Below are 72,089 nucleotides of genomic sequence, written 5' to 3'. Positions count from 1 at the left end.
AACCTCAGTTCCTAAAGCGAGCATTTTGTCGAAAAAATCTATCAATATTTGAGACATGTCATTGAAATTCGGAGCAAATCCTTTCCTGATGACAGTATGCCTATATGTCAGAAATGGGTTGAATCGGTTGAAGACTTCTCTTTGACGCCATATACCTAATACAAAGATTTTTAAACTTCCGGTTTACTTTATACCATAGCGGCCAATATGAGAGTTATTTTAGTGAAAACGATGCCATGCTTAAAATGGATAAAATCTGGTGAAAACTTGCCCTGACCCCAAATACAACTAATATCATGATTTTCGAACATCCGGCTGACTTTACTCCATATATGTTATATTATATATATTGGTGATGGTAAGTGAGGTACCTTAATGAAACTCAACATACTATTGTATTAGTATACGGCATGTGGTATTGCCAAAAATATTTAAAATCTTTTCCTGGTAATAGTATGTCTTGGTCCAAAATTGGATCAAATCGGGTCAGTAGTATTCCTAGCCCCCTTATATCTATTATATTTATATTATGTAATGCAATTGAATACTGAAAATGTGAAAAATCATTCCACGAATTATCCCAGAATATAAGTTAATAAGATAACAAAACACTGTCATTTCTTCGAATAATGAATACTGTTTACAATAAAATAAACTATTGCTGGAATTTTAAATTAGGTTGACAATAGGTTAAAGATATATTTTTAAATATAATCCGATATCCTTATTTTGATTGTCATTGCTAACGTAATGTCTAAGTCTGATACTGAAGAGTTTTACGACCAAATCAAAGCACTTAAATCTTTGATTAAGCAAGGCAGAGGTGGTATTAAAAGATAAAAGGTACAACGATATTTTTGAGCACTTTGAAAGTAATTGCCAATGGTATCGGCCAATCTCTTGACTTCAATCTACAAAATAAAAATAAATAACCCAAATACTGACTTATTTGAATTTTTCACATAACGCTAACAGATAAGATTCCTACGTTTTCGTTAGTCGTATTACCCTCATGCGTGGGTAATAAGAGTTATAAAACCTCAATATTCCCTAAATTCCTCCTGAGGAGGATTCTGCTGGAACTCAAACGCACACCGTAGAGCGTAGCGCATGGTCCGTCTTGTACACCGCCTCCAATTTGACTGCTTTCCCACTTCTCACCCGTTCTGCCCTCTTATAGAGATCTTCTGATCATTCATCGAAGTACCTAATAAAGTTGTAAGACCCGTAGAGCTATCCGGCAGACATCTTGGAAGTGGCACAGGGTTTCTTTTGAGAACCTTCAAGAAGACTGCACAAATAGCAGTCGCTACTCGGTTCCACTCTTCTCGGAAGATGGCACCATCCGCCTTGCTGCGGTTTAACGCGTCGAATACCTGTTCAGTATGTATAACATCGAAATAATCCAGGATTTTACTACATCATACTTAGGGGGCGGAAGTCCAGAATTTGAAGACCGTAGGTCATTTAGCGTTTCCCAGAGTGTAGCAACTCGGAGACAACCTGCACTAAAAATTGTCATAGTGGTATAAATATGAAAATATTTTCTCAACAATTTCAAGCGTATAGAAAATTGATAATTGCGCACTTTACTTTGCAACATTTTCAAATTTTGCATTTTGAAGAGGTATAAGTATTATATTATTGAATAATAAGAGATATTATTATTAATTTATAATATAATATTATTATGTATTTATTTGAACCTTTCAGAAATCATAGCAAAAGTGGACACAAAACAATAAGCCAAAACAAACTAGCGGCTGCAAATTCTGTTAGAAGCAGATTAGAAAACAGAAGCAGCAAAAATAGCAACACCGGTAATAGCAGCAACGCTGCTACACGGATTATGGGCTGTGGACAAAGCAAAATCCATTTATATCCAAGAAAATCAAAGAGCAAAGCCAATGGAAAGAAAGGAGGTCACGGTAAGTGTCAGAGATACATACCACATTAGATATAGCACATGAGCACGCATATACATAAATTAATGTAATGAATACATCAATATTTGACGGGTTATGTCCTTTGAAATCCGAGAGATTTTTCTACAGATGCTGTTCAGGTTCCTTCCCACAAATTTCAACTGCTAAGACAAGACCGACATTTCAAATGGGTTCATTAAATCAATCAATTGTTCGTTTTTATATTCAGTATGGATTATAATGTTCTTAAATATTATATTGTACATTACAACATTTATTTGCATTTTTCAATTGTACCCAGAGGTACTTGAAAAAGAAACTACCATATATAGTGGTCTGCAAAACTGTTCCCCCATAACCCGTTGTGGAATATATTACACCGGTCTACAGCACATTTGCGCACGCATACCATATTTTTGTTGCTTTTTTACCTCAAAGTAAGAATAAGAATAAAAAATTAGCTTTTTTTGATTTTATGTATAGAAAATGGAAAAACTTAACTCAATAAAAATACACAAATATTTTACATTTATATACATACATCATGCTTTCAATATACCAGCATTGGTAACGTCTCTCAAATTCCATTATATCTTCATCGAAGCGTTCTTCTTGACCTTCCGAATAAACTCTCATATTATCTTTGAATTTATCTAAGTGATAATGTAACATGTGCACTTTAGATATATTCATAGTGATAAGGAAATTCGTAATCATGTCAGTGACCAGCCCTAAGATTTCCAAGGAAGCCATGCACTACTGCCCTAAAACTGCTCCAAACTTTTTTCTCCACATTTTTAAGTAACTTCGGGAAAGTATTATAATCTATAATTATTATTTTTTTTTTTGATACATTCCTACAAAAATCCAAGCTTTTTTCGCCTCTGAAAGCTTTGGAAAAAAGTTCTTCAAATATTTGAAAGTTTCAGATTCATTCTTAATCAGCCTTTACAAATTGTTTAATAAGACTTAATATGACCCAATTTATAATGCAATGACGGCATTAATATAATCTTTGGATCGACAATTGCTTCCCATTTAATATTACATTTTCCCACTTCATAATCGGAACGTACTAACCAATGTTTTGGCATCATTCCTCCCCATTCCACCCCACAGGCAAAGACAAGGGGAGTATTTAGTATACCCCCCTTGCATTCCAGTCAAAAAATAACACTATTTTGATGCCTGCAATTACTTCCCATTTGTATTCCATATGTTTAATAGCATTATAATAATGTCGTAATTTTCTTTAAGATATACGGAATGTACCAATGGAATAGATGAACATTTGTTCCCATTGTATAGTAAAACAGCTTTTAGAGTTTTTGTTGAGCTATCGATAAAAGGAACCATTCAGTTGTATGACAAGGAATACCAATTTCTTTAAATAAACCTTACGCGTCGTGACAAAAACAGAGTACATCTTCCTTACTGAAGAAAAACGAAAATTTATCATGTCGTTTTCTTTGTCTTGCAACATGTTGATATAGAGTATATTAGTTTTGTTCATCTAAGGGTTGTTTGTATCACCTAAAAATAATCGAGTTTGATATAGGGTTATATATGTATATATATATTATCAGGATGACGAGACGAGTTGAATTCCGGTTGAATGTCTGTCGGTAAGTCCGTCTGCCGTGCAGCCTGTAACTTGAGTAAACATTGAGATATCTTGATGAAACTTGGTACACGTGTTCCTTGGCAAAAAGGGAATGAAAAGTTCGTAGATAAGCGTAATCGGACCACTGTAATTTGGGACAACGAATCGCAATGACAATTAATCGGTTTAATGTATATATGTATATTCCGAATCATTCAAGCCATATCATCCAAATTTGCATGAAACTAGGTGAAATCGGATGATGCCCACTCACAACTACTAAAAGTGCGATAATTCAATAATTAAATGCGTCAGAGACATACTTGTAGAATTTTTCACCTACGATGGCTTTTTAAGTGCGGGTGTCAAAATTTGACCATGGACCGACCATATTTAGGTGAAATCACATATTTCCGGACATTCCGGATATTTATTTAATCCCGAATATATAAGTAAACCAAAAGAAAGAAAATCATTGAATAGAGAATGTGGATATATACATACATATTAAACCAAAGGGTCAGAAATTAATACATGCGGTATATTTGGTTAAGAGACATTGTGAACCGATATTAGATGGACTTTTGGTGTAAAGGCAACCGAAGCGATGCAAATCAATACATTCGGTATGTGAGACATATGTACATATGTTCATCGTGGTATGAAATAATAAAAAGCAGATTTCTCTCCAACATTCGTAATCAATTACGTATGCATACATTAATAGTTATGGCTGAAACAACTCATATCACTATGTACATATATACCATATACTTAGTAAATTACATTATGTTATGTTCTTCAAACATAATTAAATTCTAAAGCTGTATTGCGATTGGCTGTCAAAGAATTACTGATACACCTAGTAAACGGTATTACTCAAAATTATATAAAGTACTATAAGTATATATGTATATATATCTCACAAACCTACCTATTGATCTGCATCAATAAAAAGTGACAACGATCTTCCAAAAATGTCCGAAATAAATTAAATATCACTGCTAAACTCCATCAAACAAATATACGGGATATTAAATTACAATTGACCTCTAAATCTTCTCTGTAAAGTTCGAAGGAACTTTGAAAATTCATCACCTGTTTTCCACTAGTTTTTAAAACTTAAAGTACTTTCTATTTGCAATAATTCAGAGAGGACCATATAATTACTTATATACAGTAGTATGTGCAGTGCAATGTCAATCAGCATAATTACCGACCATCGCTAAGAGCATTTTTAAACAAGTTGCTTGTGTTCTTTCAGTCGTTATAAAACAGTAAACTTTCTTCAATAGCTTAAGGTCAGACATGTACATAAGCATAAATATGTAGACATACACAATGCATATGTATAACTTCTGAACTAACTATTCTAAATCAAATTATTTAATTTGTCTACACATCTCTGCGATCTGTCTACAAATACACATCAATATGCCAGTGCAATTTGTCATAACATAAAAAATTAATAAAATTATGTAAGTAAATATTTGCTTTAAGTGGGGTAGGCAAGGTTTTAAAATTTCTTTGTGTTGTATTTTTATTTTTTATTTTTTATTGAATGCATAATATTTAAAGAATATTGTGTCAAAATCAAATCCAATGGAACATAATGGACGAAGTTATAAGTATTTTTATACCTGTCCAACGAACGTTTCAGATCAAATTTTATAGTATTCAAAACCTTTTTAAGTTTTCCCCACAACTCACGTTTTCAAAGTCGGTGCCCTTCATAAACTATTACACCGATCCTTTTGAAATTTTGAACACTATTTCTGTACATAACTAACGAAGTAACGACGGATATTCTATTTTTATATTTGTTAATAAATTTTATTTTACAATAACAAATTACCCAATTTAAACATTTGAATTTCGAAAAACCCTCTCGGCGTAACCTAACGAATGAATCTTGATTTTTTGAATGAGCAGCCAGTCCCAAGTTAGGAAAGGCACCGCAATCTTACAATTTGATTTTATATTCCTAAACCCTCATTTGAGTTAATTAAATAAATCTTAATATAAACATCCCGAACACGAAGCAAAATATATAGGCTGTTTTTTTAGACATGAGATTATCAAGAAGAAATAAAACGCATATAATTAATACAATAAAGTTTGCCATTACGTTTTGAAAGCAAAAAACACGTTAACTTCGGTTGCACCGAAGCTATAATACCCTTCACAGATATAAAGGTTTCTTACAATAACTTGATTCCGATCTAATTTTGTGAAGATACCTCGTCAAATGAAAGAGTTTCCATACAAGCACTTGATTCCGATCGTTCAGTTTGTATGACAGCTATATGCTATAGTGGTCCGATATCGGCATTTCCGACAAATGAGGAGCTTCTTAGTGAGGAAAAGACAGGTGGAAAATTTCGGATCGATAGCATAAAAACTAAGGGACTAGTTCGTATATACAGACGGACGGACAGACAGACGGACATGGCCAAATCAACTCAGGTCATCATGCTGATCATTTATGTGTAGATTTTATAGGGTCTCCGACGTTTCCTTCTGGGTGTAACAAACTTCGTGGCAAACTTAATATACCCTGTTCAGGGTTTAATTATTACTTATTACCAATTTTTGATCACCTTTTGCAGCAAATGGGGCCGTATGTCAGCAATAACGCGCCGAGTATTCTCTTCCAAAGCGTCAATCGTCTCGGGCTTATCTTAGACAAGCGACTTCACATAATTCCACAAAAAATAGTCCAGCGGTGTTAAATCGCACGACCTCAGAGGCCACGCCACAGAGCCACGACGCGAGATAATGCACTCACCAAAAGTTTCCTTCCTAAATTGATTGATTCGTTGGCTGTAGGTAATGTAGCGCCGACCTATTGTAACCAAAGGTCCACGTCAACATCCTCCAATTCAAGCACAAAAAAGATTGATTAACGTACGCATTCAACCCAAAAGTAAGGGGATCGGTGGCCACTTCGTTTTGAGCCCATTCACTGAACGTGCGACACTTTTAAGGGTCGTTCGGTTTTAATTATTGCACGAGTTGAATTTTTCAAGGCCGCAAACCAAGATCTCTGCTCCACCGCAGCAATAGCGTATTCGCACTTCACGACGACACTACTAGAGTAAACTCATTGTCTCACTGAAAACCACACGTCTAAAAAAAAAGACCCGTTAGTAATGAAACTAAATTTGTCTATGACCTGTACTATAAATTAATAAGATACAAAATTTAATTGTAATCCATCGATGATTCATTGTATTTTGGCCCAACATAAAGTTTTGCAACACTTAAAAGTGTTTTCTCGCCTTTGATCCTTGCGAATTGAGAGAGTATGAAATGCTCGGTTACTTAGCCATCCTTACTTGTTCTATTCTAAAGATGTATTAGAAACCAATTTAATGAAATCTTTAATGAACCCGATTTTGTAAAAGAGAGTTAAGATAACGATGCACATATTTTATTTTAGACATGGATATATTATATTATTATACAAGTATTTATTCTTTATAATGGTTTAAATCATTTTTATTATTATGCTAATTAGTAAATTATTTTAATTGTCTTCAACTATTAATTCTGTACTTTCTGCTAATGGAAACCTCCAATAGAAAAACTATTTGTAGAGAAGTTTTGTGTTCCACAGGTTTTACTGTATTCGTGCCATTTCTACTTGAAAAAGAAGTTTCATCTATTGAAGTACATAAGATATCAAGTACTCTTACATAATGTCCCTAAACTTACTTTTGTGTGGAATTACATATCGTCACCTAAAATGCAAAATAACGTAACATCACTTTTTAGAAGTTTAAAGGAGAAGGAAAAACGAACTAGCGAAACGCATACAATTCAAGATACGTTCTTTTTAATTTTGGTTATACTTTGGCTATATCTGATAGCATGAACTTAAAACTTTGTATATGCATATGTATATGTAATATTAAATGATGTGGGGAATCGTAATCACTCAAACTCAATTTCTAATATTTTGATGATACGTTATTTTCCATTTTAGGTGACGATATATTATATATGTATCTCACAAACCATATATTCATTAAAAAGAAAAATGGTAATAATTTACAAAAATGGGTACATTGCTTAGCTTTTTATAACTTTATCTTTTTTAGATAATCGTGGGACAAAAATAAATTGAATTGACTATACATATTTCTTGACGATAACTGAAATATGTTAAGCCCTTTCATTAAATTATTCATAGTTTTGTTTGAAAAGTAATGTAGAGATTATAGATATAACTTTCAAACTATAATTTTATAATTTTTAAAAATTAACAAATCTTGACATACTTTTTCTCTCAGCGGACTCAGATGCGGAAACAGACGAGGATGAAGGTCATATTGAAGATACTGAGAAGTGTCAAAATCGAGAACGTGAAAAGAATGATGAAAACGACGAGCAAAGCAATAAAGATGCACAAGATAGTGATGAGGATGTATCAGTGTCACTACTACGAGCCAAAAATCTGTCTTTACTTCAAAGCCAGTAAGATTTTAAAACAACGCACCTTTTTTATGCAGATGCTTTAATATTAATTCTCACTCTTACTTTCAACAGGGAAATTTCCTCGAGCCAACAAAACTTCTTTAGAATGCTCGATAAAAAAATTGAAGAGGTAAGCAAATATTTTCTAGTTTCTATTGCTAGTAAAATTCTAATCAATTTAATATACTTTATTGCTAGGGACCCGACTACGATTCGTCCAGCGAGACAGAAATCGCACTCGAGGAGGCACGATTGAACGCTTTGGTGCAACATTGGGAATCAGCCAGTTTGACTGCCTCCATTTGCTCCTCCGCTAGCCGCTCGCTGCAAACGACGCCAATTCGCCAAGCACCCATTAAACAGCTGACAATGCCCAGAGCCATTCTCCAGCCTACAGTCGCTGTACCGGTACCAATATCAATGCCCATTCAGCAACCAGTCCTGGCAACTGACTTCCTTGCGCATGGGGCATCAGCGGCGGCGACTCAGTTGTCGACGGCAGCGGTGGCGGCTGGCGGTGCGGGTAAACATGCCCAAGGATCACAACAGCTAGTTATTTCGAACATGAACACCAAGATGTTGCAGCAAATGACCGTATTGCCACAAATGCCCCTAAATATGATGCCTGAAACTTCCGCATCTTCCGCTAATACGTCCAACGCTCTTACACTATTGCAGGCACCTAACCCAACACAGCAGGCGCAGTTCACTCAACATTTACTTGCAACTGGTTCTCCGCAACTAATGAGTGGCATCAAGACGAATGTTAGCCCCAAACGCCTAATGGATGGGCGATTGCTTATGAATTCCAGTCCGCTTGCACAACAAATGCACACTGTATCAAATACGCTATCCAACGCATACATAATTGGTTCAGCACAATCAACGGCAGTTGCAGCGGTGTCAGCGGCCAACACTTATGCAAACGGTGGCACCAGTAATAGTTGCACGCCACAACCTACAATGCCCATACAATTGGCATATTTTGGCCAACAAACGGGGCAGCAGCAATATCAACAACAGCACCAGGCAACTACTGCGGCGATGGCGATGGCCACAATGACAATGACGGCAACGCAAAACGACCAACAGACTCTACAAGGCCAAAGTCAGCCGTATTACGGTGACCAAATGCAAATGCACACGATGCAGGTAATTAACATAAATTTAACGTTATTATTAAAAAAATCATTTCCTATAGTTGTTGTCCCTAATGTTCTTTGTCGATTTGTGAGGATCTTATGATTAATTGTATAGGAGTTTTCGGTACCACAACAGTCCAAGAGAGATCCCTGTTAGGATCGACCTCCTAACCTAACTTAACCTGTCTCTATTATTAAAAGCATAAGAGCTGTTGTTAGCTATAAAAGAGTTCTATTTCCTCTATGATGGCCCCAGCATATAAATTTGTCAAGTTGTAAACTAGAACCCCCCAATAAAGTGATGTGGAGTCATGCTCTCATATATGTACATATTTAAGTTTGGAATTTTTTACTTTCATGTCTAAAGTAGTAGGCGAATTATGCTCAGTATACCAGATATATAATATATAAACAGAAATTTTCAAATAATTGTCCGATATAGCTTTAGTCTCACCCTATCGAGGATATAATAAAAAAACATGTTAAACTTGTGCTCTAAGGTTAATACGTTGAAAACATATGTTGTGTTAAACTTTCCCATAAAAAATATAACAAGGCAGTTTTCCAATGACAGAATCGATAACTACAAATGATAGAAATCATGGAGGAAACCAACCAGTGGTTGTAATTTGTTTTTATTGTTACTCCCTCAGGTGCGATAAATAGGTATATACTATTTTCAGAATTCCAAAGCATAGCTTCAATGCATATCATTACTTGCATCAAACAAAGCACTAGAAATAGGATCGTAAAATAGTCGTGTTATTAAAAACATACGTTGATACTGAAGAATATGCACAATACGACTCACTTTCGTCACTTAAAATTCACCTTCTTTTGATTCAGTGTAGAAATTGCTACGTTTTACAACTAAAGTCTTTCCATTAGAGAGTAAATCCTCAAGGTACCAGCATTTAAAACAGATCAGTAATTGTACCTTTTGAAAATTTACGACCGCTTTCTTTTTTATTTACCCTCGTAAGCGATGAAGACATCAATGTACTCGTACAGACCGGTCGTTTGTAGTTGGAGGCATGCTTTTGAGATACGACTGTAACACGAATTTTCTTGTTATTTAGCATAAGCCACTTTTTACCTAGGTCCAGTTTGAAAACTTGCGCAGCTGCTTCTTAACAATGCACATAGAACTCATGTTCCCTATCAGAGTCAATAGCTTTGATGAAAGCCGTTTATTGAGAACCAATAAGGAAGAAACCCAGTTCAAAGGTCCTACTATATATATTCCCCCTCATTTAGCAGTTGTTTTGAGTTTCTACCAAAATTTTGCATTTGCCCCTAGCTCTAACTTTGGTGTTGCAAATTCTAAGGGCTGCCAGTTGACGACCGACGACCTGAAGTAGTCAATAATTTAAAGTCTGAAATCTAGTGACAAAGTCTATCGAATAAGACCAAAAATCATAATTTGTGGAAGGAATACACTCTGCTGCTATAAGGGCATTATTTAAGTGAAAACCTTCAAGTAACTTCCGTTGCTCAAATTTTAAACTTCCATGAACATAATTAGCATTTTTTGAGTTAATGCAATGAAAATAAAGTTTGAATTTTTCATTTTGACATAATGGCTTTTAATTAAGGCGAGTCCATAAAAAAGGCAGCAGACCGACTGATTTCATTTTTTTTTTGCGGTTTAAATGGCAAACAATGTGTTTGTTGTGCGATACCATCTTGCAAATAAATTTTTTTTCTGTCGCTACCACCTTGGCCTAAATCGGTTTGGTTCTGAATTAGATAAAAGTTATTTATTTTTTTCTGAAATATTTGTATACTGCACACGCCTTAACTTAAATTTATTTTTGTAGAAATCCAAACTTATATTAATATGATATAATATTGAACAGCTGTACTAATGTGCATACATAGAACAAATTAAAATATAATATACGTAAATATATTTTTAGCCGCCGACGGAATACAAGTTCCCACCGGCTATCAGCGTTCAACGCCTAGCTCCACAAGTTCAGCGACAACTACGCGAAACACAAGAACTGATAAAAGACTCATGCCCACAATTGTTTGCAGCGGGTTATGGCGGCAGTCCCGGACCACCGATACGAAACCAAGCCAAAAATCCAAACCGAAGACCCACCCTGGAGACCCAATTCTCACAGGAAAGCTCGTGATATCTATCTAATTAAAAGAAACTCAGCGCCAAAATTAATGTAGACGTTCGCAGCAGCAGTTAAGCCCAGCATTCAGTGCCCCGAAACTACGCCACTTGGAAATCGTCCAAGCTGTCCAATGAACTAAGATATATAATACATACTATATCAATAAGAATGATTAAGAAACAAACATAGTTATAATGGGCGGACTGCGGCGCCAACACAAAATGACTCTCACATTCTCATTTCGACGTTATTAATCCTATTCATAACTAAAACAATACATACATTCATATAAAAATAATTATATAATGAAAAATATATAGAGTAGACATACATACATATATACAAATGTATAAAAAACAGCTGAAAATAAATCTGAGAAAAATTTATTTGAGAGCAGAGAACTACATGTATGCAAATCGAGTCAAATTCGAACAAATTAATAAAATATGAATAAAATAATAACAAATGTATGCTGGGATGCAAAATAAGTAAAGTAATTTTTAAAAATATTTATTTTATGTATTGTACTTAGCATTATTTCAGTATATCATAATTTGGTGTATAATAGTTTTTCTTATAATAAAACTGATTACGTTTAGAGCAAAACAAACAACATACAAACAACACACAAAATAAATGCAATAGGTTTTCTTTTACTTAACGGGAAGCGGATATTTGTGTAAGGAAATTCCACACGGTCGGATAGCTGTGTTGAAAAATCGAAATATGCGGTATGTAGTGGTAAAACAAGAAAAAAAACGGTGCAACCGAAGTTATAATATCCTTCACAAATGAAAGAGTTTCCACACAAAAATTTAATTTGGATCGGTAAGTTGGTATGACAGCTATATTCTATAGTAATCCGATCTGAACAATTTGTTAAATAAAATAGTTTTCCATACAAGGGCTTAATTTCGACCGTTCAGGTTGCATGCAAGCTATAGCTATAGTATAGAAAAAAAGACGTGTGTAAAATTTCAGATCGTTATCTCCAAAACTATGGGCTTAGTTCGCGTATATACAGGCAGACAGATGGTCATGGCTAAATCGACTCAATTTGTCATACTGATTATTTATAAAGTCCCAATTTAATGGGATAATAAGTATATTATCTTTATTTGTAATCCAAACAACTTATCGCATTACTACGCATTATCCGAATTTACAACTTGGTCTTTTCTTTACACGGCAGCATTCTAACTGGAATTGTGTCTGCTGCATTTTTTTTTTTTTTAAGAGTATGTGGGAAAAAAATCTTCAAGAAGACATCCTGACGGGTAGTGTCGGGTTCGTACGATGCGTCTACCGACAAAACCTTCCACGACCGGTTACCAACCAATTGGTTTACAACCTATTTCTATGGAGAGATTCGGTTGGAGGGAAAATTGCTCCCCAAGAGAATCTGACGCTGAAAAGCGAAACGCAGATTTTCATTCAAATGGAGTGAAGGGGATGGTCAGAATGCATGGCCTTCTGAAACGGTCAGTTTTCTTGATCCTAACAGTTGCAAGACAGTTGATGCTGGGGTTTGTTTGGGATGCTACTAACGCGTAGATATTAGCAGCGAAGGTAATAGCTGCCGAATGGATGGAGAGAAGATTTGTTTCCGTTAGAATCTGTGAGTTTCGAACAAACCAGACGCAGACGCATGTATGTGCCTTGACTAATTGTTTGTTGTCGAGACGAGGCGGAACCCCAAAGGTGGACGACGTAAGAGCAGATGCTTCTGAATATAGCAATCGTTGCACTTTTTTGATGCTTAGAGTTGATGGAACAGGGTTTCAGTGATCTGAAGGGGCCGTTGGCATTGTTTCGAGCTGCGGAGATTTATTTTGTCCAGGTCAGCCGCTACCTATTTACAAAGATTTTTGACGGTTTTTGCGCGCGCCGGAAGAAGAAAATTGCCTCTGACTTGGTTGTGTTCATCTCCACGACCAGTACCAGTCGAGGACAGTAGGGATGAATTTTTTAAGGCCATATGTGCTGTGGATAATAGTAAGGGAGGCGTACAGAAAAGCGACATTGGGTTGTGAAGTTTTTCCATCGGTTAGGATGTCGTAACAATAAATGTTGAATAGTACTGGGAAGATTTTGGAACCCTGTTTAACTTCCGCCGTGATCGGGTGAACTACTCACTCAAGCAGTGATTTTCCGGTGGGATAGAAAGGATTGTACTAGGCCGATGATATATTGCTTACCTTGATTGGTTTATAAATAAGCCCGTCATGCCAGACATGATCGAATGCTTGCTTGCAGTCCAGCAGGAGCATACGGGTGTGTCGACCTTTGTTGAGGTTACCAGCTACGAATTCGGCGGCCCGCAATAATTGGTGCGCGGAACAGTCTTTCTTTCTGAAACCGTGTTGGAAATCGGTGAGAACATTCTCTCTTGGGTCGATTTTCTCTAATCGGGAAAGAATTAGGCTTCAGCTACTTTGCTGAGGGTGCAAAGCAGGCTGATAGGGAGATGATTCGCCGGGTTGTTTAGAGCTTTATTCAGTTTGGGAAGGAATATGAAGATGGCGGAACGCATCATGGTCGATTTCGGTGTTAAAACGAGGCGAAAGTAGGAGGCGGTTTTAAGCTCCAAGGTACTTGCTTTGGGATAGGAGAGATGGTAAGTCTGTTTGGAGGGCGCTTCGATGTTGAAGTTAGGTTGGAAATACATTTTCCAGAAGATTAGCCCGTTCGCGTTGTTCGCAGAGCGATTCCAGGTCTTGTACCTAGAGTTGAAATCATTGGTGTGTGTCTGCTACACAATCCGGCAGTATAGTAGATCGCTAACAAAACTTCGCCGCTCGAACATTCTGACAACTACGATTTCGCTGTCTGGTTAATTCAGGTAATTTATCGTCGATTCGATTTTGTTCTGGCTTCCATGTTCGTCACATAGAAGGTCCGAAATAAGAAGGAACTATGGGAAAACGTCAAAGAGGTGTTGTATTCAATACCGAATTCATTCTGTAAAGCTCTAGTGAAAACTATGGCGAAAAGGTGCGATAAAATATCAATTGATTGATCCAAGGATACGCTTGGGATCTTATCTCGTATACACCCCCACGATTAGAGACTTAACGGAGAAGTTTTGTTCTAACAGTCATTAGAAAATAAATGTACATTTAGAGTTCTTTTCGTTGCTGTAATGCATTTATAGAAAGGCATGTGTATGTAGATACAAAAATCAAAGCGCATCAAACTCGTTAAGAACATCTTATTTTTCGGATATCGGGCAAGAGGATTCCTTTTACTTTATCCAATATACGAGTATATCAGTTAATATAACGTTAATGTTTTTCAAGTCGAAGATAGAAGAATAAATATTGACTGAAGGAACCAAACGTCGAGAAAGCTTTCCTAACGCGAAAATCTGAAAGACTTTGATGAGTGCGGAAATTTGATGCAGATGACGGGATAGATGAAGATCATTCAAAAAACATCTCTTGAGGTAGTAGGCAGGATGCAGTTGAAGAAACAAAAAACATGTTTCGATGACAAGTGGCAGGTTTGGAAAAGAATGGTGCATGCTATGCTATGCTAAATCGGTAAACAAGATCATCTACCGAATTCTAGAGAGAACTAAGAAGGCTAGAAAAACACATTCATAGAGATAAAAAGAGAGAAACTAGTTGTTATGAGCGATGGACTTTCATCCCAAAACGATATACTGTATGGGCACACAGGGTGACCTGCCATCCGGAACACAGGAATCCTGGACAGATGTGTAGAATATTTCGACAAACGGAAGCAGTTCAAATGAAAACCAGCAAACAGAGATGCCACAGCCTTTTAATGAGCCGCCATTAGGAATGTAGTCAAAACATATTTTCAATTTTTCTGGAAGGACGATTACGTCTACACGTGAACCAAATTGAAGGTGACTACCAAGGAGGATTCATACAGGAAGATGTACCACCGATAAGATATTTATTTGTCTTGCAAAACCTCAGGAAAATAATATCACAACATTTCACTTATTTATAGATTTCAATGCGACTTACGATAGTATAAACAAATCGCTTCTATATGAGGCCTTATATGAGTTTGGTATATCCAATAAATTAGTACATCTCAATAAACCCACAACGGCGAATGTAAAAAATATGGTACGAATTGGAAACTCTATATCGAGTGAATTTATTCCAAAAAACGGCTTACGACAAGCAGATTTTATGCCTACTAATAAATCTTACGCTTGAAAAGTGTAAAGGGGATTAAACACCAAATGAACAATATTTTACAAATTCACTCAAATTTTGTTTTACGCTGACGACATACTTGAAGATATCGTTGCGACATCTATAGACGATTTAAAAATTGCTAAAAGATTATGAGTCTTACAATAAATGAAGAAAAAACTAAAGTAATAATATCCTCAACGGCGAAAACCGTTATCGAGCATAACTTTGAGGTATTGTAGTTTACAAGCTAAAGTACTTAGGAGTAAATATATAACCACGAGCTGCAGACTTTGTAAAAGTATCTCGATATTGTTTCAACAATTAAACTAAATAATATTCGCGCCGACGAAAACTGTCCTAAGCAAAATCAGCTGACCAGATGCAGATATAACAGAAGCAAAGGCAGACCAAAACTTACTTGGATTAATGGTGTGGACCACGACGCTGAAGCGTTGGAACTACAAGCTGGAAAACTCTAACAAAGGACAATATTCATTGGAGAATTAAATTGCAGCAAGCGAAGACCCGCACCAGGATGTGGAGCTGATAATGATGATGGTTTTCATGTGTGAAGAGAAAATATAAATTCTTAACTTGAAGTTTCATAACAAAAAAGTGTTAAAGTAAATGTTACTTGGAAGTGTTTAAAGAAGAAAGATTTTTTTAAGATCAATTTTCGTAAATTATACAATAAGAAACTTTCGCAAGTACAATAAATAAAAAATAAAGTACACATATATTTTCTTAAGATAAAAATAATATAATATAGACAACTGCTTTTGAGCAGATTCCTGATTTCGACATTTCTATCTACTATATTAAGGGTTGATAGTACTCGCTAATATACACAATTATCTGTGGTAGATAGAGGATATTATTTCGTAAAGTTCATTTTGGTATTCCGTGGTCGAATGGCAATTGTACTTGCGCAATTATAGATGCGTAATAGTGGCTAAGGTTGCTGGGTATTTTCAGTCTCCTTATGTAAGAGTATTTCCAGTCAATGAACAAAATCAAGCCAACAACATATGTCTCCCGCACAATAGAATAGTCTAAGAGAAAAAAGAGAAAAATAACAAACGTGATTCCCAACCGCTCATCATCTCCTCCTGACCAATCCCCACAGACATTCTATTAAAATCTCCAACAACCAATCTCCTGCCACAACAAAAGAAAACTTCAAAAGAGAGCAATAACAGCTATGTAATTAATACCCACCTAAATTCATCAATTAAAACTACAAAAAACACTCCTAACTTAACGTTTCCCCAAACAAACAAAAAACTCAACCAAAGTAAGCATACCATTCATTCCAAAAAAATCCATAACTGATTCTTTTAGCAATCAAACTCACTCTACCTCTCTCTTCAGACTCGATCTCTCTCCACCTACTTCCTCGGGCAATATCTCTCCTCACGTAATACTTACATCTGACGACGAAGATCAATAATTCTCATAATTCCTTCTCACTTTTTTCTCTTTTCTCATATTGCTAAGAATTGTTCAAATTTTTAGAATATTAAAGGTTTCTACAACAATTACAATGACCTTGAATTACTCATAAAAGAACAATCACCCAGTGTAATATCATTGCAAGAGACACACTTTTCATTTAACACCACAGCTGCAGTACCTAAACAATACGCTGCCTATTCTCCAACTTAACACAAAATCTTACTAGCAAGCAGGGAGTTGCTACTTTAATAAAAAAAAAACATTTGGAAATTTTTATTGGATTTAAATTAACCCACCACATCAAAACTATAATATCAAATAACTTCGCGATATAATCGGACCTATTCAAACACCCGTAATTATACTTGACGATTTTAATGCCTGGAGTCCTCTTTGGTGCTCCGAATGTACTAACCAAAGAGGTATAATCCTAAAAGACCTTGCATTAGCGGAAAACTTAACCATTTTAAACTTTGGCTGTAAAAAACAACTCAGCTTAAACCAAGTGGCATTCAAGGAAGGGCAAGGCACTATAGATGCTTTACTATATTTCGAAGACTTCGCCAAAACTGCCTTGTCGAAATGAAATCACGTATCTACTCTTAGTTTGGATTTCGAAAAAGCTTTTGACAGAGTCGGTTCCCACGTTATCTTACAACAGCTTGAGAACTGGCGAATTGGTGAAAAAATATTTCATTTTGTTAAATCTTTCCTAACAATATGTACAACGAAATCCCGCAAGGATCACCATTATCCGTTATACTAATTGTAATCGCATTTAACGAAATCAGTGTGATCATTTTATCTATGCGGATGATGTGCTGCTTTTCTCCAAACAAAACATTCTAAATAATGTTAAGCATACTAACTGAATTTTTAAATTGGGCCCATTGTTCAGGTGCGAATATCTCTATAAACAAATGTAAATTATTCCATATTTGCCGAAAATACAAATGTAATAACTTCAATATACTGTATAATAATATAAATATTGTAAATACTACTACTTAATTTCTTGGTTTAATATTCGATAAAAGACTTACTTTTAAGGAGCATTGTACATATCTTCGTGAGCCACTAGCTGCTAGGCTTAATATAATTAATTATTTATCATCAAAATATTGTTTAATGCATATCACATCTTTTATCAATATCACAAAAGCTTTAATTTTATCTAAGATAGATTATGGTCTTCCTATCTACGGCAATTGTGCAAAAATCAATAAAAAAGCAAATCTTAGCACCATATTATGCAGCTGCTAGAAGAAGTATTCGAGCATTTACAACATCACCAATAAAGTTTATCTTAACGGAAACTGGAGAATAATGCATGCAATATTTCTTCCACTATTTCTAGATGCATCAAACTTGCTAAAGATCTATGCATTGCATCTGTACCCATAAAAATATCTATTTCATTTGTCCCTTCATGGTTACTTAAAAAAACTTCGTTCGAGCTACAACTTCTAAAATATCAATAAAAGAACACTAACTCTAGAGAATATCAAAGTACAACACTATGCAGATTGGAAACTTATTTTTATAGGCGCTTTCAAGGCGACTCCTACACGTTATTGGCTATTGTTGATAACTTTGGAAATACAATGAAAGCTGAACTACTGCCCAGTACTCCGCAGAGGCAGCAGCCATATACAATATAATGCATTACCTCTAGCACGAGACTATAATATAAAAACGTTAATATGCACAGATAGCAGGTCAACAATCTCAGCTCTTATAAATGCATCCAACAAGTCCTACCTCATTTCGCAAATTAGAAACATACTAATTAATAACATTAACATAAAAACTATGTGGATCCTTGGACACGCTGGCATTATCAAAAATGAATGAGCCGATCAGAACGCCAAACTGGGTGCAAAACAGCCATTGATTGTTTTCTACTACATCGAAAAAAGGATATATTCCGTTTAATCGCTTCACAGCAAAAAGCCATAAAAGTTAGTGCTTAGAACAATGTGCTACGCCATTATTGCAATCTGGACGGGAATAGAGCTGTTTACTCACCTTGAAGCCGCTGCCATGATATCAAGGCCTTTGTTCGCCTTTGTCTTGGTCATGCATCATTAACGCACTCTCATCTTATAAATGAAAACAGAATTCCACCCTGCAAATATTGCATTACGTCGACCTTATCCATAATCCATCTGCTAGACGAATGTCTCTACTTCAACTTTGCAAGAACCAGTATCTTTCAGAACAATAAAACTCTTGATTTATTAAAAATAACATATATTGTAAATATTACTAAGATTTCTGAATTCCTATCTCATACAAAGTTAAAAAAATATTTTTAAGTTAATCCTTCCTTTTCTAAATTTATTTATAACATATAATTTTTATTGCACAAAATCATATTGTCTGCAAATAATTTAACACGGAAGATAAATTTTTATTATTTAAGACCTTTTTAATTAAAGCTGCGAACTGAAAGCCTCTGAAGCTAGTGCTCCTTTTACTTTGTATAATAATAATGATATTATTGTTTTACATATAATATAATAAATAAAACAACAAAAGCACCCATAAAGTTACAAGAATAAAACCCTGAGCAAATAGTGTTTCTCAGGTATGTCGTCTCACGTCCAAAGGTAGTCTTAGGTTTCTTTATCTTTTCCTAATGAGCTATTTTGTTATGGCTCTGTACTTTGGCAGTTATCGCGGAGTGAAGGAGCACAGGTTGTCAAATGTTACACCTAAAATCTTAGGATTATTGACAGTCGCAATTTTAATGCCATCGACTATAATGTTAAGATCCAGTCTGTACACCTTAGTCCAGTTCGTCAATATGGTCGCTATAGACTTAGTGGGAAAAAGCGAGAAACGTCGGAGAGACATCAGTATCATGCAATCATCCGCGTATGAGGTGATAGAAATTCCCTCTGGTGGTTGAGGGAATTTCGAAATGCATTTCTACTCTGTTTAATTAATCTTAGTTTGGTGTTTTGACCTCTATACAGTACGGATGATTGTCGGCCGCTCAAGTATTTCATAGTCCACCTCTAAAAGACTGGAGGGAGCGTGGATTGTTCTATATTCTCAAGTAGCGTTTTGTGATTGAGTGTGTCAAAAGTTTTTGTCAAGTCCAACGCTACTAGTCCTCTCACAGGGTGGCTTTCGATTTAGGCCATGAACTATCTGGGCTTTTATGACGTGCTAAGTGTCGTGGTGGTGAGTGAACGGCAGGAGTAGCAAGGCCTCAAGTGTCTTCACTACTGTGGAAAGGAGAGTTATCAGACGATAAGCCTCCCCTTTGTTGGCGGGTTTCCCAGGTTTTAGTAGTGGACCACTCTTCCGACTTTCCACACATCGGGTAATTGAAGAATGGTCAGCGACGGATTGAGAGACTTAGTTAGAAAGTTTATACCAGTCGAGCTCAGGTATTTTAGCATCAGCATGTTTATTCCATCTGGACCAATGGACTTTGAGGATTTTGCCTTGTTGACGACACTCGGAACCTCCTTATAGGTTTAAGTGGCGCGCAGTCTTTTGGCATTTTGCGCAGCCGTCGGGTAACACATATTTGGCCTTGTCCACCGAAGGGCGTAGTGTGAACTGCCGGCTAAAATAGCTCGCGCACTTTTTCGGTTCGAAGAAGGCATGGCCATCGAATTGTATTTCAACCCCACCGTTATGTCTTTCGGATTTGACATGGCCTTGACAGTAGTCCAAATCTTACTAACACCGGCGGAGAGGTTACAAGACTTCAGGTGTTCGTTTGCCGAATGAATCATCTGAGGGGCTGATTAACTTGGTTTCGTGGACCCTAGCTATCGATACGCGTTCCCGGCTCATAAATGCAACTATATCCTCAATCTTACTCTGGAGTCCGTTGCAGTTAAATTGTAATAGTCGAATTAGTCGCGGGTGTCTAGAGTAAATGAGTGGGTTGGCAGCATGGAGCCACTTGTGGTCCACTTCCTATGTGCCTTAAGGCCTGAACAGGTCTTAAGATGGCTCCATCTATTGCACATGTTAAAGCTAAACGAGGCGGAGTTTGGATAGAGCCTTTTGGAGCAAACGCAGCAGAAAAATTCCTTCGGGCCCGGGGTGGACTCAATGCCAACACGGTTCAGGAAGATGCGGAGCAGCCCTGCTGCTAGGAGCTGCTCCAGCGAAGACAATCTTAACCTAAAACTCACCGATCCAAAATTGGGTTAGATCGCTGAAATAATAATCCTGTAACGTAGAACCGGCTGTATTGTGAATTGTTGAACAGCTGTCGCGTATAGTTTAATGACGAATCTACGAATTACCCCGACTCCCATATATTACATAACATGATCTAATTAGACTTTATTCTAGCAGAATTAATGCCGACATGTCAATTAGATGTCAGTTATATATTTATAAAATTGTTCTTGAGTGTATGTGAGCAATGTCAAAAGTTAGTGCAATCAGCCCAGAGTTTTCTGACCCCAATATACCCTATATAGTGATTTCAGACTTTCCACCTCCCTTTAAACCGTTTAGGTTGGTCAAAATGCGTGATATTTTAATGATGGCTAAATCAGTCTGAGTCCCCGCTCACCAAAAGACACTGCCACACCACATTCACCACACCTACTTATATTCCACATCACTAAATCATGCACCAACACGCACACAAATACAACATCACGATCAAATCACCCATGAAGACATCATACTGTACATCACACCAATGGATTAAAAGGGACTAACGAAGGATCCCGTTCTATTTTTTTTCGATTCGTTAACGTATACAAACAGATCGCTTTCGCTCTAGTATACGCCTTTCAACATATTTTAATTAAAAAGCATATGTGCGGCAATTATCTGGTTGACGATTTCACATTAATTTGATGTTAAATTTAGCCTCTAGTTTATATCATATACATATATATCATTTGATAATGATTTTAATATTGTTTTCGCTGGCAGAAAATAAAATCTAGTAATAATAATAGGTGAGCATATGACTTATAATTTAAGTTAATTAGATACCAAATTCATTCGGTTTGTTTGAATAATGAATATTAAGTTCTTTCGCAACATTTTTTAAAATAACGCTTTGCCAACACCTTAAAGTATTTCCCCGGCTTTGATCCTTGTAAATTACGAGTATAAAATGTCCTGTTACATCCGAAAATAGACCGTCCTACTTGTTCTTCTTTGTTTTCCATTCAATTCTGACGGAATAAAACGGCATTTATTTTAGGGCATGAATGCATTTGCCTTTATTTCACTTTTATATTTTGTAAGTATGTATAAGTCCATTTAAAATCCAAGAAATACAATTCACTTCAGTTATGTTATATTATTGTAATTGCTAATATTTATTTCCAAGTAGTGATGAATGTAAGAACTAATGATGGAATTTAGTGAATATATAGAAATAGCGAGTGAACAAATTACTTATTTTAATTTGTATAATTTTCACAGGAACGCAAATTAGATAAAATTATATCCGAATATTTTCTTAGGGAAACACAAGAAACAAAATTAAATTATTGTATGCAAGGAAGGATATTTTTTGTAACTATGACTAATGCCACCAGCGATAGCCGCAATCTTGTATATCCTGCATTAGCAATACAATTAAATAGAAAGAAATAAGAGAATTCCATACTTAAAAGTACATGGTGGGTTAATGAAGCAACAAAAATATTAACCAACGGGAACAGTATCCTGTTCGGTGCGGTTAAAATGAAAAAATGAACCGTAGTGTAGCCTTGGCCTTCACTTCTAAGTTTTAACCAGGCTACAGAGGACTCGTAGTATACGACACCACGTATTACTACACTACACTCTCATGAACAGAAATTAAATCTATCAAATGCCAAATGCAAAAGTTATTTCAATATGTTTTAAACTACTTATGATATTAATGTTCTCTTAATTCTGCACGGGCAATGGGGGTGGAGGATAGGCAAACATGTTGCCCGATGCGGCACCAAATCCTGAGGGAACGGCATAATGTGCGCCTGCGGTCGAATGATGATGCGAAGGAGGTGCATGAGTATACATAGCTGAAGTGGCAGCTACAGCTCCACTTACTTGTGGTGGACCCCGATGGTTTGGTGGTGGTTGATGGTGTGCATTATGACTCGGGTGACTGTTTGTATTGGCCCCATAAGGTATGCGGGGTTGTTGTTGATAGGCCGAAGCTTGCTGTGGCGGTTGTTGCTGTGGGTTGAAACGTGGACGTTTGTCAACGCCATCAGCTCCGACATTAGTATAGGGTTTATGTCCACCGGCTTGCTGATTACGATCATATGCTCCCTGAGGTGGGGCAGCTGAGAAACGAGAGGGAGGTCCGTTCGGACGTTGATACATTTGACTGCCATTATTTGGCGATTGTTGTGGGCGCTGTTGATACGACTGGGCGCCGCCAATTCCACCAATATTATTGTTACCATAACCACGATTGCCGCGATTTCCATAACCGGTGCCACCAGCCATATGATTTCCACCGCGATTTTGATAACCACCACGGGAGTTACGTTTATGATTGTAGCCAGACGACGAAGCCATTTCTACTAGTCGCGGATTGATGACCTGTGGATGTTTACAATTAAAACAAAATCACATTTTTAGTAAAATAAAGTATTTAAAACAAAAACAAATCCAATAAGTTTGATTAAATACATAGCTAATAATTTTACTATATGCAAATATTTGCATGCTTACCTGATTTGCTTCGCGTAGCACTTGTATCAAGTCATTAGCTTTGTTGGCATTTGAAGTGGTGAATAAGGTGTATGCCGTTCCCGTATTGTTCGAGCGTCCTGTACGCCCAATACGATGAACATAATCCTCCGAATTCGAAGGATAATCGTAATTAATTACGAATTTCACATCATCAACATCTGTTTGGGTTTTGTGTTCAAAATCATTGAACGATGGGCGTTGTAATTTCACGTTCGTTCGATGCAAACGTCGAAAATTAAAGATATTTAATTTAGAGATTGCACATTGGTACAATATAAATATAAGTACATTTTATCATACAAATTGAACAAAAATCTCTTCAACATTGCAAGTCAAGTTAGTTAATATATTTTAAAATTTTATAATTTAAGTAAATAATTTACTATTGGAATTTTGCATTACGTTTAAGTGGACCTCGACCTTTAGCGATTTTTTCATTATCTGTGTTCTTTTGTATTTTATTTATTCTAAATATTTAGAAATGAAAATTTGATAAAATGCGTAGGCAGTAAGTCATACACGATGTTGGAAGCTTAATTCATATAGTATACTTAAAAGACTAACAAAAACTAAAAAAAAATTATATATTTCCGAATGATTTTAATGAGAAGATAAAAGCAATGTACTTACCACAATCCGGTACAGACCTAAACTGACAACTAATGGAAGTGGGGTCAACGCAAATTTTAGAGAAAAGAAATACGGAATAGATGAACAAGCAGACAAGCGAGCACAGAACGTAAGTACAATGTATATGCCCTTACAGTTGTCTACATATACATACGTTATTTTCTATTTGATTTTGAAGTGCAATTCAAGAAAAGCTCCACCAACAAATTTACAGCACGCGCATCGGTAGAAGCTAAACTTTAAAGCACAGCATTTGATCGTATGTTTATGTATATTTGTTGTCACGATCTCACTGCCATTTTAGCTGTTTGATTAATTCTTTATAACTTAAACATACTTATTACTAATAAATACTAAATTTGAATTCAGCTTTTTTATCACGTATGATTAGTAATTCTTCCATCAAAAACAATCCGTAGAAACAGATTAAAGTTTTTGTCTTATACTCCATATTTTCGCATTTAACAAATATAAGAAAAAATCGAAGTCCATTTGAAAAAACGGTTGATATTTTTGTTCACACATAAATTGTAATAAAAGCTAAAAAAAATCAACTGCCAGTCAAAAATTATTTGGCGCAAATTCTGAACAATTCGCGGTACTTTTAACCTAACAAAATGTAATTTTTCTAGTTCCTTCTACTTAAAAATACAAATGTTATGTTTAGAAAACTTTAACCTTACATCGCTGTCAAGTTTAGTAGCATATATAAATATATAAAGGTCCGTATTAAACACCGTTAGCATCTTCTTCGGATCTGCTAATAGTCCGCAGAAAAGAAACTTCGTAAAAATCTAGAGCACATTAATTTTTCGTTTTGATTTAAAATCAAATACATTTTAAAAACTGTCTTAATGCTACAAAATATCAAGTGTGTATTACAACTTTTCTTGCTCGGCTATTTTACACTTATATTTTGATTAAGTTGAAACAAAAAGTCGATATGGAAATCTCCCCACCTTCCTTTTAAGGAATTGTTTATACGTGTGCTGTTCTATTCAGATTTTGCGGCCACAGTTTCCTTGACTGACACTAGTCTTTTTTGCATACATATATATTATACATAGTTTCAATCCTAAGTTAATTAATGTGAAACGTAACCTCTTAGTAATGTATGGAAATACAAATTCCTCATTATTTACCCACACCTTTTTCAGCGAATCGTCCGCAAAATTGTTGCATAGTGTTTTCGAAATCTCATCTTAAATTTTAACTCAGAACTTCACCTGTTTTTTAGTGAACTTATAATTACACCCCATGTTATCTTTAATTGGACGCATTCGAAACAAATTAATTAATAAGGCGTTGGGTTTCGCTGATTCGCATTATGACAAAAAATAATATTCGCCAACGAACCAACAAAATAATAATGAAAGAATATTCAGCATTTCGTCCACAGCATCACTCGCAGCTACGATCAAAAAGTCAAGTTACTGCCGTAGCCGCAATTATAAAGCGGCAGCGGCAAAATACGTATGGAAAATTAGTCTTACCTAGGCCGCGGGCAGCCACATCTGTCGCCACCAAAATTGAATGACGTCCATTACGGAATGACGACAAAACAAAATCACGCTCTTGTTGCGATTTGTCGCCATGAATAGCACATACGCGCCAACCGTTACGTCCAATAACACGAGTTATTTCATCGACGCGTTTTTTGGTCTCAACGAATATTATGGTCTTAGTTTCAGATTCGGCAGAAATCTCAGATAAAAGCTTAATAAGCTTATTGTCTTTCTCATTTTCTTCACACACATCTACTATTTGAAGTATATTGTGATTAGCTGAAAGGGTTAATGAACCAATATTAATCTGTATATAGTTATCAAGAAACTCTTCAGCCAGATTGCGCACTTCCTTTGGCCAAGTGGCCGACCACATTAAAACTTGCCGATCTGGGCGAATTTGCTTAATTATGCGTCGTATTTGTGGTTCAAATCCCATATCAAGCATACGATCAGCCTCATCCAATACTAGGTAAGTGCAACGTCGCAGATTAGTAACACCCCTCTCTAAAAAGTCAAGCAAACGTCCTGGAGTAGCAATCACTATTTCAACGCCACGTTCCAAGTCCCGAGCTTGTGGTTGTTTTGGTGCTCCGCCAAAGATGCACGTGTTACGTACATGTGTTTTAGAACCAAAGTCGTTAGCAACTTGCTGTATTTGTTGAGCTAATTCACGTGTCGGGGCCAAAATTAGAGCAATGGGTCCATCGCCACGCTCCAAACGAGCCTGATGACTGATATGCACTACAGCCGGTAGCACATAAGCAAGAGTCTTACCCGATCCAGTTTGTGCTACACCGACCATATCTCGTCCGCTCAGAGCAATTGGCCAGCCCTGAGCTTGTATAGCAGTGGGCTTAGCGAATCCCATTTTTTTGATCTCTGCTAAAACGTGTTCTGGGAAACCGGGTTCACTAAATTCAATATTGGGCGATGGTATACCGTCACCTTTTAATGTAACTTCGTTAGAAGTAAGAAACCCGTCCACGTCATTCTTCGAGCGTTCCACAACGGTTGTACTTGGTTGATAAAAGTTCTTTTGGAATGGCGTCAATTTTATTTCAGACCAAATTATAATAGGCAAACGATCTCCTGGTGTACCACTATTGTTGCTGCCATCCATTCGGCGATCATTATTGCCAGCACGTGGAGGTCCGCCGCGAAATTGAGCACCATTACCACCAACTCCACCGCGAGCATAAGGTGCAGGACGTGGACGCGCAAGACCATTGCCGCGCATCGGACCACCACGCTGCTGATCACGATACACACCGCCACCACCGCTGCCGCCCATAACGCCCATTCCACCAACTCCAGATCCAGCACGATCACCGTTACGTCTATCGAACCTATCAATACGTAAATGTTTTTGTAAATAAAATAGTCTAAAATTTAAAATTTTTTTTTTTAATTTTCTAGAACATTGGTTTGATTTCTTTATATGATTCGAAAATATGTTTTACAAATATATTTGGTATCTTATTAACTACCATTATCGATCATAGACACTTCATTTCATTGCTAAATTTTGCCTCGTGAGGGAGAAATTTTATTAAATATATGTATAATATATACTCAATTCATATATATGTGATATAAACTCATTGAAAGAGAAAAACTGAACATATTGGTAGTATCAGCAAAATGTTAATAAAATAATGGGAAATAATTATATAATATTAGGTGTATGGGACTTAGACGAAAGGCCTGGACCACTTTCACACCCAATGCCTCACCCATTTTAGAATTCAAACAACAGTTACCGGAATTGACCCAAGGCTGTTATTTCGAGGGTCTAGCCCACAATATATTTAAGCAAACATGGTCAATGAAGTTATTATTTAAATATAATACATTTTTACCAATATAAAATTATTGACGTCAGGAAGAAAGTCGGAAATTATTATATCGGGCATATTGGGGCTAGGAGAAGGCCTGGACTCATTGAGTTAACTTTTGACATACTCATGTATTTTCGTTAACACATTTCCATGCAATTTTATAATTAATGAAAATAACTCACACACTGAGCGACGTATTCGGAATAAAGTCTATTAGACTAACAATATTAATACAAATAACATATGGGGGCTAAGGTAATTCGTGGACCAATTTCATATATTTTCGGCAGTAAACTACTTGTATAGTGGATTAGATATTAAACGTTCACTTGATTTTGTTAAGGTATCTTACATATTGACATTATATACCAGTCATTGAACAGATAATAATTTTGATGTGAGAAATGAAGATCGTGGAATACGTAAGTTTAAGACACCGAACTGCAAGAAATATTAAGTGAAGATGATATTTGGAGTCAAAAGCAAATGGCAGACATGTTAAATGTTGCCCAACAAACAATTTCAGATCGTTTAAAAACTATGGGAAAGATTCAAATGTAAAAAATGGATGCCACATGAATTGAATGAAAGACAAACCAAAAAAAGATTTGTGAAATTTTTCTTAGACACAAAAAAATCAGTTTTTCATCGTTTTGTCACTGGCGATGAAAAATTTATTTATTTTAAGAATCCTAAACGAATAAAATCATGGGTTAATCCGCGACAACCATCAACATCGACTGCAAAAACAGATCGATTCGGTAAGAAGGCAATGCTCTGCGTTTGGTGGGATTAGAAGGGTGTGGTATTTTATAAGCGTCTAAAACCTGATGAAACTGTTAATACTAATCGATACAGAGAACAAATGATTAATTTTTGCGAGCGGAAGTGATCGCAATAAATTAAATAAACCAAATGTATCAGCAAAAAACAAAATTGTAAATTCAGCAATGTAAGCAAAAATATATTAACATTAAGCCAATATTGTACATTACTTTTAAGCCGTAAGTTATTTCGGCAATGTAAGGAAAATTGTATAATATAAGGTCGAACTCAATAAACTAATCAGGTTCAGTTGAATTCGAGCTGTGAAACTGTATTTTTGTATTTCATTCGCGACTGCGACCGGTAAATTGTATAAGTAAAAGAATGTGAAATCAATTCCCACGACAGCCGGTTCTATTTTACCGGAATTGACCCGGATTTTGAGGATCTAACCCTGTTTGGATCGGTAAGTTTTAGGCTACGTTTAAAATTATGATACACAAGTAGTAGACGTACAATACTTCGATACTGTTTCACTCTTTAACTATAATTTTTTCCAGATGAGCAATATTTGATGGCAAAGTAGCACTTTACCTAGTTTTTAGCAATAAAAAAAAGTACATTAAATATTCACCTCCGCCGCATTTTACAGTAGCACGCAAACTCAAATTTTCCGAGCAGATATTCGACGATTTTTTATAACTCTCCGGCTTATACACAAATATTTACTTATAACTTTGTAACCGTAACCATTTTTGTGTAATTCCCCAACCTTTTTTCTAACTTCAGTACCAAACCTTTAATTTTTCCCATTCCAGCGTGATTGCAAATTTCTAAACAACTGAATTGAGTCATTTAATGAAAAAATGTTTAAACAAAGAAATACCGTTAGATGGATATCGCTAAATTCGCACTTAGTTGCAGGGGTGTGAATATTTATGTGGCGTCTTCAAATTAGATGATAATAATATTAATTGATATTGTTCAAGTAAACAAATTGTAATTTTTTGCATTGCCTTTACATAACAAATAAGATGTATTGTATAACTTTTAACTTTTTTCTTGTTGTTAATTCATAACTTTTTCCGGAATTTACGTACATAGAGCGAGGGTATGAATAATAATGTTGCATAGTGTATATACAAAGATCTCTATATCTGTGGCTGACTTCGAAAACGTCAATTACAATGTATAATAACAAAGTATAATGTTCTGTAAAACATCTGAAATATTTTTGACATTGCATCATGTTTTGAAACTCATTAAACCGGTAGTCGATGCGCAGTGACAAAGAAAATAGCGCTTCACAAACAAAGTTGATGCCTTTAGAAATTTTCATAGGCAACGATGGCGGAGTGGGATTGTAAATGCAAAGATTATGGCAAAAAATTTACTTATGATGACAACAATATTATTTTTTTTTTCCTATATATTTTAATGATGTGTTTGTATTTTCGATGAAATCAAAGAAGTTATGTGTAATTAAACTATTTAATTTATCAAAAAACGCATACAAATTAAGCAAATCTAATGGGGTTTCTTGTTTTTTTCTTTCTCTATATTCCATTCTACAAAAACTATGTGCAAGCGATCAAATAACGAAAGGGAATATGAAAAAAAAAAAACATTATATACTTTCGCTTCTGCTGCGCTGTTATTATAATGAACACGGCTGTATATACCAAATATGGCAAAAGCTTACACCCTAATCCAAAAGATTTCAGACCAATTAGTATTTCCTTATTTCTCCTAAAAACGTTGGAAAGGCTAATAGAATTATACATAAGAGCAAACTAAACCCAGTAAAAAATGTGGAGTGTGACAATGTGGGAAAATATGTCAGCTGATGGAGTAGGAAACTTTGAATTTATTGTATCTATCAAATTTGAATAATTTAAGGAACAATTTAAGTCAAAATGCCGAAAAATTAACTAACGGATTTTGGTTTCAACAAATCAATGACCCAAACACACAGCGGATATTGTCAGGTTGTGGCTTCTTCACTTCATAGTGTCCTAATACAACTCTCAATACCTCTTGTTTTTATACCCTGAACAGAGTATATTAAGTTTGCCACGAAGTTTGCAACACCCAGAAGGAAACGTCGTAGACCCTATAAAATGTATACATTAATGATCAGCATGATGAGCTGAGTTGATTTAGCCATTTCCGTGTGTCTGTCTGTATATATACAAACTAGTCCCTCAGTTTTTAAACTATCGATCTGAAATTTTGCACCTGTCCTTTTCTCTCTAAGAAGTGAACAATCGGAATCAAGTGCATGTATGAAAAACTCTTTCATTAGACGAGGTATCTTCACGAAATTATTATTAAAGGCAATAATGCTATATCCAAAGAAATTGTATAGATCAGATGACTATAGCATATAGCTGCCATATTAACTAAACGATCGGAATAAAGTGTTTGGATGAAAAACTTTTTTATTTGACGAAGTATCTTCACGAAATTAGGCACGAGTTATTGCTTAAGGTAACAAATGATTCTCCACAGAAATTGGTCAGATCAGATCACTATAGCATATAGCTGCCATACTAATTGAACGATCGGATTCAAGTTCTTGTAAAGAGCCTTTTTATTTGTGAAGGGTATTATAGTTTCGCAACCGAAGTTAACGTTTTTTTTTTTGTTATATTTTTCGCTTTGCCTCCATTGCTACCAAATCCGCAATCTTTAATAAGGTTGCTTTTACTATAAAAACGATTTTTTATTTACATTCGAGGGGTGTACGATACAATAACTAGAACTGAAACGAGATCAGCGTTCTTTTAACGTACTATGTATTTCTTTGGTGCAGCAACAATGGTCCTTAATCGGCTTTAGTATACTATTAAAAGGGGTATGGTTGGATAGAGGAGATTCTCCACATTTAGAATATATATACTGCATTTTAAGTTGAAAATTTGACAAATTTTATCCCGCAATTTCTCGATTTATAGTTAATTTTACTTTTATATTATGCACTTATTGTACACTAACACTTCACTACATTGTTTCCACATATTTATTTTATTTTAATTATTTTCATATTTGCTTCAAATAAGCATTTTGTTTTTTACACAATTTTAGTATACCATTCCAAGATTTCAAGGTTAAAAAGAGTATGGTTGGATAGAGGAGATTATCCACATCAAGAATATATTTAATTACTTATATTGTGTTATTATTAACTAATAGTTTTGGACATATTTGCATTTTAAGTTGAAAATTTGACAACTTTTACTTGCAATTTCTGGAATCTGAACAAGTTTTTCTTTTATTATGCACTTATTATACACTTATTACATTGTTTCTACATATTAGATTTATATCAATTACTTTCATATTTGCTTTAAATAAGAATTTTATTATTTTTTACAAAATTTTTGTTAAATGTCGAATAACAAAAGGGTTGCATGTTGACAAATAAAAAGTGTTGTTAATAATAACACAATATAAGTAATGAAATATATTCTTGATCTGGAGAATCTCCTCTATCCAACCATACTCCTTTTAACCCTGGAATCTTGGAATGGTATACTAAAGTTTCCCCAAAATTTTTGTTATATAAATAATTATTCCTATGATTCAAAGCATTAAACATTTATAGCTAGACTTATGGCGGTGTATATAAATTATGGAAAAATTCCCTTTCCGCTCACGAATTTGTCATCTTCGCGTCAAAATAAGATTAAAATAAAACTATACATTTAGCAATGGCTCATTTTTTTATACCATAAAAATTCCATAACCACGTCCACTTTTCATTTTTTAAACTCAATGCGCCATTTTCTCTATTCATCCCAATTTTCGATCGATACTCATTTTCAAAGTTTTTTTAGTGAGTCATCAAACATAAACTTGATTTTTTTTTTAAAAGGCTAATAAATTAAATCACAATCAATAAAGCAAAAACTTTGATTATAGAATATAAAACTACGTGGCACAATTAAAACAAATTGTACATAACCTCATAATTAATTTCGTACTTGTCTTTTAACGTCCTTAAAAAATACAAGATCCCAACAAAAATATTGAAAAGGAAGTATACAATTTCTCAATTCTGTTTTTTCTTAAGATATTTACATCAGGCATAAGGCATCAGTTCTTCACAACCTTCATAATACGCCAAGTAGAGCATTTATTCGCTTTTCCGAATAGATACACGAACACAATAAATTTATACGTAACTTATTGATTTTTAATTAAAATTAATAGAACTCGCCTATAACTCAGTTTTAACAAAATATTTATCACTTAAATATACTTAAATTACTAATTCGTAAATACTTACATTTTTAAAAAGTTTTGATGTTGTTTTCAGCAAAAAAAATACAATAATTCACTTTTAAATTCTTCTGCGAAAAATTTCCTTGTCCCTCTCAAACAGAATATATATGCTGATTAAATATATTCGTATTTGCATGCGAAACTGTAAAGAAACAATCGATCATCAATACATATTTTCCATCTCAACTTACCCGGACGTTACACGATCAAGAAATTGCTTTCAAGTTACAATGTATTCACACTTTTCTATTACGCACTCTCACTTTTCGAGCTTAAACGGCGTCTTGATATCAATTTTTCCATTCAAGTCGTGGGGCAAGTTGACGATCAAGTTAAAATAGCTGATTACATAGTTTTGCAAACATATCCCATGCAATTAAAGAGAATATAAATATTTCGATCAAAATCAATCAGTTTATGCAGAAATTATAAAGTCTGTGTCTCTCGAATAGCTATAATGCAATGTTATAGCAAAGTTGAAAAATAGTAAAAAATCTGGATTTTGAACATAATCTATAGCTGTTTTTGCACAACGATATTGCATTTCTCAACTTATTTCTTTCTAGCCATTCCATATCTCTATTATATTATTAATTTCATGAAAAACTTTTACTGATTTTTATCGGTTTCCAATAGTTTTTTTTTTTTCATATTTAAAGCATACATAAGGCGACTGATGGCCTGGGTATATCGGGCAGTTTAGATTTTCTTAAATCTCTGTCGGAGCCACAGCGTTGATGTCAATTAGCCGAAGCCGAGACATACATTGAAAAAGCAGTGCAGCATGAAGTTTACACAAGAAAACTAAAGACGTCAAAGAAGAATGAAATCCTTCCGAAGAATTGAGAGAACTCTCCGCTATCGCCGTATGTAACCGACAACGGGATCATACGAATTTGAGGGCGCATTGACGAAGCCGTTGAATCATGGGGACCGGAGATAGTAGTCGATTCTACTTTGTACCTCAAAGTACTTTCTCCGCTTTAAATTCCAACTTATTTATTATTAATTTAAAAAAATGTGGAAAACGGTTGGCCTCAAGGGCCATTCCTGCAACTTCCCTCTAATTTCATACGCTAACGTTCAAATTTCGCTTTTTTCACTGCTTTTGAGCTCTTCGAAATTTTTCGTTTTCAATATCTAGCAAGTAAATCAACCGATTTCGACCCGGTTTGCGGCAAACGATGTGTTTCTTCAAGGTTTAGAACTGATTAGTTTTTGGTGTCGATCGGTCAAGTCGTTTGGAAAAAACGACTTTTCAAAAATTTTATTTTTGAGATTTCTCGAAATCTACTAGTCCGATTGGGTCCAAACTTACACGAAATTCAAGTGCAATGAAACCCTTTGGAATTCCGTTTAGTTTATCCAAATCGGTTGAGCAGTTTAATAGTTATAAGAGGGTCACATACATCCACACACACACACACATACATACAGACATACGGACATACGGACATCATCGTAGAAATGTTCGGGGAAGCTTCCTCGACCCTCAGAACGTCGAGATCTGTTGAGAACTCGATTTTTGCAAAATGGGGTGAAACCAATATCTTCCCGATTTTTAGAAAATTTTTCATTTTCTTAGCGGGAAGTTAAAAAACAAGGCCAAATTTTTTATGTAACAGTTATAATTTAATATAAAATTGAATATGCTTATTTTTAACATGTATGCGTGAGTATATACATATTTATTATTCACTGCTTCGTGCAGGCTACTGTTGAATGGATTTAGCTTTATGAAATAGCTAGTTTAAAAAATCATCTTCGGACATACCGTTTAAAAAAAAAAGTTTTTGTTAATTTATTCAGGTGAAATGCGATTTATTTTTTTAGAAATTATACACCCTGCTATGGATACACGCTCACAAAAAACTGACGTTGCCACTATGCAAACTAAATTTCATGATACGTCAACAAAGTCCGGCAAAATCCGAAAAGACTTTAAGCAGGCTTAGTCTACATTAATAATAAAGCAGTGTTGCCGTTTTGGTCCGGGGCTTATGGGTAAGTAAATACCAGAGAATGTAAAATATAGAGAAGGTCCAACTACGGACCAGCGTGTGAATTGTCAAAACCTAACGAAATACGATGAGCGTGTTTCACCATAGCTAGCTCGGAAGGAGAAATTTTAACAGTGGCGCGTGAACAGAGCTGAGCATTCAATAAAAATTACATGTATATCTGCACAAGCACATTTGAATGTACGGATTCAGAAATTCAAATCATAATTTTATCACTTATCAATACACTATATGTGCGCGCATTGATTTATATGTCAACATATATATGTATGTATATATAACATTGCCGAACAAATAATGCATACACAAACCACCCTACATTTATATGAATATCCGTACATATGTAAATATGTCACCCGCAAAAACTACAAAAATTGTTCTACAAAAACAACAATCGTCACAAGTCAATATGTCAGACAAATAGTAAATCACACAACAACAACATTTTCATTCATGAATGCAGCCGTACTTTCAACATTCAACCTCGCTTCATTCATAAAAACAGACACTCTCTCATCTCCCCGAGCATGCGTTTGCCTACAAGCAGAGATAAGAGATGCTCAACTCTTTTCTCACTGGAAATGAGAGCGTAATTGCTGAACGTCAAAACCTCCTGAACTCAGGCAACTGTCAAAGTTCAGGAGGTCTGACGTTTACCAACAGAAAAATATTTGAACATAGAGATTTGTTTCCGCTGTTGAAGATCACTAACAAAAACGGGAAAACAATTAAAATGAAAGAAAACGCAAAATTGAAATGTATGTGATTAAATCTTTTGTGATGTTCCATGTTTCGTCGTATTAATTTTCAATTGAAAATGATAAAAAAACATTCACTAATTGAGAGTTAATACATTTTTTTACTCTTTTAGTATTGAAAGTGCAAAAATCAGTTGTTTTAATATATCACAAAATCACAAAAATGGATTTATATAATTTTTCCATATGTTTAACGCATACATGTAAAATAATATTTAATCTTAATAAATGTTGGGTATTATAAATTAATTGCCCAAAAATTATTATTTTGTCCGATCTGGCTACAATGCAAAATGTTATAAAAAACGCTAATTTTGAGGCGTTCTCACACTGGAAAGAATTGGGCATCCCATTATCCCTGCTACAAGCTTCTTTTCGCGACGATGGCAAAAGCTAAAAATTATAAATTAAACAAATTTCTGATATTCCCTCTAGCAGGGAAAAGTTGCAACCCCGCAAACCCACAAAACACAGAAAAAATTGACAAAACTGGGAACAAAGCTATTGTCGATTTAAAATATTTTACAATTTTAAAATATTTTTCCATGACAAAAGTCTCCGTCAATATGTATGCATGTTCATATATAAACATACATATTTACAATGATTTGTGGGCAAAGCTGATAGAGCGGCAAGGAAAGCGGTGACACCCAGCGGCCGTTCGTTAATTTTTTTTCGGCACAGCTCGGATTTTCTACCAACAACACAATGTTGTGACGCTTCGCATCAGTCCTTCAACACAGTGACTCTTTGAAAAGAAAACAAAAAACGTGAGCTTCGGCCATTGGTTGTCCTTGGCAACGGCATTAAACAATGAGTGTACATATTTACATACATATGTTGCATGTAGACAAATTAATAATTATATTGGGTACTTTCATATTTGTTTACATGCACACATAATTATACATATATTATGTATAAGAATATTTGCGACCGCTTGGTCTTTTTTTATTGGGTTATGTCAAGCAAGAGGCGTACAAAATCAAACCCAGAAATCTGACTGAACTGAAGCAGTCCATTAAATTGATAATTGAGGCAATCCCGAATTAGGTGTCGCATATGCGTGGTTGAGCATTGAGAAATAATTAATTGTTTAAATAAAATATAATTTTCTATACAATAATAAAAAATAAATTTAATGCATTGACTAAAAATAAACTTATTACGGTTTAATTTTGTAGCCTGTATAGGAAGAATATCTTCAAATTATATGCAAAGTCGTTTGCGCATTGTAAATATACCAGAGAAAATTGATGAGTAGAGAAGGAGCAAATGTTAAATGAAAACTTTTTGAGTACTAATTTGTAATTCCACAAGAGGGAACATCGAAAAGTATAACTTCGAAAAAGAAAAATACACCACACAATATGCGAAATGCTATAAATAGACACAACGAATATTCCTATATGAAAAATCGTTGCGCATACCTATTTAGATTTATGTTTTCAATTTCTATGATATGACAAATTTATAATTATGAAAAGCCTTCTGAATTAAAAATCTGTATTACCGGTAAAAACCCCAGAATTCATAATAAAATAAACATTTAATAGGCTATTTTTCCAACTTATGTATGTGCGTTATGTGAGCAATTGCTTATTAAACAAAGGATAACAATAAAATGGTGGCTAAGCGGCCACATTTCCACTTTTGTGGTGGCTGAGGTCGTAAGCGGGAAGGGGTTAAGCACAATCCGAATACGAGCCTATACGTTCGAATCCTAAAACGAATTTTATTTAATTTTTTTATTTTATTAATTGGAGTCTAAGCATATCATAATTCAATTTCTTTAATAGCATATTTTACTTCCTGAGATAATTAAAATATATCAGGAAAATATAATATGTTCATATGTTTAGGTTTATTGAATATTTCCTTATTATGCGTATTTACACAAATGTGATAATCACACATACATTCTTAAATACACGTACGCTGATGCTTGCTTCTTCTTGCCCCGCACAAGCAATGACTTTTGTCTACGCTTTTTGCTTTTTGCGAGTTGAACGATCGCAGGCAAGGAGGGATTGGGGCGCACCGCCACATAATTATTTCAGATATATATTTTATTTATCGAATTCAGTTTGAAAACGATTATAGGTATGAATTTATTGGTATATATATATATATATAATATATATTATATTACGAAAATAATTCATAAATGCATCAGTATTTTTCAATACAAAATAAGCAACATAATAATATACTAAGAGTCTTCAGTTAGAACGCCTCTGTGTATAGTGGCAAGCCAACGAAATAACGGCGAGTTCGCGCAGACATTGTGTTGTTGAAAGTAACCAAATGACGATTTTGTCGACAAACATACATATATACATATGAGCTCGCATACATATTGACGCCGAATTTTGCGCATCGTGGCGGAGTTGACAAAATTTGTTTCAATCAACAATTTTACGACAATGTCGATCGGCTATGTTGTCTCGTTTGTCCTTTTTGCAGGGCTTTGCTGTTGAAAATTGACTTATGCTCTTTTGAAATATTGCGATTACCGATTGGGCTGCATTTTCATAGCGTCGTATTTGGATAAAATGGGCTAAATCGACAAACTATGAAATAATGATAATAAGTAAATATATAAAAGTACTATATGCAGTGTGCTTAGAGTATATAGAAGTAGTTAATGATTTCATATACATGTCAATTTTATATAAATTTTGTAATTTAATGCCATAAATAGTGCATAATATGCAAAAATATAAATATTATTTAAACTCGCTAAGAGGTCATGTTGCCAATTCTCCTTTTTGAAGTGAACATCAGACAAATTCTTCAATTTCTGATTTTTAGCAAATGTTGTGAGGAAGCAGCTTGTGGGCAACATACAAACGCGAGGGGGATGGTAGGATTTTCAGTGATACAAATTGTAAAATTGAAATTTTGCTGATTCTTCAATTTTACTGAAGACATTCAAATTCAATTTCATTCATTTTTATTTTCGCGCATTTGCGGTAGGAATTCTATATGAAAACCAAATGTGGTTTACCAGGCGCACAGAAAAAATAGCGCGGCGCAGAGTTATGAACGAATGCACTTTGCTTTGAAGCAGCGCACGTTCCTTATGAATGAATTTGTTGTCGTTGTAATATGAAATACTAAGAAAATATGCCGCGAGTTCGCTTGAATATTATTGGCCGATGATGGTGCGTCTACGTTTTTTTGTCACTTGCGCGAATGTTTGATTTTTTGCGAAAGACATATTGAGGGACATACATATGTACATATGTGTACATATATGCAAATATATTTGGACATGCGAATGAAAGAAGGCAATTTCAAGAATATTCACATATAGACATATGAACATTTGAAGCAAGTAAACAATAATAGCTTTTTCTTTGAATTCACAGATTAGACTTAAGAATTTGAATATTGTCTGTGGTGCTGCTTGTATAGCAGACTTTTTTATTGCGATGTGAAATATTTTGCCTAAGTTCAAATCCTATCAGATATTTTTTTATACTCTTTTTTTATTTTTATATTCCTTTTTTATTAAATGATATTTTAATTCTATTTTCATATTATTTCCCTCATTATTTATATTTTCTTGTCGGAAGTCAATTACTTTCATTTTTATTATTTCAATTTTTGTTTATGCGCATATCAAAGAACATCTGCGCATATGTATGTATATACATTTTGCTTATAGAGTGGTGTAGTTCGTTGCGTAAATTGACAGCTGTGGTGACATTTTATTTTCGAACTTGCGCGTTTTCGATGTTCCTTCTTAGCAATTAACATTTTAGTACTGCTAACATTTGCTCCTTCTCTACTCTTCAACATTCTCTGAATATACGAATCTGTAAGCGTACATTTCTTAACATTAAAATTAGCATTACTTTGACAATGCTCAATTCTGCTATTTTTCAGGACCCTGCTGTTAATTGTGGCCATTTGGTGAAACACGCTCATCGTTTTCAGTACCCCTCCCAAAAGTAGTGAAACACGCTCATCGTTTTCGGTTCCCCTGCGAAACGTGAAATATTGAAATAAATATGAAACATTCTCTGCCACAATGAACGCTTTGCTTTTAGTATTTCTCGTAAAGCGATGAGAGTTGCGCAACATATTGCTTGGCTTCGTGCTGAAAACTTTTTATGTGAACTTACTAATGCAAAAGCGTATATCGAACTCTCTTGGTAAAACAAATGTTTGACGAAAAGCAAAGCAAAAGTTCTATGTGAATTGGCCATAAGTCCTACTTCTGCTATAAGCAATATATATATTTGTATATCGCAGACGAACAAGGCGAGGAGGTTGATAAATTATAACGAAAACAATAAAGAATGTGAGTGGTACGAGGCGATTAGTCAACATAAAACGAATAGATCTCGTCTATAATTACGCCCAATAATGAACAATTTGGATAGCTGCGGTCAGGCGTTCCACAAATTGGAAAAAGAAACTTCCAATTTGTCTTTGTTAAAAGACCGTGTAGAAAAGTATCACGATTTGTCGACGCAAATGACAAGCATATTGACGGTTTTTGAACACCGCCTAGGAAAATTAGAAGAAACCATTCTACCGGTATATAAGGAGACGGAGCAACTTCAAAAGCGCCAACAGAGTAGGAGTGTACCAATTTATACTATAGAATAACATACTTTAGTATTAATTTTATTTCATATCAGATTTAGACTCGACTTTAGGTTGCCTTGAAACTGTCCTCGCGCACTATGATGTTTCTCAAGAGGTGTGCAACCTTATACATCAAGGACCATTAGAAGGAAATGTGAGTAGTTTTCTTGAAGCCTTAGGAAAGTTGCGTGCTGCTATGGACTACTTTTTGCACCATAACTCTCAAAGTGTGGAGTTAGAAAATGTCACAAGCCTTTTTAATACGGGCTGTGAAGGCCTAAACCAGCATTTTCGATTATTGTTAAAGAAACATAGTGTCCCGCTAAAACCAGTAGACCTATTAGATCTTATTTATATAGAGGATGACTCCAGTGATGAGTATACATCGTTCCGACAGTTGTCACAAAACACTAGAGAAGAACTTGCTACTATTGCCCATTGGTTGGAGCAAAATTTGCGTCGTGAGTACACAATAATTTATGCTGCAGAAAGGGGTGAAGTGGTTTTACGTTCACTCCAAAATTTGAAAGATCACCAAAAAAGTAGCAGTTGGGGTCACGAAGCTTTGGTTTGTGTATGGTATTGTTATTAAATTTATGGTTAAAATATGTATGATATTCTACAGAAGCCTCGCCATAGTGGACGGCCAGACGTGAAGAAGAATACGTCGGCGCGATTGCAACAAATGTGAGTAAAAACAGCATACGAGACCGTTATTTTTTAACTATTTATGAAACTTGTATTTATAGTTTCGAGCGAAAAGCTAATAAATTGTATCTGCGTGCCACTCAGACACTTGAACAGTCGACAGGAATATCAATAAAAAAGGCATCATCGCACTCTGAACACTTGTCCGCCGAAGAGTTCATGGATGGGGATCAAGAACTAGACAAATATCTTGTAATGCTATTGGGACTGCAGCGCCTTCTGAATTGGGAACGCGCTCTAATGACAGAAATTGTACCTAGCTCCAAACATGGAGAGGTGTTCTCCAAATTGGCTTACAATTCAATAGAACTCGTTGTTAAAGATGCAGAGGCAATTACAAATCGAATTATGCGTTGCATTTCCCGAAAAGAGTGGACATCTGCTTTGGGTATATTTTCCGCACTTAAAAGAGTAATTTTGCTTCAACCAGACATTGAACGTACCTATGACCTACAACAACGCGAACAACTTACAAAGATCCTGAATAAACTTCAAGTTACGGTATGAGAGAGCATTATTCCGAAAATAACTTATAAAATACAGATAATTTAAGGGGGCGAAAGCTTTAGAACATTTTCTTGAGGTGGTAAAAGGTGAATCCGGCACGAATATAGTTGGCATGAGTTCAAGTACACTTGGCTATGGTTACGTAAATGTTCCTAAAGATGCAACAGTGCACGAGCTTACTTCGAATACAATTTGGTTTATAGAACATCTTTATGAGCATTACGATGTTATTGGATCTATTTTGCAACAGGATGTTCTTTATAGCACTCAATTGGATACAATTCTAATGAAAAAAGCTTTGCCCGGTGAAGAGCGCAATAAAGCATTGTTGGCGATTTATATCAGTAAGCAAATCTGGATTGTACAAAAAATACAGTATCTGACAAAATAAATCAATTGATCTCTTTTAAATAGAAAAAGCTTTAGCGGAATTGAACCTATCCATAATGAATAAATGCGAGCAATATAATGACCAAGCCACAAAACATCTGTTTCGTCTTAATAACATTCATTACATTCTAAAATCTCTACAACAATCGAACCTAATTGATATTGTTACATTAGCGGAACCCGAATGCGAACAGAGCTATTTAGACATGATCCGCGAACTAAAATTTTCTTACCAAAAGACTTGGTCAAAAATGCTAATAAGTATAGGTGTAGAGGAATTGCCTCGACCTTCTCATGGTAAGGTGAAGGATAAAGACCGCAGCATACTAAAGGAGCGATTTTCGGTGTGAACATTATTATATAATTTCATTAAAACATATTAATGGTCATTTCTTTATAGACGTTCAACAAAGATTTTGAGGAAGCATGCAAAGTGCAACGAGGAATTTCAATTCCAGACGTGATTTTACGGGAGGGCATAAAGCGCGATAATGTAGAGCACATACTTCCAAAATATAATAAGTTTTATGAAATGTAAGAATCTTATATATATGAACGTTACTAAACTCTAATATCAACACATAATTGTTTTAGGTATGCATCCGTGCAGTTCAGCAAAAATCCTGATAAATACGTAAAATATCGTCCTCATGAAATTAATCAAATGCTAAGCAAACTCTTTGATGATTCTGCATAAAACAGCTTGCTATAAATATTACAATGCTTGTTTAATTACGTTGTTCTTTTTAGTTTTTATTATTTTTATTTAAAAATATGCATATAAAAATTTAATAAATATAAATACAATTTCTATTATATTTTCAACTAAATTTTAGAACTACAAAAATCATAAATATTACGCATAACCGTTTGTGTAATGCAAATAAATAAAATGATATACTACATAAATATAAATGCAAAAACAAAATTAAATAATAAACAAACTATGTTGAAGCCAAACCGATCGTCTGCGAACGCACGTTACTTATTAGTAAAGGTAATTCGAAGAAGGCGCCTCTGGTCGCCCACAAGCTCCATAGTGACTTATTTTGACGGTGTTATTCGTTCGACAATTTTCAATTTCTAGGAAGCATTCATTCAAATATGTCATATCATCTGTGCCACAGATCGGTTCAAATTCTCGTGGACAAATACGAGAGCAGCCTTTAAACTGAATGTTGCTGAGGCAACGTTTAAGCGGTACGACGAACACATGTTTACCGCAGTTTTCTTTTCGCATGTGACACTCGGACTTATAAAATTTATTGTCGGATCCACATACGAAATTCGGTGGCTGAGCATCACAGTCCGACTCACAGTCAGCAGTGAGTAAGCAATTCTTTAAAGACACGGGAACCACTCGCATGTGGCAAGTACGCCGTTTAAAGTCGCACATTGAAGTGAATGTATTACCATCTGAACCACAAACTGGCCCACTTTCGATGTCGCTCCGCAAACAGCGCTCACCACAATCCTTGGTTTGAGATTTCAGGTCCGTGCATGGACCTATATGGGCCAGATTTACTCCACGCCTGAAAAGATCAAAAAGCAAATAATACACAATTTAATTAGTGTGCCTTTTATAAAGAAAACTTATGTAAGTATATACAGTTATTAGCATAATAATCAGCTGACTAAGTTTTAATAGCATGTCTTCCCTGTTGACTAAAGATTGATTGTGAATGGATTATAATCATATATCTTTTAATATAGATCATATAATCATTTAGTTTCAATATTAAATGTTGCTTCATGTTGGAGAAATTTATATAAAAATTAATTTAACTAAAACAAATCACTAAATTCATTATATTAGTGTTGCGGGAAAGTACAATGGTCATAATCAGGGCCGTAAGAGGAAACTCGGACCCGTGGATGAGTGAATTATTGGAGAAAAAAAACTTGTTGCAGAGCGTCGGGATCCTCTAGGTTGGAACTAGGAATAAACTAATTCGTTCAAAAATAAAAAAACTTCGAAAAAAGGCAAATTTTTTTAAAGTAGAAATCGGTCTGTAAAATGGAAGTAATCGGATAAAATAGAATAACATATTCAAATTTCAACTCAATCGGTTGGATAGACAATTTTTTATCATCCAGGCCAACCGTAAGAACTTTGTGTCGGTAAAAACGCGTTCAAAGCTTCAACACAAATTAAATATGTTGTGTAATAACAGCGCGTACTACGAGACGCTCACGTATAGGTGCTATAATTTCGTCAATATTTCGATTTTCATTCTAAAATTTTTACAGTGTGTTCTTAGTACTTTCGAAAAAAAGTCGATTTTTCCAAACCAAGTTACCAGACTACTACCTTAAAAGTTAAACGGAAGTTAATGGAAAATTGACCACCATTTGCAATAAGCGGAAGAAAAATAAAAATTCGGTTTATTTACATTCTGACTGTAATCGATTAATGGAACAGTTGCTGTGTATTTTGTATTATTTCTACAGCTAATGAAGCAGACTTAAAATAAATTTAGAAGTGCTGGCGAAATGCACCCAAAAAGTCAAGCTTTTTTAATTGTACTATTTGATCACAACTATTCCGCATTGACAAAAAAATTAAAACTATATTTTCACGTATTTAAAACAAAACTTTACTATAGCCTTCAAAATAGGGTCGTGATCCAAAACAAGCATGTCTAAGATTAAATCAATTTTCCTTACACATGTTATAAGTCTCGGCTGGGATGGCCTTCAGTGCCTTCAACGAATTTTGTTTTTTCAGTTTTGGCTCATTTTTGGGGTGCCATTCGTTAGATTGTTGGACAGTTTCAACGTCATATTCATAAACCCACATCTCGTTTCCAGTAATGATGCGTTTGGGGAATGTATCGTCCTCGGCTACATTGTCCTCGGCATCACTACTCGACTTCATTTTTTGCAAAAGATTCAGGTCTTTTCATACCCAAAGTATTAACCAAATGAGTTGAGTCGACTGTTTATTTAACATTTTCGATGTTATGGATGATTCGCATTAGACAAGCTATCGATGACTTCACGACCTTCACTGTGCCTCTCAAAACACTTCTGTATCATTTTCAATAGCCCTGATTCCATTAGAAACACAAATTTGTTTGTTCAATATTTTTTTCTTGATAAAAATCACCAGACAAACTTTCGTACACAAGCAGCTGCCAAACACACACATTTGGACATAAAACTTTCCACGATTTCGTGCGTGCGCAGTTTATATGTTCCGCGTCATATTTGATCAGATGGCATACTTAATAAAATATGAACTTAACTTAAAACAAAAATAATTATGGGTGGAACTTTATTTTAAGGTACTGTAAATATTTAAAAAATCATACAGGTTGGTTGAAAAGTTAATGCGCTCGAAATGAAAAAGTATTGTTTTTCGTATGAAATATATTTTTTTACTCAATATAATCTCCTTTAACTTCAATACACTAATTTCAATGATCCTCCAATAATTTTATTCGCTTTTCACGAAGGAATTGTTTTAGGTTTCTAAAGAGGTGGTTGTCACTGGGAGCCAAATCTGGTGAATACGGTGGATGCTCAAGCAATTCGTACTTTAATGCGTTGAATTTTTTCATTGTTAAAACACATTTGTGAGTGAACTTTTGTGCTTCAAACCAGGACTTTCCTCACGAATTTTTTCATCTAGGTGATCCAAAAGGCTGCAATAATATTTAGAGCTAATTGTTTGTCCCTTTCTGCAGATAATCAATCAACAAAATTACTTTTGCATACCAAACAACTGATGTCATAACCTTCTTTGCTGTTCGTTGTGACTTCACCTGCTTTGGAGCTGAACAAGCTTCAGTTCAATGTAAACGTTCTTGTTTCAATTTAGGATAAATGTGGTGATCCATATCTCATCCATAGTTATAAAACGACGCAAGAAATCGGTTTAATTCCGCTTAAAACGCTCCAAATTATGCTGAACATTTTTTTTTCGATCCTGTTTTTGTTGAAGTGTTATCGTGTGCGGCACTAACTTTCCAAACAGCTTTTTCATATGGAATTCTCCATGTAAAATACGAAGTACTCGTACTCGTTCATCTGAGATTCCTATGGCATTAGCAATTTCATGCTTAGTCAAACTTAGATCTTCACTAACAATTTTATGAACTTCCTCAATGATTTCTGGTGTGGTTGCGGTTTTTGGTCGTCCTTCGCGTGGATCGTCTTGAATGTTTATAAATTTCCTATGCTTTTAAGCCTTTCAAAACAAAGAATATAATCACTGCGCGATATTAAATTTTTTCCATATTAATAATCTGATACGTCAACTTCAAATGGCTTAAAAATAACGAATTAATTGACAGAATGGCTTGTAACTTTGCATGTGTTCTCATGTCGGATGTATGAAATTGATAAACAAATTTTTTTTGAAGCTAGTAGTGCTATTGCTTGGTGAGCACTACGTACTTTTCAACCAACCAGTATGTATATTATGTATGTGATCACTAATCGCGGGTAATGCTCGTGGTAATACATACATACAAGTATATATATTAGTTCACGAGCCCCGTTCGAATGACCATGTGTCTTGAGAGGCCTATGTCAACCCATTCCAACCCATAATGATCATCTTGTAATGTTCTTTCCTGCTAAACTTGATTGCTATGGAAAATACAAATGTATGGATGTGGCAAACATTTCTTTTTCGGGTCCACCTATACATATTTTTTAAGGATGTGGATATGTACTTGTACGTATTTCTAAGAAAAAATAGGGCATCCATGAAGTTTGGTTTGGTTTATACTGAATACAAGATTAATAGTGGTTTCAAAAAGAAGATTGACCACTCATGCGATTTTTATAAATTATGGAATATAAAAACTTTATTCAATTGAATGTCTAATTGTATATGTACTAACTTATAACACGTAGACTTACAAGCACGTTGCATGCGCAAGCTCACATTCATTGTTGTAGGTTTTTGCATCACTGCCACAGAGTTTGTCATTGCGATTTGAGGAAAATATGGACCCGAACAAATTATTAAAATCTTTGCAAGACGGCAGCTGTTTGCATCGATTCAAACGGGTTTTACACTTGTCCATGCTCATTTTTTGTATAGATTTTCGTTGAGGACTATAAGAAGATAAGAAATAAGAAAATAAACACAAGACGTATTATCAACATTATTCTCATTGCTTCTCTTATGTGTAGCACAATGAACCAGTTACCGCCTACTTACCCACAGTTTAGCATTTTCAATTCGCAAAGCGATGAATAAATATTGCCATCGCTTCCGCAGACATATTGTGATGGCGCGTCCGAGGTAGGAGGACATTCGGTGGGACAGTTATCCGCTGCCTTACTGCCATTAGTATTTCGCTCTTGAGACATGCAAAATGATAGCGGTACTTCGAAAATATGCTTGCCACAGTTGTATGCTCGCATCTTGCAGGGGCTAGCGTACAGACGCCCATCAGAACCACAGGTGGGCCGTGCAACACGCCAGCAAGACTCACGGCACATGCGCGTCGATTGGCAATGCTTCCGACTGGTCTTCACTACCCCTTGGCTGCATGTCAGCAATTTCATCTCGCATGTCGAATTGTATACATTGCCATCGGAGGCACAGATAGGACCATCTTTGGGAGCACTTTTGCAATCCACTGGACAAGATTCACGTATGGCACTGATGTTACTGCAGGCGCCCACATGCGACATGCTAACCGCCGCCAAACCAACACGACACGCTTGTACGCGCAACATACAACGATTCAAGTAAGTGTGGCCATCAGTTCCGCAAACTGGGTCTTTCTCTGTAGGACACCGGTGCTTACATTCGGATCCTCGTGCGCGTTCACAGCTGTCTTTAACGGCCTATAAATTTGCACAAAACCCCAATTCAGTAAATATATACATGCAGATGTTTGAAGAGAAGTAAAAAAGAACATTATTCTTTTATATCTGCCCTTGATCTCACTATCGACTTTTGTAAGTATGCACAACGAAATTGCCAATTTACAAAATAAAAAAGAAAGTAAACTGAGATTTATTTCTCACTCTACATGCACAAATATGTACATACCATATACATATGAAAAAGGCAAGTTATATTATATTTGTACATATGGTATGCTTATACAACATAATCTTACCTTCACGGTATTTGACCCATTTCGAGAGCAAGTCTTTTTCTTCATTTCGCAGAGGTTCGCATAAATTAAACCATCAGAGGCGCAAACCGGTACAGCGCCCACAGTTGTACTTGGCGGACACGATCTAGGGCAGGAGTTAGCATTGCCTCGTTGCTGCCTCTGTACCGCATCCTCATCCAAACTCATTGTATTCATAGCTGCGTTCATGTACTCCGAATAAAGCAAAGCGGCACGGCTAAGAATCGGCGCCGATGATTCGATTTCAATGATATCAGATGGTGTATGGTCCTTACTATTTCGATAACTGATTATCGGCGAATCATCTTTGCTCTGGGTATAGTGGATTACTGGTGCTTGAGCTGGCAACTTAATGAACTTTATCGGTGAGTCTGTGGCTGCATCTGAAAGAAGGAATGTTCACCAAATCGCAATATAAATAAAGATATAAGACAAGTCTATACATTACGTCCATACCTAGGAAAACAAGAAAAAACTTCCTTTAGACTGAAGCTTTCCCTAATACCCTTCACAAATAAACAAGTTTCCAAACAAGAACTTGATATTAATTGATGAGTTTGTATAGTAGGTATATTCTACATATGTATATCGGCAGTTCCGACAAGTGAGCAGTTGCTTGGGGAAAAAAAGACGTGTGCAAAATTTAAGTTCGATGTCTCAAAAACTGAAAGACTAGTTCTTGTATATACAGGCGGACTGACATGGCTAATTCAACTCAGCTCGACACGCTGATCGTTTATGTATATATTTTGTAGAGTATCCCATGTTTCATTCTGCGTACAAAAAATAAGCAGCATAATCATGAAATTTATAGATAAACTGAATATTTCTGTTTATTAAATAATTTTAAAATCGGTTTTTTTCTTTGTTTTTTATTTTGTAACAATTTGAATCCAACTACGTCATAAATGGCGAGTGGACCTGTTCGTCTCGTTACGTTTTTTGTACGTTTAACAGAAAAATACATTAGTTCGTAACGTTATAAACCAGAGAAGGTGAATTCCTTTTCAATTAACGAAATTCTTGATATTTTTTAAAATCGAAGAATTAAATCTCCATTATTATGTATCAGCTGTTAGCTTGAAGTTATTGTACGTAAAATATTTTAGAAAGTTGTGAGCAATAATATTCAAGTATATGTACGTCTGTTCATATAAAACATCAGTTAAATTAGACCTGTAATTGCAAAAATGTTTGGTATTTGTTAACTTTTGAAATATCGTAAAGAAATTTATTATATAAATCTTACTACCCTGCTAAAAGTAAAAGTATCCAATTTTACTACTTAGTTTACTGCGAACAACAAAAATATTATAGTAAAAAATTTGGTGGAAATTTCACTATCACTGCTGCGAGCAATGAACTGACTAGCTAATAAAACTTATAATTTGCTAGTCAAGTTAACTGCTCTCTTCGGTATGCTCAAAGTGTTACCAGGTTTTTAATCACATATTTCTTACGCATGTGTCCAAAGTAGCGGTTGTTTAAGAGATAAGGAGAATGAGTTGGCATTGCAGATGATGACTTTGAGCATCGAATGCGAAGTGTTTTCACAATAAATTTCTATTGTATAATAAATATCAAAAATACAAATTTCCTTAACTTAACATAAAAATTGTAGCTATACTTGTATACCCGCTCGGACAATACTGCCGCAAAAAGTTTTTTTTACTGTCATTATTGATTGTTAAAATTTCTAGAAAATGACAATGATTCCAATAGAAGTACAAATATCTTGTATATTTGGGTTTCTCCAACCTATTAGGCTTTAAGGCTAGTATACCAGTGTCGCTTGTTTTTAAGATACCACAAGATATCAATCGAATTATTTATAAGGCAATTTCGAAAATTGCTAATTTTCTCTAAAATATCAAGAGAGGATATTTAAAATAGTAACTTCCTGATTGATTACAATCGTGATGCCAATTCGACAGAACGAACAAGGCCAATTTTCGTTTAACTTAATCTGCCTAAAGAATAATACCACTTCCTTTTACATCATGTGTTTCCAACGAATTGTCGCAGAATAGTTCTCCTGAAAAGCCGTCTTTCCAAGAGCTGTAGTAATTCTGCACCTTTCTAAGCCTCCTTATCTAATTTACAGAAAATGAAAGTATTTCGTCACCTTTACTCAATAAATAAAATATCTAAACGGAAATATAAGGCTCCTGGAGTAACCTACTTCAATGTAATTATAGCAGAAAAAGTCTCCGAAGTGATAAGATTTTTTTCTTTAAATTGTAGGACAAACTCTACTTAAGGGAAAATCGAATTAAAACTAGGTTTGTGAATTTTTATTTCAAATATTTGGAATTCCGTTGTTGAAATTAAAAATTAAATTTTAATTTTTATGCCGATGTTGGGAATTGGACATAGTGGAGAAGAAAAGCGAATGATAATAATCAAATAACCTACCTTAAAAACTGCCCCGCAACTTCAATAATTTGTGTCTAATGCTATCAGAAATTGTGGTCAGTAGTGAATAGGGTTGCGAATTTTATGATTCAAAATTTTTGGATCAAAAACTTAAATTCCAATTTTTATTGTTTGGGATTGAAAATGTTATTTTTTTCACTTCTTTTTCCCCTTTTTCTCTTTAGTATTGAATGGAAGATGATGGATCTGTGCGAGTTCTAGTTTAATATGGTTAAACACGAAGTACGCAAACGCGAGAATTAGGTAAACAATATTTTAATTCTGAATTATATTCCTGGGATTAAAATTGATTATTATTATTTTTAATCCCATGTTTGTGATTAAAAATTTATCGAACATGCCAAATTTTGTGATAATATCTCGTCAAATAAAAAAGCTTTCCATACAAGCATCTTCTTGGGGAGAAAAGCACGTGGGCAAAATTCGAGAACGATATTTCAAATACTGAGGAATAGTTCGTACATACATATATATTTTACAGGGTTTTCGACGTTTTCTTCTGGGTTAGAGGTAATTTTTAATTGACAATGGAAATGCTATTGTTGGAAAGTTACGGTATAGATCAGAAGGAGAAATTTCAAGATTAAGCAGTAATATTATATGGGATTCAGCATTAAAGCCCTTCAAGAAATCAGTGTACATAATGTGGATATGATATCCACGCTTGTGAGTCGAATTACAAAAAAGATGATAAGAAGCAAAAAAAGAACTAGTACTCGTATCAACATCAATGTGAAATTCAAAAGACAATAATATACCCTTTCTTACTAGTGGAATTAAAGTACATCTGTACCTTGTGTACTTGTGTGACATGTATGTGTGCATTGTACATTCCTATATGTACCATACGAGTATATAATATATTTGTGATTGTATACAAGTATTTTTATGATATGATCATGTAGCACGTTAATAAAATTTCTCCGTATAATTGGTGTGCAGTTGAATTGGAGCAAAGCAAAGTGGGGCAAAATTAGTTACATATACATACATATGCACATATGTACATACATAACGAAAACCGGCTGCCATTAGCTTAACATATATAGACAATCAGCGTTTTTGCCTCCTTCGAACACAATATGCGATATTATTTTTGATAACTTTGAATATAAAGCAATTCCAAACAATCAAAAGTCAATTAAAAATTCCTAAATTCACAAATCAATAATTCATAAACGCAAGTACATATCTTGCCGGTGCCTTTCTTTAGAGAAAGGCCATGGTCAAACTAATATTAAATTTAAAAAAATAATGAATTGATGACAATAGTATAGGTACACACGCTGCCTGGAATTTTCAATCAAAGTAAGTTCAAGTCTTAGAAGACATTACATACTCGTACTTTACAATTGGGTGTGGTAGTAATAAGAAATTATAATTATTTTGAGTAATTAAAGTCATAGATAGAGAATAGAAATTCATTTGGGTTGCAGTCGTAGAATAATTCACAGAATTTTTTTGACGATTTTTTATTGACGCCTACATCGCATATTATGTTGCAGCCAGCCGAGCGGGGTGAACGGCGACCACGCGAAATTTTAAATTTTTTTTCTTTTAATAAAAGAACACTTACTGTGGCGTGACTATAGCAGTTAGACATATGCTATCCCGACATTTTTTTGTAGATAATTATATGTCCTGCAAAGTCCTAGCGCATTATTTAGTTCGATAATCAATAGTATTTGTAGCACACGTTATGTAAGAAATTTTTAGGTTGTTTTGTTGCACCTTAGGTTACATTATTGACGTTTGGTAAGGATTCTTAATCTTTTTGAAAATATAATATAGCCTATGTTCACCGGAGATACTACAATTTCCCAAAGGTAAATTTTTTTCAAATAAGTCAAGTAGTTTCGCCTATTCAGTTCAAGCAAACAAACAATCAAATATTTCCTCTTAATAATATAATTTTAGTATAACATTATGCTTCAAATATTTCCTCTTAATAATATAATTTTAGTACAACATTATGCTTGAAAAAATTAATATTTTTGGATATTTAAAATAAAACCCCAACATTTGCACGATAAACAACTATATTAGTCTGTTCATAAATACAACATAAATTCCTTCTAATACATTTTATGTTCTTTCCTGCTTTTTTCAGTTTCAAACGCCGCTGTAGACGTCAATTAACGTTTTTATACTCGCGCCATGTTTTTCGGGAATATAAATCATTGATCTTGCGGTGTACTTTCGATTCGTATTATTTATGTATGTATGTACCATATATGTATAACGAAGACAGGCGGTCACAGTCAAATTTGTAAACTCAATTTTATGTCATCCTTTTGAACGAAACAAAACATACTTCATATAAAGACTAATTAATTTAATGCGATTTCAAATCCGAAGAACTAAATTTTATGGCAATAAAAATCTACATTCATATATAATACAAGGTGCATGTATATGCGCTCGTATGTATATGCACTCGTGTATATGCATATATACGTACCTGTTAGAACTAACCTTTGATTTATATGCTGGAATTGTAACTACCTAACGATCTCAACAGTTATACCAATGGATTCTGCACTGGAGCAAAATTTAATTTTACTCAAAAAATATATTCCTAGAAGTAGTACATTGTATAGACTCTTTATGTTCGAAACACTTCCCACGGTCCCATAATTTTATTTTTACTAGTTCCAAATTGTAGCTTGCCTCGTCCAGATTCGGGATTTTACTCCACGAGCTCAACAAAGTGATTAAAATAGTTTATAATTATAAATAAAATAGTTGTTTTTACCCATTTTCCATTTTCTATTAATATTTTTATACTATTGCAACATGTTGCTGCTAATTATATTCGTTTTGCTCACCTAACGGTTGTTTGCATCACCTAAAAATAATCGAGATAGATATAAAGTAACTGTCTGTCCGCCCATCCGTCTGTCCATTCGTGCAAGCGATAACTTAAGTAAAAATTGAAATATATCTTGATAAAACTTGGTACATATGTTTCAGATGGGTGAAATCGGTCCATTGCCACGTCCACAAAACGCGATTAATCGAAAACCTATAAAGTGCCATAACTAAGAACCACAATAAGAAACAAAGTTATGCCGTACAACGAATTGCATTAGAGAGGGGCACCTAAAGTGAAAATTAGTTTGAAAAGTGCGCGTGGCGCCGCCCTCTAATAAATTTAATGTACATATCTCCTAAACCATTTACCCATAATAACCATATTCGCTCAGGGCAAATCTTTTTGGCATCCGTACTGCTTGGTAGCAGTTGAAATTTTTTGATACTCTAGTCAACCTTATCGACACAGAGTTGAAACCCGTAATACCCAAAAAAGTTGAAGTTTGGCAACATTTCAACGAAATTTTTTTGACCAATTGGGTTGATAACTATAATACGGAATTTCAAAACTTCAACCAAAATGCAGTCGGGTTGAAAATCATAACAAAGGTCTACGTCTTTTCGAGTAGGTAATACATACTTTTTAGTTTTTATAAAAGACCAATGCAGAAGGCTTTGAATATGGTAAAAAGTGAAAGAAATTCATAGTAGGTTGAAACGCATTGAAAACGAAAGATAAATAGCAAAAATGAAATGAAAGATAATTTACTGTCGATATTAGTTCAGGAAGAGGAAGGGAAGGGACGTGGTTGAATCATGTAGATTACATTTACATAGAAAACAGGGACGATCTATAGTGGTCTTAGATCTTGCCTTATATATGATAGATGCAAGCGCAACAAATACTAATCAATATCTAACAACTTGATACGTTATTTATCCAATACGACAACCTAAGTCTACACGTACGAAAAAAGATATGCTGACTCACGTTCAAGACCTTATATTTCCTGCTGTGGATAGTCAATCTTTCTGCAGAAAGAAGCAATGAAGTACAGAGAGAAAATGATGCTTCCACGCTTCTAACGGTAGACAATAGCCAGCTATCTTATGTGGAATATCAAATTCGATATAGACAATTCAATTGAAATGGTATACATTGAAGTAAATCAGTTTTAACTACTTTCAACTACAATCAAATCGCACTGTGTGAGAGTTCTATGTAAATCATCGTAATGTATGTATAGAGTGATTTTCATCATTTGCCATTTGTCGAGAGAAACTCTGACTGTGACGTGTTAATAGGGCTTAGAAGACATAAACAAACACTTACGGAATAGAGGTCAGGTTTCTACAAATATGCAAACGAATAAACGGTACGAATATAACAACAAGACAATAATCTCGTTTTCACTTTTCAGTAAGTGGCCGTTGCAATTGAAACTATTTTGTATATGCAAATCTGCACACATACTCGTAAGTATGTATGTATGCCTTGCAGAAAAATGCATTTGCTCCGGCTTTCTACAAGTATAGTTACAAACTACTCAACTTACAAATATGGTAGTATGAAACATTAGAGTAGATAAGGAGAAAGTCATAATTTATTTTATGATTATCGTATTTTTATTTACTTCATATAATAATTTTACAATATAGAAAAGATTTCGAAAATTCAATGCAACGCATCCTCACACTTTTATTTATGATATGAAATATCAAATGATCAGGATGACGAGATGAGTTTAAATCCGGATTTCTATCTGTCCGTCCGTCTGTCTGTGCAAGCACTAACTTGAATAAAACTTGACGTAATGAAATTTGGAACACTTCATCCTCATTACTGAAGGCCCGATAAATCGCGATTTTATCTCGAGATGGTATGGGAAAGCTTTACAGGAGCCATGGTCAAAATTGGACGATGACAATGGCACCGCCCACTTTTGGGTGAAATCACTTCTTTCGGGACCTGCTCGACCGATTTCAACCAAATTTGGTATATAACATTCTTCTCACATTCTTATGTTATAGTGCGAAAGTAAGCAATGCGGACTACAACCCCGCCTATTGCCCGAATGAAATTAGTCTATACCTATATATGGCGATTTTCTGGTTCACGTTTTCTAGATCAACTCAATATACATATTACATCTAGAGTTTTTGGTCGAGTCAATATCACATAGATATTTCTCATTTCAAGGTGTTTTTAATATAATTTTAGCTGACTCGAACCAAAATATAGCAATAAAACTGAGTCTAAGTTTATGGCACTCAATATATGTCAAGAAGTTACCAAATTTTTTTGTAATTTATTCACAATTTCGTCGAATAAAGAAAGTTGAACACTTTCGCAACATATTTTAATATACAGTTTTGTCAACACCTTAAGGTATTTAGCCGGTTTTGTTCCTTGCAAGTTGCAAGAGAATGAAATATTCGATTACTCCCAAACTTAGCCCCTCCGAACTTGTTTTGAACTATGTTTTTAAGTATTCTGATAATGACAGATTCGAATCGCTTAGACGAAACAGGCAACAATGAGACTGGACGATATACGAGACTTCATAGGTATGTGATTTTAACAGGTTTTTGTATGAAAATGTTTATAATTTATTATCGATGTAAGCTTTGTAAGTACTTTGTACGATACATTTTTTAATATTATACTAATCTAAAAACACATCAGTTATCAAGTCGAAAGCCTTTTTGGTTTTAATCCAGTTTTAATGAAACCTACAACAACTTCCACTATAACCGAAGATTTATGCAGTAAAATTACCTTATGAACTGCAAGATTGTTTTATAAGATTCTTGTTTTATCAATTTAGTGAAATTTTTCTAGTTCAAAACAGAAATTTGCATATCTACTTGTATGTATTAGAATCATACCTTTTGATTGCTGAATTTTCTAGCCCCACATCTGGTATGCGTTGTGATGTTAACCGACAAATGGTGGATCATATTAATTAAAAATCGGCTACGAAGTCTATTCCATATATGTTGATATTTGAAAATTGTGTAAGAGAAAATTATCTTTGTCTGATGTAATGAGGCAATTATGAGCGTAAAATGGGACGTTTCTGTACATGTGAATTGAAAAGTGTCTCAAAATGTTCATTGTTACAAAAATTTAAACAAAAGCACTATTACTGATTAAAAACCTAAATATAATGGTAAATTCGCCACACAATGACAAAATAATTATTTTTAGTTACTCGTAAAACGAAAATTTATAAACTTAAATTTATCGCGATTTTCCCAGTATATAGCAATATTGATTTTGAGAGTCATTCCCGGAACCAATGTGAAAAGTAAAAAAAAATCATACAATAAGCTAGATTCGTAATAGACATCAGTTGTAAGAGCTCATACTTTTCCTGGTATTTTTTTTTTAAGTTGTGTGGATCACACAAGAGATCGGATATTGGCGTGAAGTATTATAAAGGGGCTTCAACACCATCAAATTTAAAATCCGCGGATTTCGCTTAGAATTCGCTTTGGACCTCTTGGTTCTCAGGCGTCGGCAATGCAACTTTCAACGAGTGCAAAATTTTTGTACGGAAGCTTTTCTTCCAGTCATTGATGAATTGATTAATGCATTTGAAAACAAAATTTCAGTTTACGAATTGGTTTACGAACGCAAAAAAACTTGTGAAAACATACCCAAAGACCTAGAAGCCTCCTTAAGGAATGAGATCATCCAACTCAAAAATTTTGCACATCTCTACACAAAAGGAGAAAGCGAACCACCCACGTTCTAAATCCGACCTTGATTATACGAATAGGAAAATTATGGTTTTATCTTTCTAATTGCTGTATGTAATAGATATACCGAGATAGATATAAATTTAAACCGAGATAGATATAAATATAAATATACAGCGTCTACAAATAAGTATGACGGCCCATTTTTGGCTTAATGGCATTGTCAACAAACCAAATGGTCGCTACTGGGGTAAGTCAAATCCTCCTGTGGTTTAGGAAACGCAATTGCATCCCCAAAAATTTATGGATTGGAAATTCAGTGAGACGTATGAGATTTTATGTAATGAATACAATATTTTTCTCTTAGCCCTATGTCGAATATTGGAACATTGATCAAATTGGTCCACAGCTTTCCCTAGCTTAAGCCAATATAATGATTTACTTCTTTCCAGTTAATTTTATACACAGGACAAATCGGTACACTCTGTATACTACACAGCTTCCCCTAGTTTCCATATACATATGTATATACATGTGTAGAAATATAATGATTTCAACCAATCTGGTTGACTTTATATAGCCTATATAAATAAGGAGTTATTTAAATAAATTAAAGTTAGAATTATCATAAAAAAATTCAAACCCAAATCTATGTTTACAGTTGCAACCATTTGTTTTCATAACCTGTGAACCTCTTGTATCAAACTGTCACTGTGCACTCTCAATAATTGAGTCATTCATTACTTGTTGACATTTCCTACTTGTTTAGCATTTTTGCCACATTGAACACACTTAGTAGTGTGACAACAAGAAAAAGATTTTGTCTCTATTCCTCCTAATTTTAATGAAATGCTCATATTTTGTGAATTAATAATTGGGTTTTGTTCATATTTAGCCATTTGATCATTATTTTTAGTTTTTTGCATTTTTAGTTAAATTATTATCCTTTTCAGTTTATTGTATTTGCTTTATTGAAAAAATTTCTTTATATACAACTTTTGATGTACGATTTTCTTGGACAAAAACAGCAGCAGTATACTAACTTTTCTTAAAGTTTGTTCTTGTGGCTTGGTGAGTATCATAGCAAAATTGACATTGGCAGGCAATTACAATTCAAACTGAAAATGTAATAATATTATAGGAATCCGTGGAAACAAAAAACTAAAGAAATAATTTTTAGAAGATTAAAAGCAAAAAAGAATTTAAAAAAAAATTTTACTCCTTATTTTATCAGCTATCTGCCAGTGAAATTCTCAATAAAATCGGTCTAGCCGCTTCAGAGAAGTAAGGAAGGGCTAAGTTCGGGTGTAACCGACCATTTTATACTCTCGCAAAGTCAAATAGTATACTCGTTTGAAATTTCTTTATATCTTTTAATAATTAGAAGTAGCAACTGTTGCCTCATTTATTTACATTCGCAGTGAAATTAATTAGAGCAATTTGTAAACTAAATTTACTCAAATTATGAGAAATTATATTAGATGAAGTCGAATTTCAGATATATATCTTAGACATTGACCGATATTTTCGGTAAAAAGTCAACTATAAGCACTGGGGTCCACATATTCAGTACCTAGCGGCTTGAGCAATTTTGGTTCGATTTAGACAATTTTTAGTCACAAGGTGGCATACTTTCAACGCATTGTTCACGCAAAGTTTTACCCCGATACAATCATTGTTGTTTGATTTGCATAGTGGAAAGTGAAAGGATCAGATTTAATTTAAAATGGTGTTATATGGGAAATAGGGGTGGTACCATACCATCCCAGAGATAATGTCTTATTAATGTCTCTGGTGTGTTTAGAGCTTGATCGCGTTTTTAGTAGTTTTTAACAGTACCAACCGTCTTACGGTACCAAGAAACATGTGTACCAAGTTTTATAAAGATATCTTAATTTTTACTCAAGTTACAGCTTGCACAGACGGACGGACGGACAGACAGTCACCGGATTTTAAGTCGTCTCTTCAGTCTAATCACTTACAGTACGGTGATTTTTATATTTCTTTTTCTAAGGAAGCCATTTAGAAAATTGAAAAGGCATTTTAAAATATTTAATTTAGCATTTTTATACTATAAGTAAATAATTTGCTAATTCATTTAGCCTTTTAGCTACATACATTTGTATATGTTAAACATACATTGTATGTTTTTAAACTGGAAAATGTCAGCGGCTTTTACTTTAAGAGCTCGCAAAGGAAACCTAAAAATGTTCAAATATAAAGTATGAACATAGCTATACGTACGTACATATAAGGCAATTAATAACTCGACTTCACTTACCAACTGTGTTTTCGCTCTGGCTAAGCGTCAGCAAGAGTACCAGCATAGGTAACAGTAACCGTTGCAGCATAGGCGATTTTGCTGCAGTCGCGTGGAACATCTGTTGGTGGCGGCTATGATAGCGGGTCTGAGCAGTTATAGTAGGGGGCGGCGGCTGCGTGTTTCTGGCTTGTTGCCGTTTAATGGCTTGCCCGCGCATCATTTTCACTACAATTCACTGTTTGCTTTATACTTTCAGTTTGAAACTCTGATGTGTGAGTGTGTATGTGTAGGCTTTTTGTGTGATTATGAGCAGTTTGCTTAACCCTTGATTTACAATTTTTACCTTTCTTTTGTTCGTAACGCTTTCGCTCGTTTGCAACAATCAAATAGTAGTAGAAGTTCCGGCGACAACAAAAAACTTTTGCTTTAATCGTATCTACACAAGTCAAGTAAGTTAGAAGCATTTACAGTGGTAGGGTTTTGATTGCATTACCAATAATGGGCGTGTACACATGTAGTTACGAACATTTTTTGTACACGTTTTGCTGTATTCCGTTATAATGACGCGTAATTTTTTTTGGCCATTGGACCAAACCAATATTTTCCGAGAGATGATATGTATGTAACTTCGGATTTTAAAATTGAGCTTATTGATAAAAGCATTAATAATTATAGTATGATATATGCTACAAGTGACCAAAATCGGATCTTCGAAAAAAATAAAAGTTTTATAAAAGCCAGACAGAAATCAGTTATACATATTTGAAATAAGCAGAAAACAAGGAAGAGGTCTTTATTTTTACTTTTTAGTAACTAACATACTATATATACTATGGATGTTAACAACAAGCTAAATTTTTGACTCCGAAGGCAAGTATTTCGATTTCACAAAAACGTAGAAATTACTCGTTAACTTATAGCCCTATCTCTCCGGAAAATGGGTTGGTCCAATAAACAGCCGAGCGTTGTAAAGTGTTATTAGTAAATTTTTACATGTACAATATTTTATGTAAATGCGATTTTGAATATTGTCACGATTTGTATTTACTTGAGTATACATATGTATATAACAAACAACTGTATACATACATATGTATGTGGATAATAATCTCTTGTTGGTTACCATAACTTTGTTGCATTCGAATGGAAAATCGTTACTGCACATAATTTGTGTTGAATGATTCATTTGCTATTGTTTATTCTTAAAAGTGCAAAAGAATGAATGAAGAATGGCTACTCTTTGAGTCGACACATAATATTCATCAGGCTTGAGTTCGCGGCACAAGCGACACAATTAGGGAATAAGTACCCTCAACAAGAGCAGAAAAGCTTACTTCTACATACTTACAAACATACATACATATGTACGTGCACTACACAAGCATAAGCTATATGACTTATTGAATAGAATAGAGAGGCTCAAAATTATTCCTCTTTTTAAGTGAAGTTTTCACCATATGTTTGTTGAGGTATACTCAAGAATGATAGAATATCCAAGTACATCGTGGCATACTTGCCAAATATTAAACAATAAATAAATAAAAGCTATTATTAATTGTGTTAAATTACAAAATAAATCATTTATTTATGACAATCAAGAACTGTATATAAATACATATTTTTCTTCAATACTTCACTTACGTAAGTAAGGGTTTAAAATTAGTTAACGGTTATCTAGAATTATGACAATTCATTATGGTAACGGGCGGGTATACATGTTTCTAATTGGTCCTCAGAGGCTTCATCAATTTAATATTCAAATTAAAGTAATTTTGTGATTAGCTAAACTTAATTATTGCACGATATCGTGTTGAAAAAAACTGTAAAAAATTAATGGATGTAGGCATGCTGGTATACATATATACATATGTGGAAGCAGAAATTTTTTTTAAATTCTTAAGTCAAGAAATCAAATGATCATATTGAAGGAGTGCTAAATGTAGCCAGGTTCAATTTGTATCTAGTGCATCGAATCTCTGGTTATTTTATAACACCTCTATTATTGTACATACATATGTACATATACAAAATTGTTATTTTATTAGAAAAGTGAAACGGTACCGTTATTTCCGGTTACTTTTTAAACTAATATATTCAATTACTCCGATTACTATAATTCAGTTCTACGACTTGTTGGCATTTGTCATCAGCTAAAACACTTGAATGTCAGAAATAATGCTGCCTTGCCTTCGAGAGTCGACCTATTTAGGAAAATCATTTCAAACAATTTTTTTAATAACTAAATTAGCTATTTGTTACAAATGAAACACTTTTTATTTTTACACACATAGGAGTGTATCAAGTACACTTGCAATATATTTTAATTCTAATTCATGAATAGTTAATGTTGTTGTGCCTGAAGCATTGAGTTGAATTGACGTCTCGCGCTTATTGAATGGAAATCCAAACAACACTGGATTATTTGCTGGATTTCTCCAGTTCTTTTTGTCATTTCAATGGATTGAGTGTTTAAATAATTACTTCGATAGCAGGCATGCCACACGCTAGGCACTTCAATTAGAATTGCCTTTCAGCAACTTGATCTTTCACATTTTTTCTTTTTGTACGTAGTTGTTGTAGTGAGCGACGATCAGATTTATAGCACTTATTTTTTATTTCAACACCTTCTGACTTACATACATATGTAGGTATAAATTGCATGGGCGCGTGTTCCGTTGTGTATTGATTGCATTCGCCTTTTAATACCGCTAAATAAAAATTTCACTGAACTAATAATAAGAAAATTTCACAGATTGAAAATCTTAAACAGCAAGAAATGCACTAATTTTAGTATTTTCCTGTACCTTTAAACAAAGACGGAATGTGTTCTTGATTGAGGTTTCACTGAAAAACACTGCATTACGCGCAAGATATTTGCTATTACACTCACAAAATATCAAAGAGATTTGCAGTTCGATTCACTGCATATATGGAAATTTGTCTAATATAAAATATGATGTGAGCGCGCGCGTTTGACTTTGTCGCTGCTACTGAAAAGAAAGGTTCGAAATGCAAAGGCAGAATGACTTCGCTACTTGTTGCGCGTCCGATTTTATAGAGTGAAATGCTTCGTATCGCAAGTTGTGAGCGCCGACGCTAACGCCGTTGAAGCGCCGTATTTTCAGCAACAGTTGCTTTGCTCTGGCTGCTGCAACATACCGTACTTGTAACTGGGTAAAAATGTCCAAATGCCCTGTAGGGAAATCTCCCTTTAATATACAGTACAATAGTGGTATACAATAAGTAGATCTGTCGCGTGTGTTAAGTGACTGAGATTAATCCTTTACTCTTTAAATTACTTCCAAGTCAAAACAAAAATACGTTTAAATCGGTGTGGAAGATTTGCCACTGAAACAACTTAAGCCCAAATATGACGCAAATAGCCGGGCTAAGTGCTCATCTTATTGGCAAACTTACTATATTCCCCTGTTGTTCTATCGAGTTAAAAATACAAAATAATTCATATACAGTTCGATCCTCACCTTTTTATAAATATTGCAAATTGAATGCATATCAAAGAGTTATTTTATTATTAGAAGTTAAATGTCCAAAGGGATCAATTTCCTTTTAGGCTAGCAACTGTTTTCTCTGCAAAAAATCGGAGCACGGTTAAAAAAATCTAAAAAACCTTCTGCATACTTTCATACAATTTCATAGAGGGTGTTGCAATAGGAAAATATCAGTCATGTGAAGTCCATAAAATGGGAAATATATAAAAACCTAACCTGGTGTATGAGATTATCATGTTCATATTTCCATTTGAGTATTCCCTAAAATTGCCAATATCCAAAAGATCGATCAACAACGGGAATTCAATATTGTTATCTATTTATGTGTTCAAATTAGCTTAAAATGTAAATACTCTACTTAATGTACTTTTAAACATATTGAAATGTCCTACATATTCACATATATAATGTGCACCTATGAGTGTCTAAGTAAATAACATACATACTTTCAGTAAAGAAAAGTGGCTGCGGTCAGCTCCAGCTGACGTGATTGAGAGTAGCAGTAGAAAATGAAACTTCGGCTTCAAATGTAATTGTACTTGTAGTGCAAAAAACGTGCCACCAACTTTTGTGTTCTATAAGCGGTGTGAGTTTTTTACACTTCGAAACGTATCTTCGAGTTGAAAATAAAATTTTCCAGTCTGGGACCACAAAATGAGTATTATGTGGAGTCATACATGTGTGTAAATGAGTTGTTATACTCTCGCAACATGTTGCTGCAGAGTATAAAAGTTTTGTTCACCAAACGTTTGTTTGAATCGCCTAAAACCGATCGAGACAGATATAGAGCTACTTATATACATAAAATTATCAGGATGACAAGAAGAGTTGATATCCAACTAACTGTATTTCCGTCCGTCTGTCCGTGCAAGCCATAACTTGAGTTAAAATTATATATCTTGTAGTGCAATCACATCAGACCAAAACTTTTCCGGACCCCAGTTACCGAATATTTGGATCTCAATGCAATAGAAATATTTTTGAATTTTCTGTTGACTTTATATCTTACCATGAAATATCTAAGAGAAAAAAGAGAGCGTCTCGCTGTAATTACAGTATTAATTATTATTATTACTAACCGATCTAACTAGATTTATAGCCGTATCGTAGAACCGGCTGTTATGGGAATTGCTCTAATAACAGTGTGTCTTGTGTCTAAAATGGATAAAATATTGCTAATAATAACCCTAGTCCCGATATACCTAATATACGAATTTAAAAATTTCTGGTTGAATTTATAGCTTATATTATATATCAGTATATAACTAAGATATTTTAGCAAAATTAAGTGAACATATAATATTGTATATACTACAGAAAATAAAATAGATTTCTTAAAAATGATGACGTTTAGTGTTGAATATGAATCGATTTAGATCGATCGATCTCGTATTCCTAAAATATTGAAATTAGATTAATTGGTAGATTGCATCCGCTTATACTAAATATATTAAATTTATCCCTTGGTTGAGTTTATATCACATATACATATACATATGTATGTACATATCTCAGTTTATAAGGTGGATTTTAATATAAGTATGTAAATACGGACACCAAGCAAAATGAGGTCATGAAAGTAAGTGAGTTTAAAACTTATAAGTTAATAAGATACATAATTCTATTGTAATCCTTGTGGTTTCTTGGAATAATGAAAGTTGAATACTTAAGCAATTTTTTATTATAAAGTTTTACCGACACCTGCAAATAGTTTCCCGGCTTAAATCCTTGCAAGTTGCAAGATTATAAAATGTTCGATTATACCCGAACTTAAGTATAATAGTTTTGTTCACCTAACGGTTGTTTGTATCACTCAAAACTAATCGAGATACATATAGGGTTATATGTACATACATATATAAATGACCAGGACGAGACGAGTTGAAACCCGGGTGACTGTCTCTCCGTCCGTCTGTGCAAGCTGTAACTTAAGTAAAATCATGATGAAACTGGTACATACTTGTATGTTTCTTGGCACCATAAGAAGGTTGCAATTGTAGATGGGCGTAATCGGAGCACTGCCACGCCCACAAAACACCAATAATCGAAAATCAATAAATTGCCATAACTTCACAATAAGATACTAAACTGCTATTTATTATAACGAATCGCATTAGGGAGGGGTATCTGCAGTATAAAAAATTTTAAACCTATTAGGGCGCGGCCACGCATATCATGTGTATATCTCCTAATCCACTAAAGCTAACTAAATTCACTCAGGCCAAATCTTTTTAGCACCCCTACCAACAGTATGAAAATGGGTGAAATCACCCCGCCCACTCCCTATATAACGGTTTTGATTAAAACTACTAAAATTCATTAAATAAACAAGCCAAAGACTGTGAATTTTACACATAGGATGTTACAGTTAAGCTTTATCGGAGCCAATACAAAACAATGGGCGTGACACCCCCATCTTTTGGGTGAAAACCCATATCTCGGGATCTAATCAACAAATTTGAATCAAATTTGGGACACAATGTTGACGTAAAAATTTTAAATTATGGTGAGTAAACGGTTGAAATTAGCTAAAACCACGCCTCTTGTCAAATAATTTACATGTGAAAGCAATAACAAATTTATCAAGTTGAATTGAAACAGGAGACACAGTAATGTTTTTAACACGAAAGAAAGAATTCCTCCACTAAGAAAGAATCATAAGAGCATTGCGCACGCGTCAGAAGACATGTTAGAGCAGGTTTGGACCACAAGTGCTGCTTGTTTGCTCTATGCCATATACTTAATATGAGATTTTCAAACTTTCAGTTGACTTTATACCATATATATCGGTCAATAAGTACGATATCGTGCGAAAACTTAAATGAACGTATAATATTGGTTATGCTATAGTCTAACGCTTAAAATATACTACATTTGTTATTTTTACAAACTTTATGCCGAATATGTCGATTATACCTTAACAATGTCAATGTTTAATGCAACAAGTTTAGACCTTTTGCTGCTCTAATATCGGAGTGATTTCCAACTTGATGTACTTTAATGAAATTAAGTGGACAAATATTTTTTTTAATTATAAAATTATATTAATGGTTTAGCACTAAATATGTAAGGATGTGGTGTAAAATTTGGTTTAAACTTTATGTCCCTAATATAATTCCCATTCTCTGCTTGATTCATTTGAAAATGATGTTAATATAATTTTAGTAGATGCGAATAAAATTAAGTAAGTTTATGAAATATAAAATTTTATTGTAATCCATTCAATATTTTTGAATATAAAGTTTTGCCAGCACCTGAAGGTATTTCCCCTGCTTTGATTCTTGCAAGTTGCAAAAATATAAAATGTTCGATTACACCCGAACTTAGCCCTTCCTTACTTGTTTTTTATTACTTTCGCAGCGGCAGTATATGAAATTTCCCCTGTTTGTCTAAAGTATCTATTATGACGCGAGATTTTCCGTTTTCTTTTTTATATACCATACATATGTAAATATACTCGAATACTCGTACGCATTTTTATAACAATTTAACATATACGAGTATGTACAATATTTATCTGCATATGGTAAACATACTTACCCTCAAGTGTATATGTTTTCGATTCTTTGTGAGTTTGTGTTTCCCTCCATCACACATTCGTTAAGATGTTGTTGTTGTAGCTGACATTGAGCTTTAAATACCCGAAGTGGCGGTTGTTATTGACCAATAGCTTCCAAAGTATCCATTAATCGGAGCAACTATTGCTGCTTTATATGAATACTTGTACAAATATAGATAACTACTTATTTTCGATTGATAAACGAGATGTGTACTAGAGTGTCAGTCTAGATATTTAAACCACACCTTAAGATCGGTTTATAAGCCAACCAAACAATTGATAGAAAAAGTTTAGGGCTATACATTTTTAGTACCAAATTATGAAAGTATACTCACCTATTTTTATTGCTAGTTTAATATTTTGAGCATATAGTAAGTATATGCAGATACCCAGACGCACACGATACAAGGTTTACCTGAAAGACGAAATTAACGTTATTGGGTAATGCTGGAAAGAGTCACTGACATTCCGCATTTCCGTATTTGTCGCCCATTTAACCAAATTTATCCAAAGTTACGCCCGTAGTGGCTACGTAGAAATCAGTTGTTCTCTTTTATTTTCATTGTTTCAATGTTACCATTGTTCAATTTGTATACACGATTTTTCACACATTTAGTTATTTAGTTATAATTTTTTATAATGTAAAAGCTCAAAAACAAAATCCAACTATTAAAAATAGTCTATCTATTTATAAAGATCGTATCAGCTGATTCGGTCTACGGTTTTGCGTCGGTGACTGATTCCAGCATAAATGGGATTAGAAGAAATTGGTTGGAAGATAGTTCCACATACTCAGATTATTATATACTTAGTCCTGCCATAAGTTCAATACATATTTACTAAAGTTCATTTTATTTAATAATGCATATATTGTACAACATTTTATCCGAAATGGTCCCGTTTTGCTTTCACACAAGCCCTCAAACGATTCATACAGCTTCTATTGTTATTGACGATGCTGCTCGAATCAAATATGATTATTTGAGACTCTTTAATTTCTGTGGGGTATTCGGTAGGGCATGTTCTCCAACTCTGACCGCTAATTGTAGTGCAATGGATTCAAATTTGGACGTTCAGACCGTCAATTATCTACAGCTATGAACCGAGGTATATTGCTTTTAAGATACTGATGGGTGAATTTTGTCTTGTGTGCTGAAACAGAATCTTGCTGGAAGATCCATTTATTAGAGAAAGGCGCCAGGAAATTGTGTATTGATTGTAGAATACACAATCGTTCAGTCAAACTCCATTTTGGTTAAAGTGTCTTAAACCACAATTACAGATCCAAGCGGGACCTTCTTAATGATATAAACTAATTCAAATAAGCAATAAAAACAGGATACTAAACAACAAAATTGTTCCTTCCTCGGCCTCGTCTAATGCATCTTCGCATATTTTGACGATTTCGAATGATGTACCCTGTAATATTTGAGGGTATCAATTTTTGATCATATGTCAGTACCAAATACACCAATTCTGCATGAAATCGAGGTATTTACTACAAAGATCTCTATACTACTTCTTTCCACAAGACTCCCTTGTGAAACATCTTTTAAAAACAAAAAATTAATTTTCTTCTGCGTTTTATATGGAGCTTTTATATGAGTGAGAGTCAGATTATGTAAAGCAGTTTGATACTAGGGCAATAAAATTACATATGTTTATAAAATCAAAAACAAAAAACAAACACAGAAGCAAAATTGCAACTAAATTTCTGTAGATTCCGAAAAATTAAAAAAAAAGTAAGAGTAGTTTGGTTCGATTATTTTTCGGAAAATGTTCGATAATACCTGAACATATTAATAACATTAACATTAAAAATTTCAGACTCGGGCCTTATGAGGCCTTAGGTCATAAAATTCTTTATGAAGATCAAAATTAAGGTCCCAAACTGTAGCACCCACGCCTACCCTTTGTATAGTAAAGCTTTATTCGTTTCGCCAAAAATATCTAAGTAAAAGCAACTTAAGGACTTTAAAAAGGAACTCATTGATGAAAATACAACATCTTGACTTAATAACCAACATACCCAAACAACTGAAATATGAAAGACAATTGCAAAAAAATTACACCCTACTCTGATTTTTATTTATAGAGTGAAATTTTCATACACATTTTTGTCACAGAAATGTCTTATGAGTCCGAGTAATGGCAACTATGTGATGACAGACACAGTACGGATAACTGGTGTTAAATCACTTCACACATTCCGGCTAGAAAATCATCATGCCTATGCGATTTTTATTGCACATGTCATGGTGATCATGGAAAGCTTATGATGTTGTATGTATTGTGTCGAACCCGCTTTCCGTAGACAAGCTGGCAAGAGATGTGTTTTGTTGTTCTTTCTAATGTTGTTGGCGCTGCCACTATGCCACCGTTAAAAGTTAGTTGCTTGAAACACTTGCATCTCGCCACGAATGGCACGCCACATACCATTTGTCGTCACTTGTCACACATAATTCAATGGAAACAGGTCAACAATGCGTTTCCATCTGGCCGATTGCCAGGTAACAAAGCAGCACCCATGAGTCGTTGTCCGAATCACTGACGATGGCTATTGTGGCAGCTGCAGTTTGTGGCCACTGCTGACATTAATTCTCCTCACTCCGCATGTTGGCTTCTATCAGTTTTCGCCTACTGTATTACTGTTTGTGCAAATGTTTTTATTGCTGCATTTAAGCTACCTCATTTACTTTTTTAGAAAATTTCAGTTTCGTTTGGCTTTTAAAGTCATTTTATAGTTTTCTTGTTTTAAACTCAAGAGAAAATATCTCTTTCTCTCTCTCTCGCATTGTGAAACGCAATAACGACTTTTCATTTTGCTTTAGACAAATACTTGCCTGTGGTAAACATGCCTTAGGGCCGCTCCCTTAATGTCTGGTTAATATTATCCTTAACATAACTATAGCATAACTGGCTGATAGCTTTAACTAACAGAGCCGTTTTCACCAAGTTGCTGTTATCGGACCTACAGATAGTTCGATTATTGTGAATGCGTGGCGAAAACAGTTAAAGTTCAAGGAAACACGAAGAGACCGTGCCGCTCGTGGTTGGGGGTTAATTCCGAATATTTAGTTTGGATACTTAAATGTTATTACCTTTTTTTCGTATGTAATATGCATATATGAATGCAAATATGCTTAATAAATTATGATAATGAGCGACAAAAGAATCCCCGTCTGAACCTTCTATGTTTATAGATTTTACAGCTCACAGCTGTCATTTCATGTTCTGCTTAGAAACTAACCAAGACTTCTTCTTTCGGTTAAGTTTACCAGAACTTAACTGATAGATGGTTGCTGATTTTTCGACATGTTGCCGATGAAGTTCTGATTAAGCGCTCAACCAGACATTAAGACATTAAGAAAACGGCTCTTAGACTGAAAGATTCGTATTGGAAAAACAATTTTTGGCAAAATTCGACTTTGTTATTCAAAAAACATGTGTACGAGTACCATAGAGGGGATTCATCTTTTGCTTGAGTATGGCGTCCCTTAAAACCCTCTTAAAACAGCAGATCATCAGAGAAAGTCAAGCATATAAGCTCAACGCCCTTTGCTTATCTGAAATCATGTGGCCAAAGTCTGGCGATGCAATGATCGCGGGAATGAATTTTTTTGATAATTCTGGCAAGCCAAATTATCAAGGTCGAAGCAGCGGCATTGTTATTTTGACATCACAGTTTACCCGCAAACTACTTGTCGATTGGAAACCTGACGATAGAATGATTTTGGCAAGATTTTGGGACATTATAATAGTGATGGGAGTCTTTAACTCCCAACTTGGCCCAAACAATACCAATTGCAGCGAAATGATGGGAAGGCATGGAGTCGGCACTTGTCATTGGAGGAACAAAACAGCCAAAAAACCCATGAAGGCTAATCTTCGCTAGAACGCGTAATGTAAACGCACTGCTAAAACTATGTTACACAATGGGTTTATGACACTGCAAACATGGCGCCTGGAACAGCTTCTCATGTATTGACATGTGAATACGTTTAGAATTATTGATGAACAGTCTAATAAGTGACGCTTTTCACTTTATGCAGATTTCATATACTTCGAAAAAATTATGCCATCGTGCGATATGGGATGTATTATAATATAAACAAGTGCCGGATGCCCTCATCGAACACATTAAAGGAATGTGTCAGTTGTCGCGTGTTTTATGAAAGCCAACGTGGTAGCAGTATACGAGTATGATGAGAGATGCAACACGCGAAGAGAGATGAATAAGATGGGATTTGTTTGGTCGAAGTATTGGATTATGCGTATGATGTATGTATGTACATATGTGTCTCACCTTCCAGTCAAGCGGATATGTAAGCTAAGCTACACGATATAATCGAAAAATATAACAAAAAAAATATTAAAAAATAATAACTAAAATTATGCGTTTGATTACTGACAAGAAGAATTTCCTTCATATACTAGGAATATATGTAGAAGATGTTGAATGCTTTGTATATCTTGGCTAAACGATAATCATTTCAGGAGGTTCCTCTGAGGATATACACTAGGCATCAAATGAAAATATAAATGTATTACTTACTGGCAACCTCACAGCATTAATTTACTTTCTACATCTTCGCATATAGATAAATTCATAAAGCATGCCATGAAGATGTACCGTTATGTAAATAAACAGTTCGAATAAAATTTACAGTTATGATTTATGCGCAAAAAATATTTACTCAATAGAGAGCATTGTATAAGCCTATAAGTAGATTTATACAATGATAGAGAGTGATTAGTCTTTGCTAGTGAGCTTATTCGCGCGCGTCAAATGAAAGTAAAAGAAAATTTTTTGAAAATTTGAAGAAAAGGAAAACATGCAAGAAAAATTGCCGAAATCCTTGAAATTTCATCGAGGGAGTTGATTGAAAGTTTTGTTTTGGATGTTTCCATTAGAACAATGCAAAGGAAATTACGAACTTTTGGAAAGATTTGGAATAGGAAAAAGAGACAGTAGTTCGCAAAACAATATCTAAACAGGAGAACCGCATTTTGGGACAAAGTAATTTGGTTCGATGAGTTTAAATTCGAGCTAAGGAATTCAAAAAACCGAACGCGAGTGTGGTGTAACGGGTACTACATATGTTAACATTCTTAGCGAAATTTTGACAATAAGTGCTAAAAAAATGGATTTGGGATCGTTTATCTTCCAACAAGATAACGATCCTAAACATACATCTCGCCTAGCTACTCACTTTTTTGAAGAAAACTTCATTGAAAAACTAAACTGGCCAGCTCAATCGCCGGATTTAAATCCAATTGAGCATTTGTGGTAAATTTTGGACTCCAAAATACCAAGAGCAGCCGCACAAACTTGCAGTCATTCTTCATAGAGATGAAGCGTCAATGGGAAATATTAGAAAATTTGGTTCGAAGCATGCCAAACGTCTTCGAGCAGTAATACAGAGCAAAGGTGGGAACACTTATTATTAAATTTACTTTTAAGCTAAATTTTTTTGAACTTCTTGCAATTTTATACTTTCATTTGACGACTCTTGTTTTAAAATCATTATTTTGAAGTTAAAAAAAATTTGTTTGTTTCGATTTTTGAACACCCATGGAAATATAATAACATTGTATGATTTTTAACTTATTTATTTTATTAAATCTGTACTGAAAAAACTACTATGAAATTTATACTTTCATTTGATACGTAGTGTAAGTAACCTTATCAGAGAAGCAAAACAAGCGTTGGGAATGCTAAAAAATATCAGGAAATCCCTTCAGTTATCCATCCGAAAAAAATTGAATTGTTTAAATCAAATATAAAATATCCTTTGCTGTGTGGCAACGTCTGCAATCCTTCACTATAATATTATCTCGAATCAAGCTCTTTGGAGCAGCGCACAACAACTCACTCACTGTGTGTTTTTAAGCACAGGTTATTGATTGCAACTCGCCTGAACGGAGGCGCATCGGCATACCCGCTCACACCTGTAGAAGGCAGTTGAGCGCTAACCTCAGACCAACAGTAAAAAGTTGGGGCGATAAAAGGCATATAGCTTGTGACAGGAATGATTGGAACTCTTACATTATGGCCCTACGCTTCTTGCAGCAATA

General features: G+C 34.5%; 4 protein-coding genes and 1 long non-coding RNA gene across 6 annotated transcripts in view; 3 read left to right on the top strand and 2 right to left on the bottom strand.

Annotated features, from left to right (window-relative positions):
- Positions 1-11,898, top strand: part of tow (target of wingless) — a 15,326-nt gene extending 3,428 nt beyond the window's left edge. The window contains exons 2-6 of the mRNA XM_014232194.3: positions 1,714-1,928; positions 7,824-8,007; positions 8,080-8,137; positions 8,206-9,159; positions 11,069-11,898. Of these exons, the coding sequence (XP_014087669.3) occupies positions 1,850-1,928; positions 7,824-8,007; positions 8,080-8,137; positions 8,206-9,159; positions 11,069-11,290 (1,497 nt within the window). The 5' untranslated portion in view covers positions 1,714-1,849 and the 3' untranslated portion in view covers positions 11,291-11,898. The remainder of the gene's footprint in view (positions 1-1,713; positions 1,929-7,823; positions 8,008-8,079; positions 8,138-8,205; positions 9,160-11,068) is intronic.
- A 10,203-nt stretch (positions 11,899-22,101) lies between these two features.
- On the bottom strand, positions 22,102-32,793 carry LOC106615841 (uncharacterized). Its single transcript, XM_014232206.3, has 4 exons — positions 32,637-32,793; positions 25,728-27,088; positions 23,584-23,762; positions 22,102-23,451 (listed from the first exon to the last, which is right to left on the bottom strand). Coding segments are annotated over exons 1-4 (2,205 nt in total). The 5' UTR covers positions 32,639-32,793; the 3' UTR covers positions 22,102-22,788.
- Positions 32,794-39,624: 6,831 nt separating this feature from the next.
- Exo70 (exocyst complex component 7) lies at positions 39,625-43,174 on the top strand. Its single transcript, XM_014232212.3, has 8 exons — positions 39,625-40,002; positions 40,067-40,581; positions 40,639-40,700; positions 40,763-41,222; positions 41,275-41,572; positions 41,643-41,962; positions 42,019-42,152; positions 42,213-43,174. Exons 1-8 carry the CDS (start codon positions 39,789-39,791, stop codon positions 42,313-42,315), a joined length of 2,106 nt encoding a protein of 701 aa, XP_014087687.2. The 5' UTR covers positions 39,625-39,788; the 3' UTR covers positions 42,316-43,174.
- LOC106615845 (agrin) lies at positions 42,406-61,936 on the bottom strand. Of its 2 annotated transcripts, none has more exons than XM_036360358.2 (6): positions 61,748-61,936; positions 58,962-59,379; positions 47,708-48,108; positions 46,795-47,429; positions 46,491-46,688; positions 42,406-43,150 (listed from the first exon to the last, which is right to left on the bottom strand). In XM_036360358.2, exons 2-6 carry the CDS (start codon positions 59,161-59,163, stop codon positions 42,607-42,609), a joined length of 1,980 nt encoding a protein of 659 aa, XP_036216251.2. In that variant the 5' UTR covers positions 59,164-59,379; positions 61,748-61,936; the 3' UTR covers positions 42,406-42,606. The 2 variants fall into 2 exon arrangements, with proteins under 2 accessions (XP_036216251.2, XP_036216256.2); XM_036360363.2 differs by having other exon boundaries at positions 61,834-61,934.
- Positions 50,068-51,123, top strand: LOC118680510 (uncharacterized). The gene is made up of 3 exons (XR_004976053.2): positions 50,068-50,196; positions 50,326-50,404; positions 50,538-51,123. It is a non-coding gene; the product is annotated as an uncharacterized lncRNA (long non-coding RNA).
- Positions 61,937-72,089: the final 10,153 nt, after the last annotated feature.

The sequence above is a fragment of the Bactrocera oleae genome, chromosome 6 (assembly GCF_042242935.1).
Source record: "Bactrocera oleae isolate idBacOlea1 chromosome 6, idBacOlea1, whole genome shotgun sequence".
NCBI lineage: Eukaryota > Metazoa > Arthropoda > Insecta > Diptera > Tephritidae > Bactrocera > Bactrocera oleae.
The sequence above is the reverse complement of the archived record's forward strand: the minus strand, read 5'-3'. Positions and strand labels throughout refer to the sequence as shown.

Bases quoted from the DNA above. Each gene is read 5' to 3' on its own strand.
- LOC106615845 (XM_036360358.2), bottom strand. From the start codon at position 59,163: ATGATGCGCGGGCAAGCCATTAAACGGCAACAAGCCAGAAACACGCAG. The intron at 47,430-47,707 runs GTAAGATTATGT...GCAAATTTATAG, and splicing joins ATGGGTCAAATACCGTGAAG to GCCGTTAAAGACAGCTGTGA. The intron at 43,151-46,490 runs GTAAGTCTACGT...TGATCTTTTCAG, and splicing joins CTTGCGCATGCAACGTGCTT to GCGTGGAGTAAATCTGGCCC.
- Exo70 (XM_014232212.3), top strand. From the start codon at position 39,789: ATGAACAATTTGGATAGCTGCGGTCAGGCGTTCCACAAATTGGAAAAA. The intron at 40,701-40,762 runs GTGAGTAAAAAC...TTGTATTTATAG, and splicing joins TCGGCGCGATTGCAACAAAT to TTTCGAGCGAAAAGCTAATA. The intron at 41,573-41,642 runs GTAAGCAAATCT...TCTTTTAAATAG, and splicing joins ATTGTTGGCGATTTATATCA to AAAAAGCTTTAGCGGAATTG.
- LOC106615841 (XM_014232206.3), bottom strand. The intron at 23,763-25,727 runs GTAAGACTAATT...AAACCCAAACAG, and splicing joins TGTGGCTGCCCGCGGCCTAG to ATGTTGATGATGTGAAATTC. The intron at 23,452-23,583 runs GTAAGCATGCAA...AAACATCCACAG, and splicing joins TGCTACGCGAAGCAAATCAG to GTCATCAATCCGCGACTAGT.